The following is a 72,089-nucleotide window of genomic DNA, read 5'->3' as shown; positions in this document are numbered from 1 at the left end:
GCTAAAATTAAACCTCTCTTCAAAGAGGGCAATGATATAGACCCTTCAAATTACAGGCCAATTTCTCTTTTACCAGTTGTTGGTAAAATTTTTGAGCGGGTCATTCATAACAGAATGAACCATTATCTCACTAAGTATCAGTTACTACAAAATTGCCAGTTTGGGTTCAGATCAAAAAGGAGTACAAATGATGCTTTGATAACCCTAATAGAAGAAGTGCGTCAAGATGGGGACTCTAATACCACGAAGACATAGTGCACATTCATTGACCTTAAGAAAGCCTTTGATACAGTTGACCACAATCTTTTACTTGAGAAATGTGACGCATATGGTTTTTGGGGACCTGTTTTTGATCTTCTAAAATCTTATTTAAAAAACCGACAACAATACGTTGCCACTAAAACCAAACGCACTCAAAATAAAAACGTTAATTATAGAGTACCACAGGGATCCATACTAGGCCCGCTTCTTTTCATCATTTATATAAAAGATGTTGAGCTAAATGAAAAAAGTGAAAGTAATCTGATTTTATATGCAGACGACACTGTCATAAAAACAACAGCAAGAAACAGGGACTTAACCGGTAAACATCAAGAAGCGTTGGACAAAACAGCAAGTTGGCTAGAAAATAAGAAGCTGACCTTAAATGAAGATAAAACAAAAACAATGATACTATCTAAGAAGAGCAGCGGTAAATCAGATGTCAAAATGAATGAAATAATTATTGAAGAAAAACAATCGTTCCGATACTTAGGTGTTCAAACTGACTCTAAACTTTCCATTACTGATCATATTACAAAAATTGAAAATAAATTGTCAAGGTTTTGTGGGATGTATTACAGGTTGAGGAATGTTTTAGGTAAAGATCAACTATTGAAAGCATATAACGCTTATGTGAAACCCATTTTACAGTACGGGGTTTTGGCTTATGCGTCAACAGACAAAACGAAATTAGAAACAAATGAATTTAAAATTAAACGGCTTCTAAAAATTATTTGTTTTAAGAGAAGAAACGAAAGCATCGAAGAACTGAGACAAAAACGCAAAAAATACTTCGTAAAGGAATTACATATCTATGAATTATTAAAGTTACTATGTAAAGTTTTGAGAAAAGAGTGTCCAGGAAGCTGTAATTGAGAAAAATTTGAATGCAATTTTGAATAAGAGAGTTTTAGCTAGGCAGATACCTGTGCAATCAAAGGGTAATTCAAAAACTTCTGTAAATGTTAGACTTAGAAAATTTTTTCAATTTTGTTCTAAAATACTTCCCAGATTTTGTAACTAAGATTCAGAGCTGCACACAATATCAATTACAAATCTTCAACCATGAGTTTTTGGACAATTTTATTCTAGGAAGTTATCAACTGTTTAAACTCATTTTTGAGTAGAATTAGTATTTTAAAAAAAAGATTTGCCGTCAAGGGTAGGTATACTGCTCAAATTTTCCCCTTTTTTTGCTTCAAAAATTTTGTTCTTCTTTAAATCATTAAATCTTTTTTTTTGATTTCTTGAGTAACTATCGATATTTAAAAATAACAGAAGTCATAGCAGGTTCAGAGGCGCTTGAAAACGGGCTGCATAGTTCCACGGCGTTCTGGCAATGTGATTTCGTTTGTTTGTAAATGTAGTAACTTTTACAATGAATGGAATCTAATTTGCAAACAATTTATTATTATTACTATTATTATTTGAAGAAACATTTAAAAACTATCTGTTTGTTTTTGTTTAAATTGAAACTGCACTCAATTTTGCCCTTGAAAACAATGGCTTGCACAGACTTTGTCCTGGTGCAGATTTTGTGCCTTAAAGACACCTCCAGGTAAAAAATGAATTCAGAATCTATAAAAATATTACATCATGTAAAGCACATTGAATTGAATTCAAGGGAATTAAAAATCATTAAAATATCTTCAAGAAATCTGGCACATTTCAAAACTTTTTAAAAAAATTGAGCTTCAATGAGTTTCATGATCTTTTCTTGGTGCTTTTAAACGTTTTTTTTTTTTGATGTGTTGTTTTTATTTCAATCGGTAGTGTAATTTAGGATGTTCAGTTCTTCTCTCGCTGGCTCATTGGTTGTTAGCTTGTGAGACAAGAGATTCGGTATGACATTTCTTCAGGCGCAAACAATATTAAGCTTTCGTCTAGCTACCGCTTTTTTCTTTAGAGCATCTCGAGAACTTTATGTGAATCTACTCCTTCCAATTTTGCAGTCCCGATTTGTTTTTTTTTCAAAAAACATTTACAGCATAAAGATTTTGTTTCACAAGATTCTCCCAAGATTCTTGCAAAGTTTTTACATTACGGGGCCAAACTGTGCACTGGATTTTGGGTCTGTATGTTCCTGGATTCCAGAGACAAGTCTTTAAATACGTTCCGAAATGTAACTGGGTTCCACTAACAAATTTTCTGTGGATTCATGTAATGTCAATTTTGTCGGCACATTTGTTTTGGTACGGATTCCGCAGCAAGCAATTACAGCTAGCGAAAAAGCTGATTTTTGCCTGTTCCGGATTCCGCTTACAAAGCACAGAATGCACAGTTTGGCCTAGTAATGCAATAAAATTTCTCTCAGATGTTTAGTGGTGGACACGCTCCATTTTATTAACAGCCCAAAATTTCTGACAAACATCAATTTTTGGAATATCAAGTTAATTCTTAGCACCAAAATGCAATAGCTCAACTTCAAACTAACCGAGAAAAAAGTTTTCTAGTTTTTTATTAAGACCCTCAAACAAGATTTTAGCAAACAGTTGGCTTACCTAATTTTTCATGAAGTACGATATCAGGTGTCACAAAACCTTAAAATTTTTTGAATTTTTGATCAGCTCGGAATTCGATTCCAATATCTTGGACAAAAATATGTTGTCACGACTACCCTGGTTTTGCTATGCAAATTCATACCATGAAACAAGCAACTAAAAGATCTTGAAATTGGTATTTTTATGACAAGCGTTTTTTTTCATACTATGAAATAGTATGTATTATCTTTTCTATACACTATGATATTTTATAACAAATTCTTATTCAATACTGTGAAATTCTATGACCATTTGATCTAATACTAATGTTGATGCACGCAGATAATAAAAACTCTAAGATAAAAAAAATAAAAATCTTTCACATCTGTCCTTTATTTGCGTTTATCAAATAACAATGATTTTCTTTTTTTTAGTCAGAGAGTTGTGTCGTTTTTAGGACTCAGGTCCAACTTAGTCGGAAATCCGAACCAAAAAAGAGAAGAGCTCAATTTGCATAACAAGTAATGCAGTGCTTCTATTATAAAACAGCAGCTATTGGGCCGACATAGAGTTGTAAGTCGAGTACGCCAGACAATCAATACACTTTTGTAGCTGCAAAACTGTATTGCAGATGAAGATGAAAACTTCTATCGACTATAGCTTGCAAATCGAACATTTTCATTCGCCACTTCAGGAAAAATATGGGAAGTGTAACTCGTTCTCATTTGCGACCGGGGGGTTTATAACTGAATTTCACACTCGACCCTATTTCGACCCTCTTTCGCCTCTATTTAGCTCGACCCTATTTCGCCTCTCTAGTTTAATCAGTTCTATCAAAACCTGGTATTTTTTCACCCGGTCTAATCATACTATTCTAGTCATACTCTGTTACTTGGAGATTTAGTCTACTTAAATTCCGACTTGGTTGAGCCGCGTCATAATCATGTGGTGACAATTGAGTGGTACTGACCTGCATTCCAGCAGCACATGAAGAATATCCAGTCGCAGTCACAGTCGCAGCAGTGGTGGTGGTGCGGGTGGCCATGATGGTCACAACACATTCCTCACAATCTCACTAGCTTCCTTCACCGCCAATTGAATCCAACTTCTACTGTTTTGATAGTCTGACGATTATGCTGTGTAAACCATTCAGTTATTAAATTATCCGGACAAGACGAACAAAAGGGAAAACATCAAACGCGTTTTTCTCAAATTGGGTTCGTGGGAGATTAGACAAAAAATAAGTGGTTCAAAAAATTTTAGCAAAAAAAAAGCGAAGAAAATTTTTTGCGAAATTTGTTATCAACATTTTCCCAAAAAATGGGTAAATTTGGCTTCTCAATTTAATCTGGAATTACGCTAAAACTATGAAGTCAATTGATGAGCAGTTTTATGAAAATAGACTATAAATCAAGTATTTTTTAAAAAAGTCTGTCCCGATAGCACACAAGTTTTTGTTTTTTTTATTGCAACTTAACGCAGGCGCGGATCTAGGAATTTCTAGAGGGGGGGGGGGGGGGGGGTTCAAAAAAAAATTGAAAATTTTGTCGACCTTTTTTTAGGTCGACCAAATTGATTTTCTGAGCTCTCCCAAGCAACTATAAAGGCCCTAATTTAAGCAAATTTTCTGCGCCGCAGGCGAAGTTTTGAAAAAACAGGCCAAAAAGGCGTCTTTAAGTTCTTTTTGGAAAGTTTCAGCCAAAAAATTGAAATTAGTATAGATTGGCGCCGATTGGCGCATTTAGAAAAATTTTAAGGTCTATCAGCCAAAAATGGATGTCTCACAATAGTACAAAGGGGGGGACCCTTTGGGTCGGCAGGGGTCGAAACCCTGAAGAGGAAGGCGTAAGTCCCCCCTCCCCCTAAATCAGCTATTGACTTAAAGCACGACTGAAAAAGCGTTGAAGCTGTATTTCATTCGAGCTCATCTGATTTTTTTTGACAACAGAAAAAACTCGTATGATGAAAAAGTTGCTACAGATTATCAGACGCCGGAGCAATACAAAGTATAACCACTTTTTGAGAAACTGGTTGTTAATTCCTTTTTTGAGCTATTCCATGAGCAGTAAATTTTTAGCAGCATAAAATTTGCATTATTAGGCAATTACAATGCTGATTTATTTGATGGGGGCTATTCTCATGCGCGAAGGACCGAATGAGCAAAAAAATTTGTGAGCGAAGGACCGAAAACAAAATTTGCCGAAGGTCAATTTTTAAAAAGAAGCAATTGCTATTCAATTAAATGAATCAATATTTTGCTTCTTTCATAACGAAACCCTTGAAATATAGAATTTGTTCCAATTCGGCGGCAACCCGTGATATTTCAAAAATTTTGCATTTTTCTGCCGTTTTTATATTCGGCCAATATCATTATTCAGTCCCTGGAAATGTTTACTTTCTTTCCAAACTTTAGATTACTGAAATCTGATTGGCTGATTTTTAATTTCGATCATTCGGTCCTTCGAGTATGAGGGATTCCTCCCATTTGATTTCAAATATACTGTGTTAGAAAACTTGACATACCGTCACATATTTCTCAGATTTGTTGGCATCCAACTTTTTTAAAAACGATGAATTTCTCTGCACGAGTTGGTTCTTCTCCAGATATTTTTTGATTTTCAAAGAGCCATTTTTCTATCATCTGAACGGTATTAACATCTTGAGTAAAAGATCAACATAATTCGCGTTGTAAAAACCTTTTTGTACCATTAAAGAGCTTGAAAGTTACCAATATGGGTTGTTTACGACAATTAACGCAGCGCTTTATATTTTATTCTGTTAACGAACAAGCAACGATTTCATCCCTCTCAGAAACTGTCCCACATTGATTTGAGGCGATCTATCTGAAAGACTTAAAAATACGTTTCTGGACACTATTTAAGACATTTTATACTAAACTTAGTGGGTGAGAGACATTTTTCGTATTTCCTTTTTAATATTCACTCGGAGTTTTATCATTTTTGTTCTGACAAATGAAAATGGGAAGAAATTTTGGATTCGGGTGTGTTTTATTCTTTTTTGTGTTTTCCACGGAAAATCAGCTACCACAAAAAATCATAGGACTGGGTGGAGTGGTATATCATATTAAAGCCCTTTCAGTCATCATTCACACCGCCTTTAAAATTTCTAAAAAATTTTTCTGGTGTCGAGAAAAACCAGTTTGACATTCTTGTTCTTCCGTCTAATTTCTAGCTTATATGGTAGGCGTGCAGGCTTACAATAGCTTATTTAAGCTTCAATTAGGCCGTGAAAACTTTTTTTTACTCATATAAAGTTGTTTTTTGAAGTTTTTCAGACCCATTTTGGGAATCAAAAATTTCAAAAAATCGAAAAATCAGCAAAAAAATTAGAAAAATTTTTAAAATTGTTGTTACATTTTTTTTGTTATTCTTAGTCGTTTTTCTGCAAAAACAGTTTTTCAAATTGGCCTAAATGACTATGACTGTCGCATTTGCTTAATTTATTTTTTTTGTTCAGATTTTTTATCACACCACACAGAAAAAAAACGACCCTAATTGGCTACAAATTCTTTTAAGACCAAGGTTGGAACATTCTGTGCTACTTGTACAGTAACTGGCTATCCCTCTGTAGTTTTTAAAATCGTAAAACCAAAAACTATTCTATAGACTTTAAGAAGCAGTCTGAACCTTTAGGGCGTTAACCTGATAGGAACAGTCTTGCTCTAAATCAAGTTGCTGATTAAAATGTAAATTGTCTAATGTGCAATAAACCATGAAGTCGTCGAAAGTTTTTTTTTTCTCTGTCTTTTTGATTTTTTTGAATGTATTGAGGTTTAGTGTAAAAAGTGCAATTTTTTTGATTTTTAATTATAAATATCTATGAAACAAAAGCAATTATTGTTCCGACTTTTCAATTTTTTAATTCTAAACCACTGATTTTGTTGCCCTGTAATGCAAGTTGCTGGAATTTAAATGTTGCATATATTTCGGTGCCAAATGTGAATTGATACATCAAATCAAGCCATCTCGTAGTAGCGGCAAGCACTAAATTTCTGAGTGCCTTTGAAAGTAGTTAAAAAATAGCGTTCGAAAAAAAACTATCGACAGGTGGTGAAAATAAGAAATTGAAAACGAAAAAGAAAACTCGCAGGCTTTTGTTGAAAACGCATTTTCAAACAAAAAGTTTATAAACATTAAACAACAAAAATAAAGAAACAATTTATCTCCAACAACGATTTTCTGCTTCCAAATTGCTTGCTTTAACTCAATTTGGACTAAGCAGCGTTGATTGGAAACTGGAAATATGATCAAGCATTATTTTCCTCGAATTGCATGGCAAAAATTTCATGCAATAGTTACATTGAAAAAGTCGAGAGCAACTTTTTTGTGAAAAAAGTGAGGAAATTAGTCAAGTTGTCAATTCAAATGTTGATTGACATTTTATCTTGAAAAAGTTGCAGAATTTTTTTTTATCAAAAGCGAAAAGTAAAAGCCTCCGGTTGTTGATAGGTTTTTTGTGTTCCATGTTTCCGACAAATTTTACGCTTAGCATTTGTTTGGAAGCAATTATTTCCAAATCTTTTTCACATGTTTTCGTTCCTGACAAAATGTTAGAATTAGAAACTGAGAGAAAACGTTTGAATCACAGTTAAAACTTGAAATTTATGCCATTTGGGAAAAGTTTCCTTTTTCTGCCATTTGGGAATTATGCCAGTTGGGAAGTTACCTTAAATAGGTTGAATTTTCTTTGAAACAGGATATCCTTCCGATGTTATTAGAAAAAACGTTTTCAGCTATTGTTATTCAAAAATCAAAATTGTCCTGAAGAAAAAAAAACTGTCAGAGCATATATTAGCAGCTACTAAGCTGGAAATTGCAAAGAAATATAATTTTTGCTTACATAAGTTTTTGTTTTAGGCATTGTATGATTTTCAGATTGGAAGGCTCCCACATTTCGATTGATTTAAATTGTCTTGGTAGCACATAAACCACGAATGTTCCAATTCCAGTTGATCTTTACCAAAGAATTCCAAGTCGCCACTCAATTTTTCAACTGGTGCATGTTTTGATCATGTCTGATTCTGAAGTTGCTGGTTGAAATTTGTCGTTTATAAAATTTATCAAATGCAATTGAAAACCATGCACTAATAACTCAATGCAGCTGTGAACGGTGCAATAAATAACTCCTATTATGCTCAGTTGTAAATTGAATTGCGGTACTTATGAATTTGTTTGAGCGGATGTCAGCGTGAGATTTGTGCATTATTGACCAGATTTGCCCAGATCGTATGAGGGTGATAGTTAACTTAGCAATTTTTCCGACTTTTGTAACATAATCATAACGGAAAAATTATTGGGAATATTGAAATCGCAACTTATCAAAGTCTCACCAGCGTTAGTTTTTGATGTCTTTTATCAACTACCACGAATTTGAGAATTTTGAACCATAACTGAAAATAAACTTTTATGATATACACTTGACTGATTAAAACAATAGATTCAGGGTTGAAAAAAAAACGCTATTTATTGACATGTTTTATTGTTTTTTACAGTTTTTTTAGTTCTAACTTTCTGCACGCATACCGATGATCTAAAAAATATGCTGCAAGAAAAACGGGAGTCAGATAATCATCTCTTCTTTTTGCTACAAAATATTTAAGACGAACCGGTGCAGCATTCTAGAGATCGAGCCGGCTCAATACCCTATAAGGAAGGCGGCTCAAAACCCTATCGAAGCGGTTCGTCTCCCAGACCACGCGCGGATTTTGGATTTTTTCAATGGGGGGCGGCGGATTTTCAAAAAAAAAATCAAATTTGTCAACCTTTTTTTAGGTCGAGCAATTTGATTTTTTGAGCTCTACCAAATCACTATAAAGACCCTATTTTGACCAAATTTTCTGCGCCTTATGAAAAAATAAGTCAAAAATAGCGCGCGCTCCACCCAAAAATAGCGCGCGCTCCCCCCGGCGCATTTAGAAAATATTTTGATCCGTCAGCCAAAAATGGACATCCCAAAATAGTACAAAAAGGGGACCCTTTAGGTCGGCAGGGGGTCGAAAACCTGAGGAAGGGGAGTCCGCCCCCACACCCCCTAAATCCGCTACTGTCCCAGACATGGCTAGTTTTTGCGATAAAATTAAAAAAAAAACTTTTTTTTTATTTTCTGTTTTAAATCGTGTTTTTTTAAATCGTGAACTCACGAGGTTGATGGAATCTAAAGTTTTTTTGTTGAAAACTGTTAGTTCGATCGGCGAAATATGACTGAATAAAAAGGACCACACCGAGCATAAATAATCCGTTTCTTAGAAAATGTCAGTCCAAAGTTGAATACAGAACGGCTCAGATAAGATAATTTTAGACTGGAGAAAGCTTTTTCAGAAGAAGTCCAATTAGGTTCCAAAGAGAAAATTTTTTAAAATCAAGGCTTTTAGGTTGCACAGTTTTTTCTTGCATGACTTGTGATTAGCTATAGCTGTTCCAAAATCGAATTCAGGAGCAATTTATTCGGTTCGACAGACGCGTAAGCATTAAACCACCAAGGAGTGATCAACGTTAATTTCATTATTTTATCAGGTTTTAACACAAATGTTGTTTTAAACAAAACTTCAACATTTTTCCAGGCGTTGATCTGGGATATATTCTAGGAATGAAGATTTTCAAAATGCTCTCGAAAAATTTTTCTAGCAAAAAATTTTTATCATTAAAAGTTTATAGACAACATTTCAATAATAGCTCTCTCTCAAAAAAACATTCACAAACAGAATCTAGAGCAAACTTTATTTTATCACATAAAACAAATCTAGAGCAAAGATTTGTTTTATTATTCTTTTCTTTTGACCTTCGTTATCGATTAGATACCAGTCAACACCATCAGGACTCGACAAGTGGTGGAACCTTAATTTTTTGTGTTAGTTTTAGAACAGACATTTTAATTCAGCTCATTTCTTAATTAATTTATCTTAGTTTAGTTGTACATAGTTGGTACATATCTAGTTAGAACATCTTAATATTTTTAAATGGCGCAGTCAAAAGATTCGAAGTTGCGGGGATTTCCTTCATTATGGTCAAAACACATTTGAGATCAACTGTGTTTTGCGAACCTTGCAAGCCAGTACCTTCATTGCGATCAACTTTAATTGGCGATAATCGCAAAAAAGAATGTGGACATCGACAACCTTAGCAGACTTATGGCGCACAAACCAAGGTTCCACTTTTGGAGCAGGTAACAGGAAGTTAACAAGACCCGGAAAGAACCAGTCGGGAAACGAGGAGCGAGAGCGCGATGAAAACACCTGAAGCCGCCGAAGAGAAGCATATCAATGAAAGAAAGAAAAAACGCGACAAATTGAGAAAAACCATAGTGGACGAGAAGTTACAATCGATTTTATTCTTAGCACTCGGCACCAGAGGAAAAAAGTTATTCGCTTTGAAAACCCCTCGGTTGAAAACTTTATCTATTTTTCTAACAGAATTTTGGGACCTATTGGACAAAGCTTTTAACAAACCCCCATATATCACATTTGAGAAACACGCTTTTATATTGAAAATAAAACAACAGAGCATCTTTTGAACACTTCTGGGGAGCGTTGACAGAACTAGCCAGTACCTAAAACATCAAAGAGACCGAAGAAGCCGAATGGATCAGAGATGTCTCTATTTGCAGCATGAAAAATGGCGAGACCCAACGTAAGCTGTTGTCAGCAACCATCAGTCGCTCGAAAGCGTAAAGTCAGGAGCTCATTAATGAAATGGGCACTTTTAACCATCAAACAACGGTACGACTATTAAGTCCTATTATGTAAAAAACGATATAAAAAAGGAAACAAGTCTCAATATTGAAAGAGGTAATTCGTTTATGAAGTGTAGCAATCCCTTCACGAAAGGAAGTTTAGACGCTTGTGCAGACGAGGAGGAAAACGTAGTTACGGAAGACACTTTGCCAATCTCTGCAAATTGAAGAACAAACCACTCACTCTAAATTTTGTAGGTGAAAATGTCTATTTTGATTATTGTACATACGTCCCGCGAGAAAAATCCTGGAGCGCAAACCAAGAAGCCTGTGGGGCAACAAACGCGTGAAGTAAGAACGGTCAGAGCGACGATGACGATTCTTCTGTGCTCAGTGTAGGGACAATCTACAATTAGGATGGACCGGAGACTTTTTTGACATTTTCTTTGACACTATATTTAAACTAAATAATGAAATTGAGAAAAGACCTTGGCCGATAACATTCATCGCCCCAAACTGACCAAGTAAGTTACCAACAGCCCAAAAAACTAATTCGAACCTTGCAATTCAAAACGACATAACGGTTGCTGTTTAAAAAGCATAGATTGGCCGACTGTAAAAAAAAGATTTTTAGTCAAAACTTTTCAAAAGCTTTCCACTGAAAAGTTACTGATAAGCAATTAGGATATTTTGAAGCCAAGAATTTTAAGCGGCTCAACTCATTAAAGCTAAGCAAAAATCCGAACAATTTTTGTCAGTTTCGCGTTCTGTTCTTAGCAAATAATTTGTTTTGATTCACTGAAAAAAAAAATTGTTCAAGTAACCATGTGAACCTAATCCCACCTAATTGATTGAGCGTCGTCAACTTTGGGAAAAAATTTGTCTTTCATGCGTGTTTCTTACACAGATCTAGGTGAGACAAGACAGCGGGTTTGAGATCAGGTAACTTATCATATTGGAAAGTTTTCATTCGTCATGTAAAATTCATTTTGATTCGCGACGCAGTCCAGGATAAAAGCTTTCGAAAAACTCTTCTCGATTTTGCAACTATTCTCTTTCTGCAAACTTTTTGTTGAATACATTTTTTTTCTAAAATATTTTGCTACCATAGCGGAGATATGAACTTGTTATTGTTTGTATTTTGTGTTGAGCAAAAAATGCTTAAATAGTAGGAGCCATTGTGCGAGACTATAAGCATGAAATGATGCGTACGAAAGTCAGCGCGCTGAGCGTCATCCGGTTTTTATCAAAACAAGACTGCTCGTACATCAAGTCAAAGTCCTGAATGTTTCGAATGTCTCTTAAATAGTCTCCATGAACTTTTATTTTAAAAGTTTTCGAGAATCTATGAGTTTTGGTACTGCCAATATCAAGTGCATGTGCTAGTATTTGAGTAGAGTTATAATGACCAGCTACAGTTGGCCTCATATCAGTTAGGAGCGGTTATGAGTGCGGATAATTTGCTACACATAAAAGTTTCGCGCATTGAAGTTATCAAAGTAAGTCAATATGTTTCAGTGCTTTAAAATCAGAAGCATATCTTTGGGTAGAAGTGCTTAAAGAATATTGGAGCAACAATAAACTGAGTTTAACGGAGAAGCGCTAGAACTGACCAAAAACTTCAACAGACCGTATATCAGGGCAAAACTCTGAATGTTGCGACTGATCTTTAAGGCCAATAAAAAATTTTTAGTTGGACAAGACTGCTCGAATATTATGGCGAAGCCCTGAATGTTTCGACTGTCCCTTAATTCATATCGAATATTTTTTGGGAAAATAAAATATTGAAATCCTACATTTTGGACAAAATCAAAGTATTAAGTTTTGAGTCGTACGAAATGAATACTACCAATTAGCTAGCCTTAATTCAGTTTGGAACGACTTTGTTGTGCGGGATAATTCGCCACGCATGAATAATTCGCGTTATGCTTTCAGGTTTTCGAACAATCTCTTCAAAGCGCCATAATTCAGTCCAGAACATGGCCAATTTGGCAATTTTCAAGAGCACCACAAAAATTAATCGGTGGTAAAATATCTTTTTACTTTTGAACTCAAGAGATCGCTATCTTCAATGGGGTATAAAAAAATTTTGTCGAAAACTAGTATTTCGATCGGCGAAAATTGAATAAATAAAAGACCACACCGACCATAAATATTCCGTTTTCATCAAAAGTCGGAACAATAATTGACAAAAAAAAACGAAAATAAAATTTCTCGTTTTTTTTCTGCAAGCTATCCCCACACGCTAATGTGAACTTCAAAGGGATGTAGTTATCCTCTGTTCTAATAAAAAGGCCAAATGCGTTTGCATTAAGTCAAATTGGAATGCAATAATCCGCCACTTACGCGGGTTATAAGAAGGCGATATATCGAGCGTTCTTGCATACATTGTAAAAAAAATTATAAATAAATTGTTGTAATAAATTATAAAAAATCAAAAATGGTTCCGTCTGCAGTTTAGTGTTTTCTGTCTGATGCCTATGATGGGTATGACAGCGGGGTGAATGAACAAAAATACAGCTAACAAAGTAAAGATGATGAAAATAATCTTCATAAAATTAGATTTTTTTGATAACATCTTCAATATTTCGCTGCAATTCCTTGATAGAGTCTTTTCGTAACTGGCTGCGTACAAAGTTGTTCTCTTCCGGATGTGATCCTTCTTGCAAGAGTTTGCCAGCATACACATTCAGTTTTGTTAACAGACTAAATTTCTTACGAATTTTTTGGTCAAATCCATCGGGCCAATAGAGTAGTCTAATCACATACGAACAAGAAAGAGCTATGCTCAAATCATCTCCTGCGTTTGTTATTTTTGTCACACTGCTTTGATGGTACGCTTCTGGGCAGCCCATATGATCAGAATAATATTTTGCAAGAACCTCCAAGGATGCAATTTTGCTCCTTTTACCGTATGCGACATCAGTATCGAATAACTCGATACCTCTGCTTTGGAACTCTTTAAGAGCTAGTCGATGTATCGCTAAATAGGGTTCCTGCAATCCAGAAAGATAAACATTCAAACCTTCGATGACACTATATTGGTTCAAAGAAGCTTGATTGGAGTACAACCTGTACATTGGCATGAAATACATATACTGTTTATTTTGTTCTGCTTTTTTCAAGCCAGCGTGTAATGTATCATATGCCTCGTTAGTCAGAAATGAGTTTCCATCTAGTAAAACTATCCAATCAACGTCCAGGTTTTCGGCAGCATGTTTTAAAGCCTTGTTTCTGGCGTTGTTTATGTCGGTGGCATACTTTATAGCTTGTTCAGGATCCCGACCATAACGAGATTTCAGCTCTTGCAAATCGAAATCAACGTGCAATGTCCGTTCACTTCTCAGAAGATCTTCAATGGTATAAAACTCAGATATATTCACAATTCGATTGACGACCCAGAAGTACTGGCTATTGTTTTTCCGTCTATTTTCGTTTTCCAGAATAAACTGCAGGTTTCTGGAACCTTGGTTACTTTGCTGCAAAGGGTAAACGTTGTTCCCAAAGATCCGCACAATTGCAGTCCTATAAGAAGCTGGTTTTTCTCTTTTTAGGTCAATTCTACTCAAATCTACAATAGTTCCCGGTTTCTCTATTGAAATGTCGTCTTTCATATTCATGAGGAGTTTTCGAGGCGTCGCGAATAGAAGTAGAATGACTCCGACAGCAGGCAAGATCAAGATCTTCCTAAAGATCCAAAACCATCTAGTCCTATTGCCACTCTAAAATATCACAAAACGATGAATGTAACATGAAAATAGTTGCTTCTAAAAAACGAAAATTATAAAACGAGTCGACAGGTTTTTAGTTTTTGTTTTTACTATTTCTAAGCTTTACGGTAAACCATGACACGTAGACCAAATACTGGAAAAGAGGTTTAAACTATATGCGAATCGCAACTTCTCATTTAAAATTTTAAATGTTTTATCTAATCTAACCTGTCCCTTGTACAAGTATTATTTCATTCAGTGTGCTGTATCTGGAAGTACGTGTGGTGATTCTTTTTTATTTCTGATCAATTAATTAAGATCCAACTTTTTACAATCAGTAGGGTCTAGGTGTAACCTTCCTTCAATGTTGCTTTGATATAATGATTCGTAATTGAGTAAATTTTTTATCGCTTGTTGAAAGCTGAGAACATATCATTTGTTACAAAGTCTTTTCCAAAGACACAAGGATAGTTGGTTGCTGTGCAAGTAGCACAGAATGTTCCGACCATGTTCATAAAAGCTTCAAATAAAATTTCTTCAAATTATTAAGTTCTTCAAACAATTGTCGTTTTTTGTTCACGGTTTGATGATAAAACTTTATACAAACGTATAAAACTTAGTCAATTGGGCAAAATTGACAACAGTTGTCCTCAAAAAAAGAGAAACAAACAAAAAATGAAAAAAAAAAGTTCTATTGTTTTTTTTATATTGTCTGATTCTAAAAAGTATTGTCTATTTGTTTGAACAATGTTTTTTAAAAATTAAGAAAAAAATTCTTGCCCGGGATGTGCCAAATATAGCTTCTAAAACTAGTTTCCACTTGAAAAATTAGTTTTTTTTCTCAGCCTAAATGACCAATTGCACAAGTTATGTGGAACCTGATCTAAACTACATTTTATGATTGGATAAATTAAATGTTTTACCAATGTAAAGTATTTAATATTAACCAATCATGATCCATCTAACTAACAACCCACTTATTTGTAAGTGCTGAAGTTACTTGCAATTTCAGCACCAGAGAGATTTGAATTTAACTTAGAAATTAGTTGGACTCTCCCGAGCACTTCAGCAGCCGCAATAAACCAGTATACCCTAGATCTATTGAGCCTAGCAGAGACTAGTTAAACAACCTGAGACTAGATAGTATAAGAGTAAGATTAGGATCGGTATTAGACTAAGAAGTTGCACGAATCTATCCGGCCGAAAATAAGATAGCGTGACGAGCAGACGGTGTACCCTATCCGAAATTACTCTATGAGTTACACTTCGGTCCTAACTCATTTGGTGCGACCATAAGTCTCGAACAAGACCTTAATAGATTAGAATTAACCAAAATAGATTAGAAATTAGACAAAAACATTTACAAAATGTTATACGACAATAATTTAATCGAAATGTCTCTACGACTCAATAGATCAGAGCCAATATTCCGAACCATAACAGAACTACCCGGAATTGGAAGAAGACCTCGAACCAAAGACGACATACGACAAAGTAGAAACTTGCCGTATAGTTATATGATAGTTCGGCAAAAGCCAGAACAAACTTTTATATTTCGAATACTACTTGCAATGAATTTAGATTTCCATTTGCAAACATAAAACCTTGAAGTTACTCTTCAAAATCATTTCAGGCGCTAAACAAAATTATTAATATACAATAACGATTGATAAAAAGATCTAAGATCGTTCTCCTAAAACTCTGCAGTAATATACAAACATGTTTGAAAAATATTTATTGAAAAATAAAAAATAAAAATTAGTAGCATGACAATAAATGGTTAGTAATCATAAATCATCCTGTTGTTCCAGCTCCATCACCTAAAACATAACAGCAATCATAAACCCACTAATATCATCAAAACACTAAATCTTTCCTTTACACATATTTAAAATTTTATTAAAACTTAAATTCACTTAATTTTAAAAACCAGATCATCAAGGCTTATCCTTGGATCTTAAATCATTTTCTACTTAATTAAATTTCAAATTTGATCATCAAGGCTTATCCTTGGATCAAACAGAACAACTTTGTTCTCCCCCACCCACTTAATTAGTGTCTAACGACCTCAAACGTCGATTCACTACCCAACCCTTTCTAAAGACCTAAGACTAATAGAAATTTTTAAACAAAACTAATCATTCAAATTAGGATAAACAGTGAAGAACTTCGGTTATTCATCCTTCACTTGGCCCCCCCTCTTAACAGACCCAGGATACATCTTAGACTTAGTAAGTTTAAAATAGTATCTAACGAACTACTCGCGTTCTAATTATACCTGAACCTTGTGGATCGATTTACTATTCTCCAACCCTGAACACAATCACTACCCCTAAGTAAGATTAAGTAAGTTAACACCTTAACTTATACTAGCCACGAGAAAGTAAAAAATCATTCTTCGGAATCGATATACTTTTCTCTCCAACCCTGAACAAATAGACCCAGGTTAAGCTAACCAAAAAATCGTAAGAACTAACAGTTTAGGAAAATAGAAATCATTTAACAACCCTTTGCATCCGTCATTCTAAACCTTATGTCATTTAAAAACCTAGGAAATAAACAAACAATCGTTTTACACAATTGTGAAATAGATAACAAAAAATACGACCTTGTAATCACACCTCATACACAAACAGTTGGATACATTAGAACAAAACGACAAACACTAAAGAGAAAAATAATAACTAAACAAAGACAAATAACACGAAAAAGATTTTCAAAAAATCGAAACGCATTTTCAGAATCAGAAACCAACAGTTTAGACGAACTTTACAAACTAAAAGAATCAATAGATAAAAATTGCCCAATTCACGATCAATTATATTTTTCTGACTCAGAAACAACTTCAAATTCATCACAAAGAGGAAAAAGAAGAATAAAAAAACAGTACAAACACAAACCAGTACATCTATACAATTGGAATCAACCAATTCGACACATTAATAATTACATATTAACAGTAATCGAACGAAAAAATGAGTTCAACGCACACCCCAGGTGACGAAACTCCAGATGATGATGAAATCTTTCCTTTTATAGTAGACGCAGATACTGATAGAGGACAACACATATTTTGTCAAAATTTACTCGTAAATTTATTTGAACCCGGAATCAGTCCATGTAAAACAGAGTTCCCCGATGTAAAAATCAAAAGACAAATCATAGATCACTATCTAAAAGATATATGCAACATAACACAACAGTATGGAATCTACTCCATAGAATTCACCTCACCAAACCATAATAATAGAAAATATACAATTCAAACAGACGATCTTGATTTAGAATTTTCAAAAGTTTTTTCAGAATATATAAAAAGCATCCAATATCAAAACTCACAAAGAGCAAACTCCATATTCACCAATGAAGTTTTCGCAATAATATATAGTTATATTTCGATATTAGAAAACGAAATCCCAATAACAAATGTCTCACCGACAGAAACATCTAAACATTTGAAAGTACGACATGAAATCACACTACTCTCTAGTTATTTAAACATCATTAAAGAAAATTTCACGAAAGACGACGTTTCACAACATACAAAACACGATCTACAAAAAATTTTGGCATGGTTCATAATAGATTATTTCACACACAATATTGATTTAATTGCACAAGCAAGAAAAAATTTTAGACCCCAAAATTCGAACGATGATACCGCTATCACAGAACAATCAGATTATGTTTGGGACCCCGAATGGTCTCATCCCGCATTTATAAGCTTTCCACAATCAATCTCAAGTCAAGCAATAGGTACAATATCTTACATAAGAGATTATGTAAGAGTAATACCATTAACAATTGATGCAACACCATTAAACTATAATACATTTTTGCCTGATACACAAAATAATAGTTTAAACTCTACAGTTATACACAATGAAAACCTCAATGGAACTAGGAATCTTACTCAACAAGATATCCAGACACCATCACACTTCATAAATGAAGAAATTGTACACACAACAACTACACAACAAAGTATTTCACCAATACGCCCAAATTTAACAACACCAAGAAATACAAATCCTTCACAAACACAGGTAACCTTACAATCAACCGTTAAACCTTCGGTTGCCCCTAAATATTCACATATGGATTACCAAACATACAGACCCATGACAATACAATCAAAAACACGCAAAACATTCACTAGAAACAACTTTGCAGACCATAATTATAATTATACACATCCATCAAAAACATATAATCAACCACAAAGAAATTTTAACCAATATACAAGATCTCGAAATTGGGATAACCCAATGGCCCAACCTAATTCAACAAATTTCCAAACAAATCCTCCACGGGATCACAGTGAAAATTACCCATTTTTTCAACAAAATAAAAATAAAAAACAGACATCTTATCAAATGGATTATTTATCCTCAGATGATGATTTCTTACAACCAGATATATTTGCACAAAATACTCAAGAATATCGTAGACAAGGAATACAGAGAACACGTACAAATCATAGAAATTTTTCTCCACAACCAATAGATGCACAACATCAACAACCAATTCAACAACAAAATCCAATTAATACACAATCTTTTCAACCAATTCAACAACAAAATCCAATGACTGCACACTCGTATCAACCATCACAAATGCAAAATGAAATACCACTCCCATATTATCTCCAACAACATGAAATAACAAGAAACCAACTTTCAAATTTTTCTCAAATGCCAAATGCAGCAGAATCATTACAAATGACAATGAATCCATACCTTATGGGTGGATCATCAATAACATCAAACAAACCTTTAATGCTTTTCACAGGAACAGACCCTGAATACTCTGTAGAAGATTATTTAAATGCAGTAACAGCAAACCTGATTTTAAATATTGGACCTGAACCAATTAATACGCCACTACATCAAAATTGGATACATCGACGCACAGCGTTAATACAAACAACCTTAGATGGCGCAGCCCAAAAATGGTTTTCAGTACTACCTCTAGAAATAAAATCAAACTGGAAAAGGTTTACTCAGGAATTTTCAAAAATGTTTGACTCCGAAAGAAACAAACAACAACAAAGAGTTTTATGTAATGAAATTCGCAGATTACCAAACGAAACCATCAAGCAAATAGCAGTACGAATCGAAACACTAGTTCGAAAAGCATATTCATTAAATACACATGACTATAAAAACACAAAGATGACAGAAATCTTAATGATGACCTTAACACCACAATTAAGGAAAATAGCAATAAAAAAGAGAGCATCCCATCCTTCTTCAATTCGAGAACCCGATTTAGATTTTCGAAAACTAGTAGACAAATTAGAACAAGCAGAAATCACGATGAAACTAGAAGAAACGGAAAATCTGAAATTACAATACGTTAATAGAATTGAAACGACTCCCACTAATATTAATAATATACAGGAATCAGAGACAGACCTCGTTGAAAAAATCACTGAAATACTCAATATCTACGAAAAGAACCCAAACTTTAAAGGCAAACCATCTTTCAAAAAATGGTGTAATTATTGCCGACGATACGGACATAGTATTTCCGAATGTAGACAAAAACAGCAAGACAATCAAAATAAACCTCAAAAATATAAAGAACCAAATAAATCATTCTATCAATACATGAAAAAAGATCAAAATCTACCGAACAAAACAGTCCACAGCAACAACAGTTCAGGAAAACCACTCCCGAACAATACAAATTATACAAGAAATCAATCACCATATAACTCAAGTTATAGAGGAAGATCACCAGAACGAAGAAACACGAATAATTCATCACAAAATCACTACAATAGACCAAATAGTCGAAATAACTACTCCAGATCAAATTCAAATACACAACGATTTGTTTCTAGATCTAATTCCCAACCAAGAAATAACTACTATCCAAACAATCAATCACGAAATTCATCATACAATAGGAATAGAAACTACTCCTATAATCGAAATAGAAGTTATTCAAACAACCGAAACCAGAATTACCCGAACAATCGATCAAGGAATAACTCATATAATAGATCGAACTATAACAGACCAAACAATAATTACCAAAACAGATCGCGAAATAATTCACAAAATCGACACTCAAGTTATAATAATCGTTATAGAAATTATTCCCAATCACCACACCGGAATAATAATAACTATAATAATTCTAATAATCGCCACAGAAGTAGTACACCTAAACATCAAAGACAAATCAATCAAGTACAGTCAAATCCAGAAACAACATCAGACCCTCCAGGTATTGATGACACAGTAACTGATACGTTACAACTCAATCAAATAAACTGTACATCATCAGATTCAGAAAGTGATACTGAAAACACTCTTTCTATCAATATGATAAAAGTCGAAAATGACTATGAATCTGTCATATATGAACAACCCTTTTCATCACACATATATGAAAATCAATCAGAATTTCTTCAAAATTATTACACTACACCCATAAATTCCACACCAACGACGCAAGAAACAAACGAGATTAACACTACAGATCAAACCAATAAAAATACCAAAACAAAATGCTTGAATACAAACCACATTTATCAAAATATACAAAAAGAACAACCCAAAGAAAAAATTTGGACAATACCATTTCTCTTAGAAAGCCCAAGAAATAAAGAATTTCAACCACCAGACCTTGAAATAGATTTTTTAATTGATTCAGGAGCAGAATCAAACATAATAAACATCCCCACATGGAATGAAATAAAAACCTTACACCCAAAGCTAACACCTCTTGAAACCTCCAGCAAACTAGCAACAGCACAAGGATCAACATTGATAAACTACGGAAAAATCCAATTATTTCTCCTCCCCACCAGAACAATGGAACAAAGCAAAATTTTAAATAAGCCATTTAAACAAATATTCCATATCACTGACATTAAATATAATATCATTGGAATACCATTTATTTCGAAGTACATACCAACAATTAACATACTAAATAGTAAAATATTAATCAAAGATAAATATACAAAAACAAAAGAAACATCCTTAACATTTTTTCAAAGATTAAATAAACAACCACCATTCTTTTCAAAATTCTACCCGATATTTAACAAACAAAGAAAACACCTAAAACCACTATCAGGAAATATCTATAATTTTTCAATCAAACAAGTTCACCAATATGATAAAGAACAAAACAAACAAAAATTTTATATGTCAGAATTTGAATTCAAACCTATTCACAAATTTTTCAAAATCACAATCTCATCCATAAAATATTTGAAAAATTCGAATTCAGATATCATTTCCTTACATGTCTATAACAACACACCTTACCAAGTAACATTACCTTTAGGACTTTTAGGATACTGTGAAACCAACGCTACAATATCACCAATACACGAAAAAGCCTATCGCGTAAATAATATACTCCAATTACTAGATATTTGCCAATCTACAATTCTTAATGAAGAATTATCTATAAATAATATAATAAGTAACGAAAACAGAAATACGGATTATTTCACAAAAACTCCATATTTCAAACCTACATTCAACATAAGTAACTACACAGAGGACCAACAGAAATTTTTAACAATGTTTAATTTCCAACATTCACAAATAACACAAGACGAATTCGAAAAATTAGCCAAACAGCTAATTAAATATTCATCAGTCTATGCAACATCAAAATTCGATGTTGGGAAAATCAGTTCATCACTACATCTCCCGTTAAAACCAGACGCAGTTTTCAAAAAACAGAGAGCAAGTAAAGTACCAATTCACTTACATGATAAAGTAAACAGATTACTCGATATTTTAGAACAATACAACATTATATCACCAGTTAATAAAGAAGAACAACCAAAAGGCAACACATTTATCAACCCCGTTATCATTCTAGCTAAAGGAGAATCATTAAAAATCGTTCTCGATGCTAGATACCTCAATTCACTTATAGATGAATCAAAATGTAATTGGCCCATTGAACCAATACAAGTTATTTTAACAAAAATAAACGGCAAATACTTTACAACCGCCGATATGAATAGTGCATACAATCAAATGCCACTAGATGAACAATCACGACGTTTAACACAATTTGTTATCGGAAACCAACAATATGAATTCAACCGCTTATTCTATGGAATATCCATAGGACCAGCAGCATTTTCAGCTTTTATGAGCAAAATTTTTAGACCACTAATACTCAAGAAAAACGCAATCACCTATTTAGACGATGTTTTTATGCAATCACAAACAAAAGACGAGATGTTCAATGTTTTAGAAAAATATCACCAAATACTTCAGAACGAAAATCTGAAGGCCGCCCCCGATAAATCACACTTCTTTTTGACAAGAGTTAAATTCTTAGGACATAATATAGAAAGAAAAACAATCACTCCATTGAAATCACGCATTACCGCTATTCAAAAACTTCAACCACCAACAAATAAAAAGAAAATCCAAGAATTTCTTGGAATGTTAAACTTTTTAAGTAAATATGTTTATAAAATGCAATTATATCTACGACCATTTTATAACATCCTTAGACAACAAAATAATTTCGAATGGAACACAGAACATCAAACACGATTTGAAGAAATAAAGAAACTTTTAACTGAACAAATTTCAAACACAATTCCAGACCCTAATCAACCATTTTATGCAATGTGCGATGCTTCGAACTTTGGCATCGGTGCAGCACTATTACAATCACATAATGGTACAAATAAAATGAACCTCATATCAGCAAATTCTCGATTATTCACTCAAGCAGAGCTACGACTCTCAACTCTAATGAGAGAATGTACAGCCATAATATATACACTGACAGAATATGAATTTCTGATACTTGGATCAAAACATCCAACAGTTCTATTCACAGACCATAAACCAATCATCTTTCTCTTTACACAAAAATCTAACCCAAACCACCGAGTTTACAGATTTCAACTAATTCTAATGAAATTTCCAAACTTACATATAGTTTGGACTGCAGGAAAAAATCTTGCATTACCAGACACCTTAAGTCGAAATACACCACCTGAATTACTTACACGAAAAACAACAGTTGAAATACCCAAAAACATAAAATTCTACCTTGCAGAAAACGAAACATCACCCCGATTGGAATGCAAATATGCAGTAAAAACTGATATTGAACAATCACAAATAAATAGTTTACAACACTTCCCACTTTATTTAGATTGTCAAAATAATCATTATGAAGTTGATCTACTTGGAACATCAACTTTCAAACCAATCCCATATTCTCAATGGATAAAAAATAACACCCAACAAAAACGAACAAAACAACACCCGCCTAAGAAAGACCATTTTCCACTAATTGAAAAAGAAGATTTAACTGATAAAATAAATTTATCAGGACCACAAACAAATAATTCAAAGTACACAATAAATCAAGTTTTTGACCTTCACGACCCACTTGATACAATACCCTTATCTAAATTCGAAATTGAAAACATTTTTCTCCCTCCAACAGAAACAATTACAATTTCAGCACTGAAACAATATCAAAATCTTGACCCGATAATTAGACAACTAAAATCATGGCACAAATATAAAACTAAACCCGTCAAGGCAGATACAACTATTTTAGGAAATAAAACACTCCTCCGATATTTTCGAAAATTCAATAATACAACAATTAACGAAAATACAGACCTTTTAGAGTATAACCTGAATGAATCTACAGTTCCATGTCTCCCTTTAAGTATGATTCTTATAGCTTTTAATATTTCACATACACAAAATATTAAAGGACACTCTGGATCAGAAAAAACATATTCAAATTTTATACAAAACTTTTATTTTCCAAATGCACCAATTTGGATAAAAGTACTATGCAATGATTGTATAGTATGTCAACTAAATAAACCTTACCCGAATCAAAAACAAATAGCACAAAAACAAGATTTTAAAGGACAAAGCTTGTACTTTAACCATCGTATCTCATTTGATACTAAAGGACCAATTTCACCCTCATCAGAAGGAAACTCCTACATTATGGTAATTGTTGACGCATTTACACATTATGTAGCACTTAACCCAGTACCCCATTGTAACGCTTATTATGCTTACACAACACTCTATGAACACTGGATAGCAAAATTCGGACTACCAGAAATTTTAGTCACAGACAACGGTACAGAATTCATAAATAATGAAATTATCACACTATGTCATTTATATAACATTAAACACAAACCACGTACATCTCATGCACCTTGGACAAACGGCTTAGTCGAAGGTATGAACCGTTCATTACAAGAATATCTTAGATGTATCATCAACGGAAATGATACAAAATATACCGAATGGTCAGCAGATGTAAAATTATTTCCCTTAGCGTATAATTCACAAATTACGACAACTTTAGGAATGTCACCATACGAAATGGTTTTTAACCAAAAGCCACGCAAACCAATAATTTTTACAGCAAATTCTCATAAAAACGCACAAGGTTATTGTCAACCAAATAAAGACTCAATTTGTTATAACCTACCTTTACATACACACGATGAAGATCATTTCCATCACCCACAAATTCTTAAACTAGCCTCCGGTACACACACCGAATGGATTCTAAATAGAGATAAAAAACACAATGAAATTTATCAAAAAATAACAAAAAAGTTATTACAAAGACAAAACATTAATGAACAAATCAATTCACGTTTTACACCAGCCTCCGATTTAAAAATTGGAACATTTGTTTTAATACCTAATTTTAATACTCAAAAAGGAATTTCTAAAAAATTACAACCCCTTCGAAAAGGACCATACCAAATAATTGCAAAACCCACTGATGTCACATATAAAATTACCGACTCAAACAAAAAAGAAATCGTTCAACATCGAAACAACCTATTACCTTATTACCCAAAAGAATACGCACTCCGCGAATTAACTCAATTATATTCTTTCACAGGATTAAAAATCATTCAAAACGAACCACATCTGAAAAACACAGAACAAAATGATAACCCCACCGAAAATCAAAACACAAAACCAATCGCCACCAAAAACAATACACAAAACCATAAAGAATCCCCAAAACAAAGAAAAAATAGAAAAATGACCGAACAAATAATACCCCAAGAACAAATCGACAAATCAGAAAATAGAAAAACAACAAGACTCCGAAATCAACCACGTAAAAACTATAAAATATTCATCCCCCAATCTAAAATTTTAAAGAAAGTGGAATTTCAAAAGTAATTTTAACATTATACTTCACTATCTTGAAACCTCCGAAACATTTTTCATTTACATTTTTCAAAATAACATGCTGACAAGTACGTAATAATTCTAGTTCAAAATAAACCAATAGGATTCATCCAATCCGTCACTTTCTCTAACTCAAACTAAGACCAATTAGACGAATCATATAGAACTCCAGGCACATCTATAACTATAACTTTACGACCTCCAGGTCAAAAATAAGCAAACCACTCCAACTTGACAACTAAAATAAATATCACCATAATACCGTACCCCTCCCTTATCTAATAACCCAAAGATCAACAATATTTCCCCAACTCAGACCACGAATACCCCCAAAGCAAATTTGTTAAATTAGCCTAAAGTAACAAAATGAACATTTTAATTAGCCTAAAGTATAAAAATCTCACCATACCCCGGATCATTTGACAAACAAAAATAAAGAAAAAGACGACCTCCCAGTCACCATGAAAATTGCCCCCAACAATTTTTTACAAAACTCAACCCACTTGTCAAAAAACTAATAAATAATCCGACCACACTAGAAAATCGCCTCAAACAGCAAAAAATATTCGACCAAGAGATCATTTCTTAAATGCTCTTCTCTCAATCAGTTACTCAAATACTCATAAATCTTAAGTATTTTTTTACAATACTTGAAACCTTTATAATATTTCTTTTTGATATACTTGAATCTTTTCTAATAATCCTAATCATTTTTTGTAACATTTTTTTAATTTTCTACACTATACTCGAACTATTCCTCCAACTTTCCAAAACCCTTGATTATATCCACAGGTACGATTTATACAACTTGTCTAAATGATACGAACAATTTTCAGTAGAACCGATATTTTTTTATTGTTTGTAATTTTCATAACATTTTTATCATCCCTCATTTTGACCATCTGTAAATGTATAAAGAAAGCAATCCTCACATTTGCCCTAGCAACAGTCCTTCTAATTCTTTTTTTGGAAGAATATTATAATAAACACAAAATTTCTCACTAAAGTAATAATTCAAAAAACCATCAAAAATTGCTACCCAACAGTCACAGAATCAGTCTTCACCGACATCATCCCAAGATAACCAAACACCACCTTCAACTACTCAAAATCCTCAAACATCTACACGAATTTCTTTTCAAGACAATCCATACACTTTTGAAGAACGACATACTCGTTTATCAGAACCACTAGAACCAGTTCAACGACAAGCACCTTTAAGCGAACCAACATATAACCTATATCCAACACTACCACAAGAACTAAGTAGAATAAAAAATTCTAGTCAAAACCAAAATACAGTCGAAATAAATAGACAAATTATACATCCTCGACGAAACAGAAATTTTCAAACTCCCCGAGTTCATTTTGATATACCTCAATCCCCATCACAAAACACTCCAGAAAACCCCATTGGTATATTACCAGAAACCCCTACGCTTCTTTCACAACGTAGCACCTCAAGCCTACCATCAGATTACTTAGGTTCAACACCAACATCTGAGCAAATACGTGAAAATCCCTTTAACCCCCCAAACCAGGCATCACGACTACCATATTGGACTACACATTCATTTACACAAGGTGAACCAAATTTAGTCAATGACCCCATAGATATTTCTACGGATACAACAACATCCTCATCACTACCAGAAACATTATCACTACCATCAACACCATCAATAAGCCAGTTTTCACCACCACCCTTTAACTTAAACTTTCCAAATAATCTCGACGCCAGATATCGAGAACAATCATCAATAAATATTCCTTTAAGACTAGATTGGAATACATTTACAGCACCTCCACCACTATTTGGACAACATCAAGAAAGTAACCGCCTTCATAACTGGGCACTTAATAGATTACAATATCGCCAAGATATTCACAACGATATCCGTGATCACAATATTCAAATACTCCAACAAAACAGTTTACAATTAAAGTTTGAAATCACAGTTAAGTTAAATAATATTACCCAACATCCCTACCCATTAAATCCACCTAACATAACAGCTCAATCACTACCACCACCGTTTATAACTACTGAAGTAATATACAAATACGACAGATATACCAAAAACACAATTGGCTACAATACATTTTATAATCCATACTCAGGATTATCATACACATGTATATTCTAAAATTATTAATTTTTCTCCAACTCCTTTTTCTAGTAATCTCAAATCAAAACATCAACCCTTCTCCTCGTACAGGACCACAAGATTTATTAGTAACACATTACGATTGTGAAGAAAATGAACAAAAAACACTACACAAATATGCAATAAATCAAGTATCACAATGTGAAACAGAACCACAAGCTATAGAAACCACAGATGTAATAGCAACACTCTATTCAAAAGCCCGAGCAACAACAGTTACAGGTTATAAATTCACAGCAACATTTTCCGAAAAGAAAGTACATTGTTCACAAGTCTCGAATGGAAACAAAAACCGACTTGACCATGAATCATTCTATCAAAGTAATATAGAACGTCTTTTACATCTCAATCCCGACGATTGTAAAAATGAATTACTTAGACTAAACATCACACAAAATAAAAACTCCCAAAGAAAATTAGTTAATTTTCAAGTTTTTTCAGACTCTGTACATCAATCACAACTTGAAAGACACCAAGGACATATAAAACTAGACGAAAAATACCCGTATAACGGCGCACACGGACGATTAACCTATGACCTACACGATAAACATTGGATACCACACATTGGTATAAATGACCCATCAAACTGCAAAGCAGACACAAAAAATAAAGGATACCAAGAAATAATGTTTTTCGATTGGAAAATACAACTCGAAAAAATACAACTAACACGAGATTTATCAGATAATACAATGATCTATCAAGGAATCCGATTACCTTGTAAAAATGATCAAGGTTATTGCGACCCTACAACGAGAACACAAGCAACAATTGTTTGGTTCCCCGAAGATACATGTACAACATTTCAAGTAGCAAAAATACACGCTCGTATGATAAAATTTCACGAAAAATATTTTATACAATCAATTCCATATGAACAAGTCCATCCATCACGAAAACTAAGTTCTAATTTTAGAAACATAGACAATATAGAAAATAAATTGACACGTTTTCAAATATATCAAGAAACAGAACTTGCATGTAAATACAGGAATCCACTTCACAGAACACAATACTCTGAAATATTAGTTGAATACGAAAAAGGATTCGACATGACCACTGGAAAAGTAAAAATCGACCCATATGCCACAGGTCATCCTCTAAACGAAGGAACATCCTATATACCAGTTAATTTTGAAAAAAGCAACGGACAACCTGGTGGACATCTAAAACCCCATGACACCAGAAGCACACGCTTACAAGAATTATCACTAATGAATACTACATATTTCGGTAATATCCACTATGATATTCATTTAGATATGAAACTAGATTATACAATTAGCCGAATTTTTCAAGAAATGTCACTCTCCGAATTAGAAACACTACACCACCTATGCGAATTAGAACGAACACAAATATTACAATCACTTGCACTAGCAGTATTAAAAATACCCTACGCAGGATACTTATTATCTGGAAATAGATCAAATTTTTTAGACTATGAAGGAAACATCTTATGGTTTTATACTTGTACTAAAAAAGTATCACCACTATACGTTTTTGAAGATAAACGATGTTATAAAAGAATCCCTATCTTTTATAAGAATAAAGTACATTTCGAGGATACACTTTCACGAAGAACCTATTTCTGGGATACCGCAGTCCCATGTGGATCAGAAAACAGCCACAATGTAGTACAACTAAACCCTGATGAAAATAAATATTATCTTCTCACTCCATATCCCACATTAATGCAATCACTCAAAAAATTTTCACCAGAAAGCATTCGCGCTATTGCTCGAAACCCAAATATAGACTTACAATCAATAGGAATCTATTCAAAATCAGATATTCAACATCACATTAGAACACAACAATTCCAAGAATTATTAACACAAATGGACACTATACAAAGACAATCAATAGACCAAAATTTACGCAAACTTGCAGAAACCGCAGGATTTGCTGATATCTACACGCAAGACTACAGCGGATATTTTAAAGACATTAAAGATTATATATATCTAAACGGTGAAAAATACCGTCCCCAAGATATATCACCAATTAACATTTTTAGCTTTGTTACACTCAAAAATGAGATCCTCGATTTTCTAGGATGGCCCTACTACATCTTAGAAAAATTGACTATTTTATACGCAATGTTTAACTTTATTGGATTTCTTTTCTCACTTTTAAAAGGAATCTACAACACATGTGCTATACACACACAAGTAAACAGACAAGCAAGTGTAGCACGCATACTATTTGCAGGATTTTTTGGAATCTTTTCTACATCTATAAACAAAATTCTTTTAGACGCACAAATAAAAGAATATAACACAAAAATAACAACACGACAAAATACGTACGACGAAGAACATAACAATGTAGACATAACGCCAACGGCACCACAATTACCACCCCTACCAAATAACCATCCACTATCCCTAGTCCCACGAAATTTTCGAAACTTAGCCATCACACATAATCCAAATTTTCGACTCACCACATCACAAAGTCCCATTCAACATATAATGACACACCAGTCACAAGATGATAATACTTATGAACAAATTATTGAACAACCCCATACCACCGCTTTTCAGTCTCAAAATAATCATTTTTTTAGCCCACGATGAGCCGCCAACTTGGATCACTACACCGATCAAATTCCCACCCAACCAATCTTACCTCTCCAATCCCAATAATACCACTTTTTGCTTTTCCGCCACCCGATTTCCCATCTAGTAATGTAACATCAGGCATGAATTCCGATACTAATTCACACATCTCAGTTTTATATTCCATCTCACAACTCAATAACCCGAATATTGAAACCCCCGATGAATTTGCCGACTCAGAACCATCCCCATCCAATAATTTTCATAACTCTTCTAAATTTTCTCAACCCCCTTTTCAACCCATATTATCCAATAACCCTGACCCAATCACTCCCACACCCTCTTATGCTTCCCAAGTTACCCCAACCTACTCCTCATACCATTCTGACCAATCATCTCATTCTCCAGACACCCCCCGAATCTCCCCAGAGCTAGATAATTTTATTACCCTTCAACAACAACCCTACCACCTTAATACCCCAACCATAAACCAAATCTCCTCCACAATAAATTCATCCAACCCCCCTACCCCTACACCCTCTTCATATTACACTGAATCATTAGCACCATCATCCACATCAACTGAATCTTCACTCAACACTAATAGAGCTTACCGCACTTTTAAAAGAAAGTTCCCCAACCATCCTTTCCCAGCAAAACCAGGAACAGCCCGTGAATACATCAACCACCCCAAGCATACTAACACAAAAGAATTTTTAACCATCACCTTACCCTCATTCCCACAATACACCTTAAACACCCCCCACGACACTAACGAAACACGCAACTTTGTAGATGAATACGTTTTAATGCCCACTCTCCCTTGGACCTCATATTATCATTTTACTAACCCTCTTTGCTTACCTTTATCTAACACTCACGTCGATATAGAGCGAAATACGGACATGCTATATCGACTCACTACACCACTAACACCTAGACAATTTACTTACGTTGGATATAAAAAATCACTAAAAACACACACTGCACCTAGAGCTAACGAATATACACTCGAATACTATGATCACAACATCATCAGAGCTAACCAAGATCAATTCTTAGACGACGATCGCTTCGCTAATCCACAAATTACCGAGAAATTTTTCATCAAGACACCATATACATTCACACTAAACATCTTCGACCGAAAGTTTGATCACATTATTTCAGAAGCACTAACAGACACACAAGCATACGAAAGTTTTAAAGAACGCTTCCAAATATTTTCACTAACCTTTCATTTCCTTGCACCACACGAAAGAGATTTACACTGCTCACACGATATTATGTTGCGCACTAAACAAACCCACACATATAGTTATTATCGCTTCATCCAAAATCACTTTGACCTACACACACCCTCTAGACAACCACACCATCGTTTTCAATTCATTAATTCCAAATACACTTCATCATTTTTCCTAAATTTCACATATTGTATTAAAGATACTAACCTTCATGGTATTCTTCGTAATTATGACCCCATAACCCAAATGTACATCTTCTGTCCCATCACCAAGACCTTCAACGCCGAAGAATCCCGACCCTTCCTTATCCCGCACGAGTTTGTACAACCTATAGAAATCCCCATTTTAGAATTCATCCACAACACTAAATTCAATCACAAATTATATAACTTAATCCAAAACACACCTTATGAGTTTGCAGTTGGCACTGAAGAACTAACCACTATTAAGGCACTTCAATTGCTTTGGCCACTGCTTCAAACTAAAAATATCATCCGCATCTTAGCTAAACTACTAACAACTTCAGAACTAATTCACGACATCTTCCCCCACGGTTTTTTCCCAGACGACTAACAGGTAAGTATGAATTAAATGAATATTACTAACTAATTAAAATATTAAAAAACTCACCATACTTTATTCATGTTTTCTTTAGATTTTTAGCCTTCATCCGACGATCACCTACAAAAACCACAAAAGACAAATAAAAATCGCAAATTTCATCAAACAGATTTCAAAAATTTTATTAATCTCTTACACTTATAAATTTATAAATTTAATACCAATGCAGTAAATTCATTTAAAATGAATATTACTAACTAATTAAAATATTAAAAAACTCACCATACTTTATTCATGTTTTCTTTAGATTTTTAGCCTTCATCCGACGATCACCTACAAAAACCACAAAAGACAAATAAAAATCGCAAATTTCATCAAACAGATTTCAAAAATTTTATTAATCTCTTACACTTATAAATTTATAAATTTAATACCAATGCAGTAAATTCATTTCTAAAATTTCCCCCCACAAGCAGTAAATCTAATTATGATGAAAATTTGTATCTTAATATTCCCCCATGACTAGCAGTAAACTTCTAAATTCTATGCAGTAAATTAATAAAATGCAATTGCAGTACTAACCTTTTGATATTTTCATTCATTCGCACAGAAATTCTATCCACACTCGCACAGCTCGCCCACGAAGAATTGTTTAAAATAATGAATTTCAGTTTCAAGTTTTCACACTCAACAACTCTAACATATAATAACATGTTTCAAACTTTCCTTTAACCCGGTTGGAAAGGAATCATATACTAAACAAAACTAACCAACGCAGCTTACTAAATACCACAAATCATAGAATAACAGCATGACTTAGAAAAGAAAACCAACGGTACCCAAACCGGATTAACCCAGTTTAAAACTGGATAATTTATTCTTTTGAAGACTATTATAAAGTCTAAGAAAGAAATAATAAAACACAAAAAAGTCGAAAGACAAACCCATACCACAAACAATTTGATTTTTGAAAAAAGGACACAACCAACAAAACATAAGTAAGACCACAACAAACCCAACATAAAACGTTGTCACATAACAGGACCTCTCACAAAAAACCGCATGAAATCATACTCCCACTCCTGGCCTAACCCACCAGGAAGGACGTCCTGAGCATGCTCTATAGCCGGCCTAACCCACCGTGCTACACCCACGCTTTGTGACCACACCTCTATTTTTAATAAGAGCTACTCAAGTGTGAGTAACTCTTCAAAATAACCGAACTAAAACAAAAAGCTTTTGTGAAAACAACTAACTAAAATCATTATTAAAAAATATTAAACTAATAAAAGTTTTATAAAATGTAAAATCACATGATGCAATATATAGATCAGAATACAACACCAAGGACGAACATCAAAAGACAAGACGACCCCACTACACTCGAGAGAGAATGACCAACTACAATCGATATGCCGCTCACAATCACAACTCAAAGGATTTAGAGTACGACTTGACCTCGCAGAAAAGGACTTCATTGAACTAGACCAATGACCACCTCGATGTTCAAGTATACGTACAGATCCGAGTAACCAGGCATCCCCTCCACGCACAATCTCCACGCCATTCCCAAACTAGATCATACACAAAAGAAGTTCTCCACGCAGAACAGAAAAACCTGACATAGCAAACCATTCTGAAATCAGATTTGAGTTTGTTGCGAAGACTTAGTCGTTGTCACTAGAAAACACAACGTCTTATGTCTCTAACTCCAGCTTCCTGGAACTTCTTTAACAAAAAGGAAACAGAAGAAATAAGATGTTCGCCAAACACCAACTTCCATCATCCATCCTTCGAATTGCAAAAGAACTATTCTAAAAAACTCTGTAAAACCCGGATGGGTGGAACCTGATCTAAACTACATTTTATGATTGGATAAATTAAATGTTTTACCAATGTAAAGTATTTAATATTAACCAATCATGATCCATCTAACTAACAACCCACTTATTTGTAAGTGCTGAAGTTACTTGTAATTTCAGCACCAGAGAGATTTGAATTTAACTTAGAAATTAGTTGGACTCTCCCGAGCACTTCAGCAGCCGCAATAAACCAGTATACCCTAGATCTATTGAGCCTAGCAGAGACTAGTTAAACAACCTGAGACTAGATAGTATAAGAGTAAGATTAGGATCGGTATTAGACTAAGAAGTTGCACGAATCTATCCGGCCGAAAATAAGATAGCGTGACGAGCAGACGGTGTACCCTATCCGAAATTACTCTATGAGTTACACTTCGGTCCTAACTCATATGTTCACTTTGGGGACACCGGGACTTTTTTGAAAATTTTTTTAAATATCGTTTGAATCACGACTGAAAAGGCTTTAATATGATATAACACTCAACCCAGTCCTCCAATTATTTGTGGTAACTGAATTGCGTGGAAAACAAAAAAACTAAAACACACCCGAATACAAAACTCCTTCACATTTCCAATTGTCGGAACAATAATCTGTGTTCTTTGTTCTTGTTACATTACGGAGGTGGTTTTCCACACTTTTAAGTTTGTTGCTCTTAAGTTTGAGTAGCACATGACAACTCTGTCGTTTTTTGCAATGTGTTTGGTTCCGTTTTGAGTCGACTTTATTGATTGATGGCATTCTTTGGTAACAAATGTTTTTTTTTACATTCATCAGAATCTTAGTGTGCCACGAGAAGATTTTTCTAGTTGGTACATTTGTAGTCATCAGAAGATTATTTTCATTGATGTATTTGGTGTCACGAGAAAAAATTTTCCGTTGATACGATTTTTAAACAAAAACTAAATATACCAATGCTTGGTCAAATTTTTGTTCCGATTTTCGAAGAAAGTTAGGAATATTTTTGCTTGTTTACCCTTTTGTATGTTTGGAGTTAATTTTTTTCATTATAATTTTGAGTATCTTTGACGGGACTGGTTTTTTTCTTCAACAAGTCCATTAACGCATGGTTCATTTGAATCACATGGGCTTATTTTTATGTTATGAACATGGCAGAAAATTTAAAAATATGGTTTGATATATTCGTTTGCATTGTGTTGAAGTTTTTCGGTGACTATTGTCAAAATAATTAGTCAAATTGCATTCTGATTCTGGTGTCAGTGCTTCAAACTATTAAACTTGACTACTATAACCTTGATGTACTGGTTTCTCTCTAAAGATTATGATACTGGTACTCCTAAATCTAGTGGTTTTCAATGGTAAAAGTATAAATTGGATCTTCAATTTATTATTCCGACTTTCCATACGAAAGTAACGGAATATTTGTGCTCGGGGTGGGTTTTTTCTGCAGACAAATTGCAAGTTTTTAACTAGCCATTTTCGACAAAATTTTTATTTCATTCGAAAGGTACTGTTGTCCGGAGCTTAGATTTGAAAAGATATTTTACCTGTGATCTTTTTTTCGTAAAGTTATGGGGGTTTAAAGATTGCCATTGTGGCCAATTTGGGACAATTAACGCGCGATATATTTCACGCTATTAACGCGTAAGCGGAGAATTAATTCGTCTTATAAATCGTTCCAAATAGGTTGAACGAAGCTTATGTGCCATAATTGATTTGTTACAAGGAACGAAATCTATCTTTTTGTACTTTATATGGCGTGTGGGGGAAGATTTTCATAAAAAGTTTCAAAATTATAGTCGGTTACATCATTGCATGCTTTTCAGTTTTGATACAAGAATTTTTTTTCCAGATCATCGACAAATTCAACAGTGTTGTTCAAACATATTGAATAAACTTATATATTTGCAGATCTTTTGAATTAATATGAAGCCATATTCAGAATTGAAAGCAAGAGAGGAAAAGCAGTGAGGGTTATCACAATTAGAAAGCCACAAATTGTAGAAAATTGAAAGTTTTGAGAAACAAAAATTAACTATAATCAAACATGTATTGCTTAATTGTATAAAAAAAAACATTTAAAAACACACGTATAGTAAATTATATAATATATTTATCAAAAATGAAAATTGCGAAAAAAGTCAGTCGCGCCAATCGCTGTTATTTGTTTGGTCACACCCGTTGTCTTTGAGCGAGAATCTTTCTTAATGAGAACAAACTCACTAACAACAAGGATACCCAATTGTTTTGCACACATTCGTAACACAAAACAATGCCACCACACAAAAAACTTAAAACACTTTGGCCAATTAGTTTTGAAATTTTCTAAAACATGTTTATCAAAAGGAGGCGGTAAGTGGAGCTTTGATAACTTGTAATCTTGGCGTCGAACAATTTTTTCAGTTTAAATAAAAAAGCATTTTTTTTCCAAAAAATGTTACAATCTTGCTTACGCCCTCAAAACTTATTGAAAAATTTAATAAAGTTTGAAGGACTAGTTCAAGGGCTATATTTTTATTTATCAGTCGAGTCATTTTTTGGATTTTCATGATACCTGATTTTTATCAAGGTTATTGCAGCGACAAACGGTTGATTAATAAGGAGTGAATTAATAAGATTTGAGTGATAGTTCCAGTAGCAATTCAGATCAAATATATATGGTAAATCACCCGCACTAAGTTGCTCGAACCAATGACTAAAGGTCATGTTTCAACAGACTGGTAATTTTAACAAAACCGGGAAGTGATCTTTCAGTTTGAACCGAATAAGAAAGATCAATTCCAGTTCAATTAGGAAAAATCACCAATACCCCACCTTGCAAATTAGGTGGTTCCTAGTAGAATGTCCCGGAAAAAATGCAGTTTTGCATCTTCCCAAGTTTTTCGTCAATGCGTCTGGAGGCATGTTTGCTGTTGGTAAAAAGGTTAATGTCACCTTCTTCTGTTCAACTAATTCTCGAAGGAAGTGTAGTTTTATGGCAAATTACTTCGTCTTTCCGTGGTTCATTGAATGTTTACAAAGGGCAATACGAGCTTGGTTATCAACGAAAACTTCTAAAGGCCAATTAAAAATTATGCCTAAGTCGCTAAGTATGCGCTGTAAATGAATTCCTTCCTTTACTGTTTCGACCACAGCATTGTGTTCTGCTTCGGCTGTTGAAGTTGATACACAACGCTGAAGTCTGCTACACCAATTTATTACACCTGAGTTGTCACTGAGTTTTAAACAATATTCTGAGGTACTTCGCCTATCGTCTATATTTCCAGTACAGTCCGCATCTGAAAAGCTTACAAGACTCAACGTCTTATCCCTCCTATATACTAAAGCTAAACTTTTTGTTCCTAGCAGATATCTTAGACAATATTTTCCGGCTTTCCAATGTTTTCACCTGGGTTTTCCACAAAATAACTTAGAAGATTTGCTGCTAAGCAAATGTCGGGTCTACTTGATAAAGCTAGGTAAATTAGACAACCAACAAGTCCTCGATAGTCACATCTCCTTTTGTCAGTTTTTCGTTTCCACCAAGAGGGGTTGTTACCGGCTTTGCTTCGGTCATCTTAAATCTTGATATCAATTTTTCAACATATTTGTCCTGGCTTATCCTAATTTCGTTTCCTGAGTAATCAATTTTCATTCCTAAGAACCATTTAAGATCACTTATCTCGCTTATCTCAAATTTTTCAGAGATTTTGTTTTCAAACCAGCTACAGAAATTTTCATCTGCTCCACAAATTATTATGTCATCGTCCCACAAGTAAATTAAGCCTTCTATCTCTCCCACAACCCTCCTAACAAACATGCACTCATCAAAAACTGAACTTTCAAAACTTAATTCCTCAAGATAGCTTTTTGGAGTCCTAGGCCAGTTTCTACCGGACTGCTTCAGTCCATAAAGACTTTTCTTTAGAAGACAAACTAAAAGTTTTCCTTCTTCATCAAACTTCTCGAACCGTTCAGGTTGCTTCATAAGAATATCTTCATCTAGTTTGGCATTCATGTATGCAGTTTTAATGTCTATCTGTCTTAACTGATACCTATTTTGAATTGCTAAGCTCAGGGCTATTCTTATGGTCGACATCTTGATTGCAGGCGAATACTTTTCGTGAAAATCCCTTCCCTCAACTTGGCTAAAACCTTTTGCAACAATCCCAGCCTTAAACCTGGAATGTTCACCACTATGTCCGTACTTCAAAGCAAAATGCCATCTGCTGCCCATAGGCTTCGCTCCTCTATTTCTAACCAACTGCCAAACTTTATTTTGCTCCAATGAATCAAACTCTTTTTTCATTGCTTCTTGCCAGTCAGGGTCTGCCAAAGCTTCCTTACCCTTTTTTGGTATTTTTTCGAGAACGTCTCCAAAAAACACTACATCACCTACTCTTTCTTCTTCGTCACTTTCTATCTTTTTCTCAAAAGAGAACTTAGATTCGTCAAAACTAACGTTTCTAGACTTTTGCATTTTGAGTTTTGCTTCACTCTCAATTCCTATCAGATAAACTTTACTATTTTCCGATGACCCCAGGAAAATTCCTCTTCTAGAGTTTTTGTCTAGCTTTTTGCTAAACTGTTTTTCCACAAAACTATACGCTACACACCCAAAAGTTTTCAAAAAATTAAGGTTGGGTTTTTCTCCATACGTAAACTCGTAGGGTGTTTTGCCTATAGCAGGATGAAAGCACAAATTTTTGAGATTAGTAGCCATATTAGGAGCGTGAGGCCATTAAATTTTCAATAAATTCGCATCAAAAATCATACAGCGAGTCATTGCTGTAATTGTTCACCTCACCCTTTCTATCTTTCCGTTCTCTTGAGGTGTATAAGGAGCCAATGTTTCCAAACTTAATTTTGTTTCCTACAAACTCGCTTAAAATCCTGACCAATTTACTCTCCTGCGCCGTCTGAAACTAAAGTCTGAGGGACTCCTATGACTGCTATGAGACTTTCCAATTTTTCGGTTGCCTCATTTCTCGTCTTCATTAAATAAATTTTTTTGATATTTAGAAAAACTGTCCACAAAACCGACAGCATATCTATGTCCATCCTCTGCTATCGGGTCGATGGGACCTAAAATATCTGTGTGAACAATATCTAGTGTCCTAGTTGCCCTGGTGTAAGAATCTTTCGGGACTGGCTTCTTTTTTGTTTTATTCAACTCACAAGTTTCACAATTCTCAATTATAAAATCACTTATATTCATGCCTTCAACATGTTGCTCCAAATGAATTAAATCTTTGTAGTTTTTATGGCCCATCCTGCAATGCCACTGTTTCAACGTGCTAACTATATAAAATTCATCTTTTCCTGCAAAAGTGTCCCATAAAAAGAGACCACTTTCCTCTTTTAATGGGTAAACTGAACCAGTTCCCTGGCGAACAAACGAGCTCGCACCAAAATTAACTTCAGTTACACTCAGCAAATTTCTTGAATTTTCGCGAACGTACAAAGTATCCTTCAGCTCAATCATCTTAAACTTGCCTTTCTCATATTTCACTCTGAATCTAACTTCACCCTTCCCTAAAATTTTTGATTAAGAGAAATTTGCATTGCTAACCGATCCTTTGAAATTGTCATCTGAACTAACATACATGTCTCGATCCTTAATCATGTTACTGGTAGCTCCAGAGTCTACAACTAAGTCCTCGCCCGGAGTCATTCTACTCAGAAAACTAAAATAAGCCTCTCTTTCAGCTGCTAGGTTCTGCTGTTCTCGTTTAGTCTTACCAATGAACTTTTTCTTTGCTTGGCATATTTTGCAATATGTCCAAACTCCTTGCACTCATAGCACGAGTTTTTTTAGCTTTGTCTTCACTATCTCGTCTGCTGCCTAAGTTTTCTCTGCACTATTTCGACACATGTCCATTTTCATGACACTTGAAACAAACTCAATTCTTGCGATTAAAAGCATGCTCTTTTTTAAATTACTTGCCTCTCGCAATCAAAGTTCACTAAATTTCTTTTCAACTCATCTAAACTTTACTCATCTCTTCTATGCTTAGCTATAGTAGAAAAAGTTTCAAATTGTTTTGGAAGTCCTTTCAAAATAATTGAAATTAACATTTTTTCACGTAATCCTTCGCTCACTTGTTCTAAGTTATTTAAGTTATACTGAATCTCCTCTGGTCTAGTCAAATAATCTATCACTGTTTCATTGCTATTCTTTTTCAAAATTTGTAAATTCGGAGGGTAATTTTTGCAGCCTGGGTCTTTCAAAATTCTCAGACCTTTTCCGTAAAACATCCCAAGCTTTGCTACCATTGCCTTCATAAGGTCTTAAAACTGATTTCTTATCTAGAGCCTGCACAAGTTCGTACCAGATATTTAACTGTTTTTCTTCAAAAATCTCTTTTCCTTTATCTATTGCAGCTTGTTTTTGATCTCTGCTTGCATTCGGTCTTAAGCTTGGCATAAAATTTCTATAATCAACTGTCTCATCTAAAATCTTGTTTAACTTCAAGTGAAAAATTCGTGGCTCGAACTGCTCTTCAAAGTAGGAAAATTTTCTTTTCCCGAAAAAACTAACCTATCAGTTTTCGACATTTTTTTCCTAATCCAAGTTCTTTTTTCGACTTAATTCTTACACAAAGGTTAAGCTCCAATTCAAAACTCAAAATGTTAAGTATTGCCCTAGGTAAAGTCCAATGACCCCGTTTTCTCTTACATCAAAATGATATATTATAAACATCAATATCGCCCGCTTATAAAACTATGCAAGTATATTCGATTACCTAAATCTGATTTGGAATGTAACGGAGTGCGTACCGAATAACACATCAGCAAATTAGCAAATCTAAGGTCCCTCCTCAGATTTCATAATAAGTAATATATATATATATTAGCAAAATAGAAGTTCGTCTTTTTATTCTGGGGTATCAGTTTCTTTTTTTTTAAAGGCAATGTATTCTTTGGGTTGATTTTGTGTCGGATTTGGGCAACCGCGTACGAACGAATTTATCCTTCCGCAAAAATTGAGTATAAATCAGCAACTTACAAATAAAACATGTAACTTATCAGTTTGTTTCAGTTTTCTTTCCCTATCAATAGTGTAGTTCTTCTTCCACTGCTGTGCTCACTGCTGTGCTCCCTTCGTGTAGCTTTTCACCGTCTTCTCTTCTTCTCTGTTGTGTTTCCCTGCTTCTATCGTCAGAGTTGTCTATCTCTAGAATTTGTGTTGCCCTGCTTCTGTCGTCAAATTTGCCTCTCTACTAGTTGTGTTGCCCCTCTTCTATCTTTGCACTTCTCTGTCTCATCAATCGTCTATCTCCAAGTAGTTTTGGCCTGCTTCTATTCTCGCAGTTCTCTAACTGATCAGTTGTATATTTCAAGTTGTGTTTTTTTGCTGTGACAATCATTGCAAATATCAGCTTTTTTCCTTATTCGTTGAACAAACAGTCAATCTTGACTCCTGACTTCTCACTCGTGGTTGGGCATCTGGGCCCATAACCTATCAAGGTTATTGCAGCGTCAAACGGTTGATTAATAAGGAGTGAATTAATGAGATTTGAGTGATAGTTCCAGTAGCAATTCAGATCAAATATATATGGTAAATCTCCCGCACTAAGTTGCTCGAACCAATGACTAAAGGTCATGTTTCACCAGCTAATTTTAACAAAATCGGGAAGTGATCTTTCAATTTGAACCGAATAAAAAAGATCAATTCCAGTTCAAATAGGAAAAATCACCAATAATTTTGTGGGGGAAATAAGACAGAAAACTAAAAACAACAAACCTGAAACACAATGAAACAAGATTGACCTTGTACTTTCCGAACACATTCATAAAAAACTACAAAAAAAATCGTGTAGAAAAAGTTTTAAGTTAGACATATTCAACCATAGTTATTTTCAGAAAAAATTAATAACAAAAACTTGTCATAAGGTTTTACGCTTTTAGTAAATTTTTCTTGTCGAAAAAACTACTAATTGAGGATTCCCTAATTGAAGTTTCCAATTGAAAACCTTAATTGAAGTTTACAATACTACTCTTTAATAATTAATCTTTTCTGAAACCAAATTAAAATAAAAAACAAATTAGAACCGGTTTTTTTGCGTCACTGGGACTACTTTTCTGAAGTTTTTTTGATGTCATTTAAATCAAAATTGAAAAGGCGGCTTTCATATGACATCTCATTTGACAATTCTTTTTTTTAATTTTTAGTATGGGAAAGAATTTTTCGCAGTAGTTTCAAAATCCACGTCATGAACTCCGGTCTGCTGAGATAAAATTAGGAACGCTTTTAAAAAAATGAAATGAGACGGGTCTTCAACAAACCGTTTCAAGGTTTCAGATTCAAGTCGAGACTGTATAGGTCTCGCGCGCCCGGATCTAGACTCAAACTGCAGAGTTTCTCCAAAAGTCTGAGCCATTTTTCACTCGTTTTCCAGACTTTCGCGACTTCAAGTCCAATCTCTTGTGACCAAGTTTTTGTATGATCAGACTTTCGCGACCCGCGGCGCGACTTACGGCCCGACTATTGCATCAAAATAAAAATACTTGTAAGGTAGGGGTAAAAGCAATCACATTCCTAAAAACATCACCACCCGATGCCCGGGTTTACTAAAAATGCTAGTCATGCAATTTTAATTCCATAAGTAAAAAATTTGCATGAAAAGTCTATGATTAGTATTTTTTCATATATGGAAATTGTATGACTAGCATTTTCCCGTAAACAAAAATTATAATTTATAATTTTAAAAACTTAATTTCTCAAAATTTTTGGGATGTGTTGGTGGCCAAACACAATTGACAAAAACCGTATTAACTCAAAACTAGAGTCACCAAAGATTTGATACTCTTGCATTTATACTGCACTGGAAACGACCTGTATTGTATAAGAGCTTTCATACACAAATCATATACTGAAAGACTCATATTATCAGACATTGGTCAGGGCATACATAAACATGCCATACAACAGAAATAAGAGTTTTTAGCGTTTTTGAAAAACCTTATTTAGAGAAACGAAACTCTTAACTTTTGGCAAAAATTTCCAGAAAAGATTATTTTCAAAGTTTGAGTTTGTAAATTATCAGACATTGATCACAGCATACATAAACATGCCATACAGCAGGAAAAAAATGGTGTTTTTGAAAAGACCATCTAGAGAAACTGAAAAAAAAACTAATTTTTGTGTATTCAAGACTATGTTATGCAACAAAAAAATTAATTTTTGCAGGCAACATTTTTTTTGAGAATTGCTCGATTGAGTACAAAAATTTTTTGCGGTTGAAAAAAAAATCCAAAAAAATTTTATGGCAATTTCAAAATTACTGGGAAACATTTCTGTTGTCGCCATCAAAAAATGCTATTTATACAATTTTCATATATGGAAATTGTATGATTAGCATTTTTGACAAAAAAATTTCTTTTTTATTTAGTACCATACACCGACTTTTATGCCAAAACAAGAAAAAGTTCTCATCAGAGCTGCATGCAGTTTTTTTAACTGTTTTTTTTATAGTAAACTCGATGAAGTAGTTGGCCTCAATATCTTACTCAATTAATAGCAGAGGTATTTGTCGTTTGATTTACAATTTCTGATTTAAAGATGCGTTTCTGTACACAATAAACTTAAAAGTTCATATGTGGTGCAAAAGTGTCACATATTGAGTTATGTACTATGTACTGTACTTATAGAGTGATTTCAGATAGGGAACACCGTCTGCCCGTAACGATATCTTATTTTCGGCCGGATAGATTCTTGCAACTTCTTAGTCTAATACAGATCTTAATCTTACTCTTATATCTCCTAGTCTCAATAGATCTAGTATACACCGGTTTACGCGAGTTAGTTCCAGAATGAGAACAACTGTATTCTAAGTTTAACTCAAATTGTTCTGGTGTTGAAACTACAAGTAGTTTCAACACTTTACAAATAAATAAGTTGTTAGTTTGATGGAGTATGATTGGTTAGTATTTAATATTTTATAAAATATCATAATAATAACCAATAATAAATACTAGTTTAGATCTGGTTCCACCCATCCAGGGTCTAGAGAGTATAAGTTTCCCAATGTTCGTTATTGTAGTGGAGGATGGATGGTGGTGTTTTTCTTTAGAGGTTGCGAGCATATGTTTTTTTCTGGTTTGCAAGAAGAGTTGTCATCACGATCGTTTCGGGAGATCGTATCATGATTCTGATCAATTGTGATGAGTGTTAATCTGGTAGATAGGAACATTGTTATTCTCAATCTTGTCTGGGAACGGCATGTAATTCGTCTTTGAATGCAGTGCCTGGTGACTTGGATCTGTACGTATACTTGAACATCGAGATTGCCATTGTTCTGTTTGTAATGGGTTTCCTTTGCTGCGATGCCAAGTCGTACTTCGAATCCATTGAGTGTAGTGATTGTAGGCAGCATGTCAGGTGGGTTTTGCCATTCCGTAGTTGGAGTGTGATTGGGTTGTCAAGTTCCTTGCTGCTCGTCTTTGGGCTGTATATTATGTATATATTGCATTGTATTAGTTTTTATCGCAAAAGCGTTTTTATTTAGTTCGGTTATTTTAAAGAGCTACTCACACTTTAGTAACTCCCGTCAAAAACAAAAAAAGTGTCGTGGGTGCCACAAAGCGTGGATGTAGCACGGTGGGTGAGGCCGGCTATAGAGCATGCTCAGGACGTCCTCTTCTGGTGGGTCAGGCCAGAATTGAGGGTATAATTTCGTGCTCTCTTTTTAGAGGGTCCTGTTTTAGTTCATCCTTTCATGCTATTTTTTATCACTAGTGTTTTCTTTTGTTTTCTTAGTTATGACTTTTTCTCAAAAATCAAATTGTTTGTTTTGGGTTTGTCTTTCGACTTTTTAGTGTTTTGTTCTTTTGTGTTCAGACTTAAAAGTAGTCTTCAAAAGAATAATTCATCTAGTTCTAAGCTGGTGTTAATCCAGTTTAGGTACCGTGGGTTTTCTTTTCTTGGTCATGCTGTTAGGTTGTGGTTTATGGTGTTTAGTAAGCTTGCGTTGGTTAGTTTGGATTTTAATATAAAAACTTTCATACCGGGTTAAAGGAAAGTTTGAAACGTGTTAAAGCTTGTTAGAGTTGTTATCAGTGAAAATTGAAACTTAAATTCATTATTTTAAACAATTCTTTGTAGGCGAGCAAAACGAATTTGGATAGAATTTATAGGCGAGAGTATACAAAGAAGCGTCTGTAAAAAAGTTAGTACTGCTATCTGCAACTTATGAACAATTGTTATTAAGTTACTAGCTGAAAATTATGAAGTTTACTGCTTAATTTGGGGGTTGAAATCATTAATTTATTTTGAATTGTATGAATATGTACTCCTTTGGAGAGAAGAATATATGTATTAATTTACTGCTCCGTACGGGAGAATTATTGCTTTAATTATTTGATAGGTTAATAGAAATTTATTAATTGATAAAAAATTTCTGTTTTTCAGTTTGTTTTTTGTTTTGTAGATGATTGATGTTTGTGCCTATGAAAAAAAAGGAAAACATTGAACAATTATGGTTAAGTTAGTGTTGTTTGAATTTATTAGTGAAATATTGAGTTCATATTACCTAATCGTCGGTGAAGAAGCCATGGGGGAAAACGTCGTGGATGATATCAGATGAGGTTAGTAGTTTAGCTAGCAAACGAATGATGTGTTTAGTTTGCAGAAGTGGCTAAAGCAATTCGAGTGCTTTAATAATGTAGTGCTCTTCAGTGTTAGGTGATTGTACATACTCTGTGTTTTGAATAAGATTATATAGTTTGTATTTATAGCGAGTGTTTTATATAAATTCTAGAATTGGGACTTCAACGGGCTGGAGGAATTCGTGAGGGATAATTAGTGGGCGGGATTCGTCTACATTCAGGAATTTGGTTAGGGGACAGAAGATCTACATCTGGGTGATAGGATCATATTTTCGGAGGGTGCCTTTTAAGTTAGTGTCTTTATTACAACAGGTGAAGTTAAGAAAAAATGGTGATGTGTATTTAGAGTTAATATATTGATATCGGTGGCGAGGTTGTCGTGCTGGTGTATTGAGGGTGTAATGGTGTTGAATGAATTTGTTGTAAGTGTATGTATGTGTTTGCTTAGTTCGTAACATGACTTCGTGTGAACAGTGCAAATCACGTTCTTTGGGTGTGAGGGAATGAAAGTTTAGTGAAAAGTGGTTAAACTTGTTAAAGTATGAATCATAAGCATGAATATTTTGTAGTGCTGCTGAGATAACGTTGTCTTTTTTTTTATTAAGAAGTTGAAAGTGAAGGTGTATGGAATCTTGATGAAAAATTCTTCAGTTAGTTGGGGGTTAGCAAATGGGTCATTATTTAGAAAGAGGTCTTCATTAGGTCGAATGATGTTATGGTCGTAATAATATATAGAATAATCAATAGCTTTAGGTGCTGTGAATTTGGTTAGTGATTGTCTGTAGCCTATTTGCGTAAATTGTTTTGGGGTTAGTGCTGTTGTTAAGAGATAGAGTTGGGTGCTACATACTTCATTATCATTAGATTTGTTATATAGTGGTAGTGATTGTGGGTTAGTAAAGTCGGTGGTAATAAGATTTCCATGTAAATGTAGGGTGTAAAACATGTTCGTTAACATAATTGGGTTTTTCATCATTGGGGTCTGAATGGAAGTACGTATAATGAAGGAAAAAAGGTAGACAGATTTGGAGGAATTCTTTGGTATTAGTATGAAGTGGATGATTGAAAAATGTGGTGGATGTTCCTGGGTTAGATGGGAATGGGGTATTTGAGAATTTTCTTTTAAAGGTTCTATAAGCGCGGTTGATACTAGATAATGGGTAGATGAGGAAATCGGATTTTGGGAAGGTGTATAATTTGAAGAGGGGGTTGGGGTTGATGGGTTGGACGATGTTATAGATCGTGAGTGTTGGTGAATGGTTAGTGTTTGAGGGTGTTGTACTTGTTGTTGTAGTGTTATGAAGTTATCAAGTTCATGTGATATTTGTGTGTTATCTTGGCGGTTGTTATCGGATGGCTCACTGGTTAAAGGGGAATATGTGGGTGTAACATATGAAATGGGCGAAGGAGGGGAAATTGGTTCAATTTTGACTTGGGAATGGATGGGTTGAAAGGGAGGTTGGGAAAATGAAGATGGACTGGGTTCAGAGTTGTCATATTCGTCGGGTGTTTTGATATCGGAGTTGTTAAATTGGGGGATAGTGTTATATACTGTGGTGTTGGAATTAGTATCTGATTCCATGCTGGATGAAGTGTTATGATGAGGTGACTGAGGTGGGGGAAAGCAAAAAGTGGGATGATGGGGAGACTGTTCTGGAGGTTGGCTGGGTGGGAAATTGATCGATGGAGGGATCCAACTTGGCGGCTCATCGTGGGCTAAGAAAATGGTTGTTCTGAGAACGAAAATTAGTGGTATGTGGTTGTTCTATAATTTGTTCGTATGTGTATTCCATGTTGCGTTGTTTGTTGGGTTATTATGTGTTGAATTGGGCTTTGTGGATAATTTGATCTTGAAGTTACGAGATCTGTTAGGGCGATATTTGTGAAATTTCGTGGTACTAATGATAGAGGGTGGTTATGGTTGAGGTTTTGCAATTGTGGTGCTGTGGGCGTTGTATTTGGATTGTTTCGTGATTCGTCATATGTGTTTGGTGTTGTTGATAGTTTGGTATTATATTCTCTTATTCGAGCGTCTAAAAGAATATTATTGATTGATGTTGAGAATATTCCGAAAAACCTAGAAATCTATGCGTGCTACGCTTGCTTGTCTGTTTACTTGTGTGTGTATAGCGCATGCATTGTAGATTCTTTTAAGAGAGAGAAAAAAATTCAAGGAAATTAAACATTGCGTATAATATAGTCAATCTTTCTAAGAATAACAAAACTTTCTAAGATATATCTTGTGGTCTGTATTTTTGCCTTATAAGTAAATGTAATCTTTTATCTCTTTAAAATATCCGCTATAATCTTGTGGGTATATGTCTGAAAAACCTACTGTTTCTGCAAGTTTGCGTAGCTTTTGATCTATGGATTGTCGTTGTATTGTGTCCATTTTTGTGAATAGTTCTTGAAATTGTTGTGTTCGAATGTGATGTTGGATGTCGGATTTAGAATATATACCAAATGATTGTAAGTCAATATTAGGGTTACGTGCAATAGCTCTAATGCTTCCTGGTGAAAATTTTTTGAGTGGTTGCATTAGTGGAGGATAAGGAGTGAGAAGATAGTATTTATCTTCGTGAGGGTTTAATTGTACTAAATTGTGGCTGTTTTCTGATCCACATGGGACTGTTGTATCCCAATAATAAGTTCTGCGGGAGAGTTTATTAAAAAAAATGTTTTTTGTTTTTGTAGAATGTTGGGCTTCTTTTATAGCATCTTTTATCTTCAAAAACATATAAAGATGATACTTTTTTGGTACAAGTGTAATACCAAAATACGTTTCCTTCGTAGACATTAAAATTTGATCTGTTTCCTGACAATAAAAATCCTGGACAAGGGAGTTTAAGTACTGCTAGTACAAGTGATTGAAATATCTGCGTGCGTTCAAGTTCGCATTATTGATGGAGTGTTTCAAGCTCTGTCAAAGACATTTCTTGAAAAATTCTACTTATTGTGTAGTTTAATTCCATGTCTAAGTGTATGTCATAGTGGATTGCGTCAAAATGAGCGTTGTTCATAAGTGATAATTCTTGTAAACGTGTACTGTCTGTGTCTTGTGATTTTAATTTTCCACCAATTCTTCCTGTGTTCTTTTGAAATTTCACTGGGACTTATGAGTTTCGTCAGTGGTTGAGTGAGATGTAGCCATTGGATGTATTAACAATTTTCCTGTATTCATGTCAAAACCGTCTTTGTATCGTATTCGACAAGAATTTCTGAATATTGTGTTTTGTAAAGTGGCTTGGTGTACTTACATGCTAGTTCCGTTTCTGGGTATGTTTGGAAACGTGTCAATTTATTTTCTTTATTATGGATGTTTCTAAATTTATAATTGTTATGTCTAAGTTGATCAGGGTTTTACATCTTCAAACGGAATTGATTCAATGAAATATTTTTGGTGAAATTTTATTATTCTAATGTGTATTTTTGTGGTATTTTTAGGTGAAATTTTTAGGTGAAATGTGGTACAGCTATCTTCGGGGAACCAAACGATTTTTGTTTGTGTGCGTGTAAAAGGATCGCAATAGCCTTGGTAGTTTTTGCAAGGGAGTCTTATTCCTTGATAAATTATAGTGTCATCTTTTAAATCACGTGTTAGTTGTACTTTTTCAAGTTGTATTTTCCAATCAAAAAACATTATTTTTTAGTATCTTTTACAATTTGAGGGGTTGTTTTTTCCAATGGGTGGTTTCCATTTTTTAAATATCAATTCTTGAATATCTTTGTGAATGTCGTGTCGATATTCTAATCTATTTAGTGCCCATTGTGTGATCTGTGACTTTCCTGATATTGTCCAAATAATGGAAGAGGTGCTACAATTGTATTCCAACCTAATCGTACTTGTATGTTATTTGTTAAGTTTTCTCTATATCTGGCGTCGAGATTTGTAGGAAAATTTGAAAGGAATTTCCGTGAAATGGGAATTTGTTATCTAAGCTTATATGACCTTGGTATTTTTCAAGTTCAGCTTGATGTGCGGAGTCTGGAAAAACTTGGAAGTTTACTAATTTTCTAATTTTGCCTTTATTTGATGTGTTTTTTAATCTTTCATGTTCGCTTTTGCAATCGTCGGGACTGAGATGCAATGCTCTACTGATGTTACTTTGGTAGAAAGATTCATGGTCTAATCTGTTTTCGATTCCGTTTGAAACTTGGGAACAATGTATTTTCTTTTCGGAAAATGTGGCTGTGAATTTGTATCCTGTTAGTGTTGTATCTCGTGATTTTGAGTAAAGTGTTGCTATTACAGTTGTTGTTTCGATTGATTATGGTTCGGATTCACATTGAGTGACTTGATTTATTGCATTTTATGTAATATTTTTTGTTCATTTTCTTCACAGTCATAGTGTGTGACTAGTAAATCCTGGGGTTCTGTTCGAGGGGAAGGATTGTTGTGATCTGGTTTTGAAAAAATTAAAAAGAAAAGAGTCTGAAAAATTAGTATCTTTAAAAGATACACGTGTACGATAGTCCTGAATATGGATTTTAAAAGGTGATATGTCCAATTGTCTTTTTTATGTATCTATCGTATTTGTAGATTATTTCTGTGGTTATAAACGAAGGAGTTAAAGATTGAGCTGTGATATTTGGAGGGGCTAGGGGTAAAGAATGATGAATTATATTATTTAATTTACTGTGATTTCGAATTTTAGCGTCAAGTTGTCTGTTTAAGTGTTTGTCTATTATGGTTTTGAATATCTTTGTGAAAGTCGTGTCAATATTCTAATCTATTTAGTGCCCATTGTGTGAAATGTGACTTTCTTGATATTGTCCAAATAATGAAAGAGGTGCTACAATTGTATTCCAACCTAATCGTGCTTGTATGTTATTGGTTGAGTTTTCTCTATATCTGGCGTCGAAATCCTGGGGTTCTGTTCGAGGTGAAGGATTGTTGGGATCTGGTTTTGAAAAAATGAAAAAAAAGTCTGAAAAATTAGTATCTTTAAAAGATACACTTGTACGATAGTCCTGAATAAGGATTTTAAAAGGTGATATGTCCAATTGTCTTTTTTGTGTATCTATCGTATTTGTAGATTATTTCTGTGGTTATAAACGGAGGAGGTAAAGATTGAGCTGTTATATTTGGAGGGACTAGGGGTAAAGGATGATGAATTATGTTATTTAATTTACTGTGATTTCAAATTTTAGCGTCAAGTTGTCTTGTGTAAGTGTTTGTCTATTATGGTCATGAATATCTTTGTGAAAGTCGTGTCGATATTCTAATCTATTTAGTGCCCATTGTGTGATCTGTGACTTTCCTGATATTGTCCAAATAATGGAAGAGGTGTTACAATTGTATTTCAACCTAATCGTACTTGTATGTTATTTGTTGAGTTTTCTCTATACCTGGCGTCGAGATTTGTAGGAAAATTTGAAAGGAAAGGGGTTTGTGAAATTGGAGTTAACGAAGGGTTGAACGAAGTGAAAGAGTTTCAGGTAGTGATAAGGATGTGTCAGATGAAACGACTATTGGATCATTTACTAAATTTGATTCGCCTTGAGGAAAAACATGTGTTACCCAATAAGGGAGTTGTTCTGTAGTGGTTGGGGGATTAAAAGGGTTTTCTCTGATTTGTTCAGATGTAGGAGTTGAACCTAATTAATCTGATGGAATAGTTGATGTATTTTGTTGTTAAGGGGTCTGTGGGTACTTTGATTTTTACTGCTAGAAAGATTTACAGGATTTGTTGTTGGTGAATGAGGTATGTTGAATTGAACTCTGGGGTTTTGCAAATTTCTATTTTGTCTTGGATGAATACTTTGTCGATTTATTTCTAGTGTGTTTTGGTTTTGACTTTGATGTCATGCTCTATTAAGGTCTTGTTGGAGAGGAGGTTATATTTTATAAACAGGTTCGTATTGTGGTTCGCTCAGTGGTGCTTGGCGAAGTACTGGCTCTAGTGGTTCGGATAACCGTGCGTGTCTTTCTTCAAATGTAAATGGATTGTCTTGAAAAGAGATGCGTGTTGATGATTGAGGATTATTTGTTTGTGTATTTGTTGGTGTTGTTGGAGGTTCTTGGGACATTATTGGTGAGGACTGATGTGGGGGTTTTTGTTCAGCAAATTTGAAAAAATTTTCGAAAATTAATTATTTAAGAAGAAATTTTATGTTTATTGTAAAAGTCTTCAATAAAAAGTATTAAAAGTATCATTGCTAATGCGAAAGTTACAATAGCTTTTTTTATGCATTTGCATATTGTCATTATCAGGGACATCGGAAATGAGAGAAATATTATAAAAAAAGAAAAACATCTGTCCTACTGAATTGATGTTTGAACATTTAGGTAGTGATTTGAAAAATCGTACCTGAAATGTTTACGTAGATTTGGGTTAGGGAATAAAAAATGATGAAAAAGTTGCAAAAAATTATCAGGGTGAGGAAGAATATTTCTAAAATGTCGGATATGAAAATTATACAAGGTTTGAAAAAATTGGAAAGAATTGAAAAAAGATTTGAAAATATGTTATGAAATTTGTGAACTTTTTGAGAAAAGAGCATTTAGAAATTGATTTCTTCATCGAATTCTTTTTTATTTTTCGAGGCAAAATTTAAGTGTGGTCGGAATATTTATTGATTTTTTGACAAGTGGGTTGGATTTCGGCAAGTTTTTGAAAAGGGGAAGTTTGGAGGGCTCCTAAGTGTCTTCTTGGTTTTGCTGTTATTTATTGGATGGTTGGGGTATCTGAGAGATATTCGTACTTTAAGCTAAATGATCATGTTCATTTTGTTCTGTAGGCTAATTTATTTTTTTGCCTGAGAGGTTTTTGAAGTCTAAGTTGGGACAATATTGTTGATCTTTGTACTACTTGATAGGGGAGGGTTGTATTATTGAAACTTTGTTTATTTCAGGTGACAATGATTAGCAGTTTGCTTAATTTTGATCTGGATGTCTTTTAGTTATACTTAGAGGTTGGCTTGAGGGTGGTTATTTGTCAGCTAGAGAATTCGGGTTAAAAATGAGGTGATGATTTGGAAAAGCTTCAGATTGGCTGATTTTGAACTAGTTTGTTCAAGTGCTTTTTAAGCATGAAATTTTAGAAAAAGTTCGGTCCATGGAACTATCTTCAAGAGGTGAAAATGTTAATTAAATTAAGGTGGTTTTTGAAATTCAACTTTCTTAAATATTATCTTTTTGTTGTTTAATGTTTTTGACATCTAATTGGGAAGTTCTTTTTCCTTTTTATCTAATTGTTTTTGGATGCGCTGCATATCAGTGCTTTGATATTGATTTTGCTCTATGCTATTTTGAATATATTTAAGTCCTGTAAAAGAGTATAATTGAGTAAGTTCTCGAAGTGCGTACTCTTTCGGGTAATAAGGTAAAAGGTTGTTTCGATCTTGAACGATTTCTTTTATGTTTAAGTCTGTAAGTTTGCATGCTACATTAGTGTGTTTATCAATTATTTTATACGGTCCTTTTCTGAGTGGTTGTAATTTTTTAGAAATCCTTTTTTTGTTGTATATTTCGGAATTAAAACATATGCTCCTGTTTTTAAACTTGTAGCTGGGGTAAATCTGGAATTTATTTGGGAATTAATATTTTGTCTTTGTAATGATTTTTTTGTTAATTTCTGGTAAATTTCATTGTGTTTTTTGTCTCTGTTTTAAATCCATTCGGTGTGTGTACCGGAAGCTAATTTTAAAATTTGTGGATGATGAAAGTGATCTTCATCGTGGGTATGTAGTGGTAGATTGTAACATATTGATTCTTTAGTGGGTTGGTAACAACAGTGTGCATTTTTTGAAGAATTTGCTGTGAACATTATCGGTTTCCTTGGTTTTTTCGTTGGAAAACATTTCGTAGGGTGATAGTCCTAAGGTTGTTGTTTATTGTGAGTTATAATATAGTGGGAATAGTTTTATATCTGTTGACCATTCAGTATATCGTGTGTCATTTTCATTAATGATACATCTAAGATATTCTTGTAGTGAACGGTTCATGCGTTCGACTAATCCATTAGTCCAACGTGCATGAGATGTACGTGGTTTGTGTTTAATGTTTAATAAGTGGCATAGTGTAATGATTTCGTTGTTTATAAATTCAGTGCCATTGTCTGTGACTAGGATTTTGGGTAAACCAAATTTTGCTATCCAGTGTTCATAAAGTATTGTATATGCATAATAAGCGTTACAATGAGGTACTGGGTTAAGTGCTACGCAGTGTGTAAATGCATCTACTATTACCATTATTTATGAGTTTCCTTCTGAGGATGGTGATATTGGTCCTTTTGTGTCAAAAGAAAATCTGTGATTAAAATATAAACTTTGGGCCTTAAAATCTTGTTATTCTGAGATTTGTTTTTAGTTTGGGTATGATTTGTTTAATTGACATGTTATGCAATCGTTGCAAATATTTTTTTATCCAAATTGGTTCATTTGGGAAATAAAAATTTTGTATAAAGTTTGAGAATTTTTTTTCTGCTCCTGAGTGTCCTTTAGTATGTAACGAGTGGGAGGTATGAAAAGCTATAAGCATCATACTTAAGGGTAAGCAGGGTACTTTGATATCAGTTGTTTGGTATTCTAGGATATCTGTGTTTTCATTGATAGTGGTCTTGTTAAATTTTCTGAAATATCTCATAAGGGTTTTGTTTCCTAGTATGGTAGTATCGGTTTCAATTTCCATTTTTGATAGAGGTATTGTATCTAGTGGGTCATGAAGGGTAAAAACATGTTTGATTGTTTATTTTGAATCATTATTTGGTGGGCCTGATAAATTAATATTATCAGTGAGAATTTCTTTTTCTATTAGAGGGAATAGATCTTTTTTATATAGTTTTTGTTGGACTGGTTTTTGCAGTGGGTTGTTTTTTATCCATGAGGTGTATGGTATCGGTTTGAAAGTAGATTTTCCTAATAAAATTATTTTGTAATGATTATTTTGACAATCTAGGTATAGTGGAAAATGTTGTAGATTATTTATTTGTGATTGGTGTACATCAGTTTTTACTGCATATTTGCATTATAATCTTGGTGATATTTCATCTTTTGCAAGGAAAAATTTTTATATTTTGTGGTATTTCAATTGTTGTTTTTCGTGTTAATAATTCAGGTGTTGTATTTCTACTGAGGGTATCGGATAGTTTGATGTTTTTTCCTGCTGTCCAAATTATATGCAAGTTTGAAAAATAAAATTAGTTGAAATCTGTAAACTCTATGGTTTGGGTTTGATTTATTGTGTAAAAAGAAAAATTATTGGTTTATGATCTGTAAATGGAATTGTTTGATGTTTAGATCCAAGTATCGAAAATTCATATTCACTGAGTGTATATATTATGGCTGTGCATTCTGTCATAAGTGTAGAGAGTCTAAATTTAGCGTGTGTGAAAAGCCTAGAGTTTGCGGAAATGATGTTTATTTAATTCGTTCCATTGTGAGTTTGTAAAAATGCTGCGCCGATGCCAAAGTTTGAGGCGTCGCACATGGTATAGAATGGTTGATTGGGATCTGGAATAGTGTTTGATATTTGTTCAATGAGAAGAGTTTTTATTTCTTCGAAGCGTTTTGGTGTTCTGTTGTCCATTCAGAATTATTTTGTTGTCTAAGGATGTTATAGAATGGTCTTAAGAATAATTGCATTTTGTATTTTGCACGTTTTTACTTAAGAAATTTAACATTCCAAGAAATTCTTGTATTTTCTTTTTATTTGAAGGTGGTTGGAGCTTTTGGATTGCATCTATGCGAGATTTTAACGGAATTATAGTGTTTCTTTCTATTATATGTCCAAGGAATTTTAGTCGTATTAGAAAAAAGTGTGATTTATCTGGGGCTGCTTTGATGTTTTCTTGTAGTAATATTTGATGATATTTTTGTAAGACAATGAACATTTCGTCTTTTGTTTGTGATTGCATAAAAACATCGTCTAAATATGTGATTGCATTTTATTGAGTATTAGTGGTCTAAAAAATTTACTCATTAATACTGAAAATCCTGCTGGTCCTATGGAAATTCCATAAAATAATCTGTTGAGTTCTTATTGTTGATTTCCAAAAACGAATTGTGTTAATCGTGCTGATTGTTCATCTAGTGGCATTTGATTATATGCAGTCATTATTTGTAAGGGATGATGAATTATATTATTTAATTTACTGTGATTTCAAATTTTAGCGTCAAGTTGTCTTGTGTAAGTATTTGTATATTATGGTCTTGAATATCTTTGTGAATGTCGTGTCGATATTTTAATCTATTTAGTGCCCAGTTGTGTGATCTGTGACTTTCCTGATGTTGTCCAAATAATGGAAGAGGTGCTACAATTGTATTCCAACTTGATCGTAGTTGTATGTTATTTGTTGAATTTTCTCTATATCTGGCGTCGAGATTTGTAGGAAAATTTTAAATGAAAGAGGTTTGTGAAATTGGAGTTAATGAAGGGGTTGAAGGAAGTGAACAAATTTCAGGTAGTGATAAAGATGTGTCAGATGAAACGTCTATTGGATCATTTACTAAATTTGATTCGACTTGAGGAAAAACATGTGTTACCCAATAAGGGAGTCGTTCTGTAGTGGTTGGGGGATTAAAAGGGTTTTCTCTGATTTGTTCAGATGTAGGAGTTGAACCTAAATAATATGACGGGATAAATGATGTATTCTGTTGTTAAGGGGTCTGTGGGTAGTTTGATGGTTACTGCTAAAAAGGTTTACAGGATTTGTTGTTGGTGAATGAGGTATGTTGAATTGAACTCTGGGGTTTTGCAAATTTCTATTTTGTCTTGGATGAATAATTTGTCGATTTATTTCTAGTAAGTTTTGGTTTTGACTTTGATGTCATGCTCTATTAAGGTCTTGTTGGAGAGGAGGTTATGTTTTATAAACAGGTTCGTATTGTGGTTCGCTCAGTGGTGCTTGGCGAAGTACTGGCTCTAGTGGTTCGGATAACCGTGCGTGTCTTTCTTCAAATGTAAATGGATTGTCTTGAAAAGAGATGCGTGTTGATGATTGAGGATTATTTGTTTGTGTATTTGTTGGTGTTGTTGGAGGTTCTTGGGACATTATTGGTGAGGACTGATGTGGGGGTTTTTGTTCAGCAATTTTGAAAAATTTTTCGAAAATTAATTATTTAAGAAGAAATTTTATGTTTATTGTAAAAGTCTTCAATAAAAAGTATTAAAAGTATCATTGCTAATGCGAAAGTTACAATAGCTTTTTTTATGCATTTGCATATTGTCATTATCAGGGACATCGGAAATGAGAGAAATATTATAAAAAAAAGAAAAACATCTGTCCTACTGAATTGATGTTTGAACATTTAGGTAGTGATTTGAAAAATCGTACCTGAAGTGTTTACGTAGATTTGGGTTAGGGAATAAAAAATGATGAAAAAGTTGCAAAAAATTATCAGGGTGAGGAAGAATATTTCTAAAATGTCGGATATGAAAATTATACAAGGTTTGAAAAAATTGGAAAGAATTGAAAAAAGATTTGAAAATATGTTATGAAATTTGTGAACTTTTTGAGAAAAGAGCATTTAGAAATTGATTTCTTCATCGAATTCTTTTTTATTTTTCGAGGCAAAATTTAAGTGTGGTCGGAATATTTATTGATTTTTTGACAAGTGGGTTGGATTTTGGCAAATTTTTGAAAATGGAAGTTTGGAGGGCTCCCAAGTGTCTTCATGGTTTTCTTGTTATTTATTAGAGAAGTCGGGTTAAAAATGAGGTGATGATTCGGAAAAGCTTCTGATTGGCTGATCTTGAACTAGTTAGTTCAAGTGCTTTTTGAGCATGAATATTGAGAAAATGTTTGGTTCATGGAAATATCTTCAAAAGGTGAAAATGTTAATTTGGTTAAAGAGGTTTTTGAAATTCAACTTTCTTAAATATTTTAGATTGTGGGATGAATGTTTTGTAATCTTTTCGTGGCTGATTACGGAGTCGCGATGATTGTCTATGTGGAAATTTATCTTTTTGATCTTGTGGTATAATTTTTTCTACTAATTTTCGATTTTTTCTCTCTCTGTGAGGTATCTTTTTGTTGTTTACGTTTTTTTGACATCTGTTTGGGAAGTTCTTTTTCCTATTTATCTAATTATTTTTGGATGCGCTGCATATCAGTGCTTTTTTTTTGATTTTGCTCTGAGCTATTTTGAATATATTTAAGTCCTGTAAAAGAATATAATTGAGTAAGTTCTCGAAGTGCGTATTCTTTCGGGTAATAAGCTAAAAGTTTGTTTTGATCTTGAACGATTTCTTTTATGTTTAAGTCTGTAAGTTTGTATGCTACATTTGTGTGTTTATCAATTATTTTATACGGTCCTTTTCTGAGTGGTTGTAATTTTTTAGAAATCCTTTTTTTTTGTTGTATATTTCGGAATTAAAACATATGCTCCTGTTTTTAAACTTGTAGCTGGGGTAAATCTGGAGTTTATTTGAGAATTAATATTTTGTCTTTGTAATGATTTTTTTTGTTAATTTCTGGTGTAAATTTCATTGTGTTTTTTGTCTCTGTTTTAAATCCATTCGGTGTGTGTACCGGAAGCTAATTTTAAAATTTGTGGATCAAGAAAATGATCTTCATCTTGGGTATGTAGTGGTAGGTTGTAACATATTGATTCTTTAGTGGGTTGGCAATAACAGTGTGCATTTTTCGAAGAACTTGCAGTGAACATTATCGGTTTCTGTGGTTTTTTGTTGAAAAACATTTCGTAGGGTGATAGTCCTAAGTTTGTTGTTAATTGTGAGTTATAATATAGTGGGAATAGTTTTACATCTGTTGAACATCCAGTATAACGTGTGTCATTTTCATTAATGATACATCTAAGATATTCTTGTACTAAACGGTTCATGCGTTCGACGAATCCATAAGTCCAACGTTCGTGAGATGTACGTGGTTTGTGTTTAATGTTATATAAGTGGCATAGTGTAATGATTTCGTTGTTTATAAATTCAGTGCCATTGTCTATGACTAGGATGTTGGGTGAACCGAATTTTGCTATCCAGTCTTCATAAAGTGTTGTATATGCATAATAAGCGTTAAAATGAGGTACTGGGTTAAGTGCTACGCAGTGTGTAAATGCATCTACTATTACCATTATATATGAGTTTCCTTCTGAGGATGGTGATGTTGGTCCTTTTGTGTCAAAAGAAAATCTGTGATTAAAATCTAAACTTTGGGCCTTAAAATCTTGTTTTCTGCGATTTGTTTTTGGTTTGGGTATGGTTTGTTTAATTGACATGTTATGCAATCGTTGCATATTTTTTTTATTCAAATTGGCTCATTTGGGAAATAAAAAGTTTGTATAAAATTTGAGTATGTTTTTTCTGCTCCTGAGTGTCCTTTAGTGTGTAAAGAGTGGGAGGTATGAAAAGCTATAAGCATCATACTTAAGGGTAAGCAGGCTACTTTGATATCAGTTGTTTGGTGTTCTGGGAAATCTGTGTTTTCATTGATAGTGGTGTTGTTAAGTTTTCTGAAATATCTAAGAAGCGTTTGGTTTCCTAGTATGGTAGTATCGGCTTTAAGTGGCTTGGTTTTCTACTTGTGCCTAGATTTTAGTTTTCTGATGACTGGGTCAAGGTTTTGATGTTTTTGTAACAATTCGAGTGTTACTTTTTCTGTTTTTGGTAGAAAGTGTTTTCAATTTCTATTTTTGATAGAGGTATTGTATCTAGTGGGTCATGAAGGTTAAAAACATGGTTAATTGTATATTTTGAACCATTATTTGTTGGGCCTGATAAATTAAAATTATCAATGAGATGTTCTTTTTCTATTAAAGGGAATAGATCTTTTTTATATAATTTTTGTTTGACTGGTTTTTGCTGTGAGTTGCGTTTTATCCACGAGGAATATGGTATCGGTTTGAATGTAGATTTTCCTAATAAATCTGTTTCGTAATGATTATTTTGACAATCTAGGTATAGTGGAAAATGTTGTAGATTATTTATTTGTGATAGGTCGACATCAGTTTTTACTGCATTTTTGCATTGTAATCTTGGTGATGTTTCATCTTTTGCAGGGACAAATTTTATATTTTGTGGTATTTCAACTGTTGTTTGTCGTGTTAATAATTCAGGTGGTGTATTTCTACTGAGAGTATCGGGTAGTGCGAGGTTTTTTTCCTGCTGTCCAAAATATTTGCAAGTTTGGAAATTAAAATTAGTTGAAATCTGTAAACTCTATGGTTTGGGTTTGATTTTTTGTGTAAAAAGAAAGATTATTCGTTTATGATCTGTAAATAGAACTGTTCGATGTTTAGATCCAAGTATCAAGAGTTCGTATTCACTGAGTGTACATATTATGGCTGTGCATTCTCTCATAAGTGTAGAGAGTCTAAGTTCAGCTTGTTGGAAAAGCCTAGAGTTTGCGGAAATGAGGTTCATTTTATTCGTTCCATTGTGAGATTGTAAAAATGCTGCGCCGATGCCAAAGTTTGAGGCGTCGTACATGGTATAGAATGGTTGATTGGGATCTGGAATAGAGTTTGATAATTGTTCAATGAGAAGAGTTTTTATTTCTTCAAAGTGTTTTTGTTGTTCTTTTTTCCATTCAGAATTATTTTGTTGTGTAAGGATGTTATAGAATGGTCTTAAGAATAATTGCATTTTGTATACGTTTTTACTTAAGAAGTTTTACATTCCAAAAATTTCTTGTTTTTTCTTTGTATTTGAAGGTGGTTGGAGCTTTTGGATTGCATCTATGCGAGATTTTAACGGAATTATAATGTTTTTTTCTATGATATGTCCAAGGAATTTTACTCGTGTAAGAAAAAAGTGTGATTTATCTGGGGCTGCTTTGATGTTTTCTTGTAGTAATATTTGATGATATTTTTGTAAGACTATGGAAATTCCATAAAATTATCTGTTGAATTCGTATTGTTGATTTCCAAAAACGAATTGTATTAATCGTGGTGATTGTTAATCTAGTGGCATTTGATTATATGCACTATTCATGTCTGCTGTTGTGAATTATTTACCGTTTATTTTTGTGAGAGTTACTTGAAGTGGTTCAATAGGCCAATTACATTTAGACTTATCAATTAGCTAATTGAGATATCTTGCATCTAGAACGATTGTTAATGATTCTCCTTTTGCTAAAATGATAACGGGGCTTATAAATGTGTTACATTCTGGCTTTTCCTTTTCATTTACTGGAGAGATGATTTCATATTGTTCTAGTATTTCAAGTAATCGGTTAACTTTATTTTGCAAGTGAATTGGAACTTTACTTGGTCGTTTTTTTTCTGAAAACTGCGTCAGGTTTTAGAGGTAAATGTAATAGTGAATTTACTTTTCCAACATCAAATTTTTATGTTGCATAAACGTTTGGGTATTCTAATAATAATTCAGCTAATTGTTCGAATCCTTTTTGTGTTATCTGAGAGTGTTGAAAATTAAACATTGTTAGAAATTTTTGTGTTTTGATATTTGAAATGTCGGTTTAAAATAGGGCGTTTTTGTGAAATAATCGGTGTTTCGTTTTTCATTGCTCAAAAAATTATTAATTTACAATTCTTCGTCAAGACTTGATGATTGACATATATCTAATAAGTGTAAAACATTATTTACTCTAAACGCTATTTATTTTGTGGGTGAAATTGTTGCGTTAGTTTCACAATAACCTTAGAGTCCTGGATGTAAGGTTATTTAATATGGAGAATTGTTATAGACGTGTAAAGAAGTCATATCGGAGTTTGAGTCTTTCATGTATTTGATAGATGAAATTGTTACTCTGAAAAATTTATTAATTGGTCTGAATTCAAGGTCAGACATGAAAGGATGTTGTTTATTTTGTTCTTTATCATATTGGTGAACTTGTTTTATTGAAAAGTTATACACATTTCTTGATAGTGGTTTCAGGTGTTTTTAATCCTGGTTGTTTATGGGGTAAAATTTAGAGAAAAATCGTAGTTGTTTGTTTATTCTTTGAAAAAATGTCAAAGCTGTGTTTTTCATTCTTGTGTATTTATCTTTCATATGAATTCTACTATTTAAGATAATCAATATTGGTATATATTTAATAATAAATCAAATTCCAATGATAATATGTTTTATATCTCTGACGTGGAAGGTTTGTTTAAATGGTTTCCTCATGAGTTTGTTTTGTTCCATTTTTTGAGTGGGGAGTAAAAGTTGGATTTTTCCATAATTTGTTAAGGTTGATCCTTGTGCGGTTGCTAGTTTGCTTGATTTTTGAAGGGTATTAATTTTGGGTGTATAATTTTTATTTCATTCTAAGTGGCAATGTTTATAAAATTTGCTTCTGCTCCAAAATCTATTAGAAAATCTACTTCAAGGTCTGGTGTTTGCAATTGTTTGGATTTTGGACTTTCTAAAAGAAGTGGGATTGTCCAAATTTTTTTGTTTTGTACCTGTGGTTCTTTAGGTATATTTTGATAAATGTAATTTGTGCTTGAGCATTCTGTGGGTTTTTCTTCTTTTATTTCTTCTACCATTTTCTCTAATTTTTCTCTTGTGCCATTTGATACTGGTCTTATATAATAGGTCAAAAGAAATTGGTCATGGTTTTGATATATAAAAGAATATATCGGTTGTTCATTTATAATAGGTTCATAGTCATTTTCAATGTTTATCATATTAATTGAAATTGTGTTTTCTGTCTCACTTTCACTGTCTGTGGATTCGCAATTTATGTGATTTAATTGTGATTCTGTGCTTTCGTCGTTTTTAATACCAGGGGGGTCTGGTTGAGTTTCCTCAGTCGATTGTACTTGATTTATTTATCTTTGATGTTTAGGTGTACTACTCCTATAATTTTGTGGTGAATTTTGTTAACCTGTGTTATTCCTATGAGGTGATTGAGAGTAGTTCCTTTGTCTATTGTTATAGCTTGAATTTCTGTTCTGTGAATTGTCGCGTGATCTATTTTGATAATTATTATATTTTGATCTGTTGTTAGATTAATCGCAAGATCGATTATTTTGATATCTAGGATTTCGATTGTTTGTATAATTTCTATCCCTAGAATTTGATTGAGAAATGTTAATAACAAAAATTCAGGTTGGTTTGAATTTGATCTTGAATAGTTATTTCGATACTGACTATTTCGACTATGTGATCGACTATACCTGTTTGACGAGAAATTTCATGAATTTCTTTGGTATGGTGATTGTCCTCCATAATTTGTATTATAGGGTGATTGTTGTCTGGAGTAATTTGCGTTATTTGCAAGTGGTTTTCCTGAACTGTTATTACTATAAAAGTTTTTGTTGGGTAATTTTTTATCTTTCTTCATGTATTGATAAAATGATTTGTTAGGTTCTCTACATTTTTTTGGTTTATTTTGGTTTTTGTCTGCATTCAGCAATGCTGTGTCCGCATCGTCGACAATAATTACACAATTTTTTGAAAGATGGTTTGCCTTTAAAGTTTGGGTTTTTCTCGTAGATGTTCAAAACTTCAGTGATTTTTTCGGATAATTCTGTATCAGAGTCCTTGATATTTTTTATCTGTGAAATAGTCGTTTGGATGTTGTTTACATATTGTAGCTTTAGGTTTTCTGTTTCTTCTAGTTTCAAAGTGATTTTTGCATTGCTCTAGTTTATCTACTAGTTTCCTAAAGTCTAAATCTGGTTCTCTGATTGAGAAAGGATGTGATCCTCTCTTTTTTATTGCTATTGTTTGTAATTGAGGTGTTAGAATCATCATTAAAATCTCTGTCATTTTTGTATTTTTATAGTCATGAGTGTTTAGTGAATATGCTTTTCGGACTAGTGTTTCGATCCTTACTGCTAGTTTCAATTTCTTATTTTTCGCAGTAGTTTCGAAATCCACGTCATGAACTCCGGTCTGCTGAGATAAAATTAGGAACGCTTTTAAAGAATTGAAATGATACGGGTCTTCAACAAACCGTTTCAAGGTTTCAGTTTCAAGTCGAGACTGTACAGGTCACGCGCGCCCGGATCTAGACTCAAACTGTAGAGTTGCTCCAAAAGTCTGAGCCATTTTTCACTCGTTTTCCAGACTTTCGCGACTTCAAGTCCAATCTCTTGTGACCAAGATTTTGTATGACCAGACTTTAGCAACCCGCGGCGCGACCTACGGCCCGACTATTGCGACTCATGTTCAGACTTTCCAGACTCAAACTCTCGGCGAGACTATGCCATTTGTGTCTGGATCCGGATGCGATGTCCCCTCGGCGCGACTTTCGCAACCCACGGATCAATTTTATATCCAGATTTCTAGACTCAAAATCTGGATGCGACTTCGCAGTTTGTGCCGGAATCCGGATGCGGTGCAACTTTCCCAACCCACGGAGCAAAACTATTTAAAGACTTTCCAGACTCAAACCTTCGGCGCGACTATGCAATCTGGGTCTTAAATCCGGAAGCGGCGCGAACCAAGTCGCGACTTTGTGTCCAGACTTTCCAGATTTTTGTATAGAACCTCCAATATTGAAATCAAAGTGTCATAGTTTATTTTCAAAAAGTATTTAGATATTACATCAAAATAAAATACTTATAAGGTAGGGGTAAAAGCAATCACATTCCTAAAAACATTACCACCCGATGCCCGGGTTTACTAAAAATGCTAGTCATGCAATTTTAATTCCATAAGTAAACAATTTGCATGAAAAATCTATGATTAGTAGATTTTCATATATGGAAATTGTATGACTAGCATTTTCCCATTAACAAAAATATTTTTTATAATTTTAAAAACTTAATTTCTCAAAATTTTTGGGATGTGTTGGTGGCCGAACACAATTGACGAAAACCATATTAACTCAAACAAGAGCTTTCATACACATATCAGATACTGAAAGACTCATATTATCAGACATTGGTCAGGGCATACATAAACATGCCATACAACAGAAATAAGAGTTTTTAGCGTTTTTGAAAAAACTTATTTAGAAAAACGAAACTCTTACGTTTTGGCAAAAATTTCCAGAAAAGATTATTTTCAAAGTTTGAGTTTTTAAATTATCAGACATTGATCACAGCATACATAAACATACCATACAGCAGAAATAAAATTTTCTAGTGTTTTTGAAAAGACCATCTAGAGAAACTGAAAAAAAAACTAATTTTTGTGTATTCAAGACTATGTTATGCAACAAAAAGTTAAATTTTGCAGGCAACATTTTTTTTGAGAATTGCTCGCTTGAGTACAAAATTAATTTGCGGTTGAAAAAAAAAATCCAAAAAAATTTTATGGCAATTTCAAAATTACTGGGAAACATTTCTGTTGTTGCCATCAAAAAAATGCTATTCATACAATTTTCATATATGGAAATTGTATGATTAGCATTTTTTGACAAAAAAAATTCTTTTTTATTTAGTACCATACACCGACTTTTATGCCAAAACAATAAAAAGTTCTTTGATAATTCTATGGCACCATTCTAGCTCAAAGCATGAAGTATGTATGAATAGTATTTTTTCATAGACCTAGTTTATGGAATTCTATGATTAGCATTTTTGGTCTATGGAGGTCAACCCGGGTGTACGTTTATGGAGTATCGGATAGTTTTGTCCCATTGTTTTTCCCGAATTTTTTCTGAAAGTGCCTAATTGATGCTTCAATGAACTTTTTTTCTCTGGTCGTTTTTTTTTCAACGTTTTAACTTTTGTGATTTGATTTCACAAGACTTGAAGGGTTGGATAAACTCAAATTAAGTCAGCACAAACCAGATTCATGGCGCTGTTAGTCACAAAACTAGAACAGATTTGCAAGTTTTATAATCTATTCTCTTCCCAGAATAAATAATTGCACTTTAACACAGTTTTTGAAGTAATTCGTTCTAATTTGAAGGCCAAAACTTTGAATTCCAAAGAAGGTAAGTTTTCAGTAGTTACCCGCACCGGAGTTCCATGGATAATAATCGATTATATTGAATTTTCGTGGTCTGTCTCAATAAATTTCGATAATAATCGATTATAATCGATTAAAAATGGATTATAATGATACTATTTTTCTAAGCAACATAATCCCAATATAATCGATTATAATCGATTATAATGGATTATAATCGATTATTTTTGAAAGAGAATATAATTTGTTTTTAAAGCAAAATAATCCATTTTTAATCGATTATAATCCATTATAATTGATTATAATGGCAAATTTCTTCTTTCAAATTTTCAGGGAAACTGTTACCAATGTCAGGTGCTTAGTATGGAATAAATTAAATTCAATATATATTTTCCTAATTTTTTTTTCACAATTTTTTTTTTGAAATTTTCGAAAAAAAAGTTTTGAAATTGTGCGACCTCAAATTGACTTTAAAACGCAATTAGACCTAAACATGACAAAATATGACTAATTATTATATTTATATTATTTCAACATGCCCTGGAACGTTTAAATTACCCATTACCCAGACCTGGAACGGTTATATTAAACCCAGAACTTTACCCTGGGACGTTAATCAAAAAATTGTTACTAGAATTTTTTGGTCGGGGCTGGCAGCTATTATGGTAAATGGTGTTCGCAAACAAAGAAGACTTGTTATAATCATAAGATTTGAATTCTACTTTACTGGGGGGATTGAATTATGCATCCTGTAAAACTTTTAAAAAGTCTTTTTTGTTTGTCCAGACATAGAAAGAACTAAAAATAGAATAGCCTTAATTAACGAATTAAAATGGATTATAATGGATTTTCTTGACAAAATAATCGATTATATTGAAGAAAAAAATGGATTATAATGGATTATAATGGATTTTTATTTTTCAAAAAAATCGATTATAATGACCACATAATCGATTACGTGGTCTAAATTTGCCACAATAATGGATTATAATGGATTATAATGGATTATAATGACAACATTTCAGACAACATTTTTCCAATATAATCGATTATTATCCATGGAACTCCGGTGCGGGTAAGCTGAATTAGACGTATTTGCAAATAAACAAATAGAGCAATGTGTCGGTCGACTAAATTTAGTTGCTTCAGGTAAATTTACTTGCAGGAAATGTAAATTATGAAAACCCTCTGTAAGCGAAAAACATTTTAAACAATGACTAAGACGTACGCTTCCTTTCAGATGCTAAGTAAAACGCTATTTTAAACATTTTTCACACTTTTTTCTTTGTATAGGCAATAAATCTATCTGATTAAGGACTCAGAAAGCGGCTTTACATTGTTTATCAAGAATTGCAAATGATAGCAATAGTCTTTAAAAAAGTACCGCGCAAATTTGCGATAGCGCAAATACCCGAAAACTTGAAATAAAATTGAAACAGCCGAAAAACTGTAAAAACTAAGATTACCATATCCGAAGCTTGAGTTCATCTGCAACAACACGCCTAGACCCCTAATTTTTTTTTTCAAAATCAGGACATCCCTCTAGGCAGTTTGGAAGCAGTAGTTTTCAGTTGTGATAATTTCTTTGATAGATCAAATGGTTCTTGTTAACTATTTTCTATTTAAGACGAAAATTGTTTTCGCTTAATCTTTCAGTTAGTCATTTATCGGGGGTATAAGTATTGGTTACTAGTTGGTACAGGTGGTTTTAATGACTACATCCGATTGGTTTAGCCTCAACACTTTGTTTTCAAAATGTTGCCGACGACAGCGATTCATGATTAAGTCGCGCACGGCGCAACTCCACTATGGGCAGTAAAGACTGTGTCTAACTCATTACTTACTTTTGCCTTCTTTGTCTGATGTTGCCCTAAAATACATCAGAGGTACTTCATAACTAGTAACTTGCCTTTGGCTCAGATCATAAAGTGCCACTTGACATTGCCCCTTAAAATATCAAATTATTACTCAATTTGAACATTTTTGCTGTGTGAAACGTCCGATTACAATTTTTCTCATAAGAACTGCATGCAGTTTTTTTAACTGTTTTTTTTAGTAAACTCGATGAAGTAGTTGGCCTCAATATCTTACTCAATTAACCAGCATACTATTTTTGCTTAAATGGATTGTCATGGATCGAATCATGTTTTTGAAGAGGTATTTGTCGTTTGATTTAAAATTTCTCAAAGATGCGTTTCTGTACACAATAAACTTAAGAGTTCATATGTGGTGCAAAAGTGTCACATATTGAGTTATGTACTATGTACTGTACTCATAGAGTAATTTCAGATAGGGTACACCGTCTGCTCGTCACGCTATCTTATTTTCGGCCGGATAGATTCGTGCAACTTCTTAGTCTAATACCGATCTTAATCTTACTCTTATATCTCCTAGTCTCAATAGATCTAGTGTACACCGCTTTACGCGAGTTAGTTCCAGAATGAGAACAACTGTATTCTAAGTTTAATTCAAACTGTTCTGATGTTGAAACTACAAGTAGTTTCAACAGTTTACAAATAAATAGGTTGTTAGTTTGATGGAGAAGATTGGTTAATATTTAATATTTTATAGAGATAAAATTAAAATATCATAATAATAACCAATGATAAATACTAGTTTAGATATGGTTCCACCCATCCGGGGTTTAGAGAGTTTTAGTTTTCCAATGTTCTTTATTGTAGTGGAGGATGGATGGTGGTGTTTTTCTTTAGAGGTTGCGAGCATATTATTTTTTCTGGTTTGGAAGAAGAGTTGTCATCACGATCGTTTCGGGAGATCGTATCATGATTCTGATCGATTGTGATGAGTGTTGATCTGGTAGATAGGAACATTTTTATTCTCAATCTCATCTGGGAACGGTATGTAATTCGTCTTTGGATGCAGTGCCTGGTGACTTGGATCTGTACGTAAACTTGAACATCGAGATGGCCATTGTTCTGTTTGTAATGGGTTTCCTTTGCTGCGATGCCAAGTCTTACTTCACATCCATTGAGTGTAGTGATTGCAGGCAGCATGTCAGGTGGGTTTTGCCATTCCGTAGTTGGAGTGTGATTGGGTTGTCAAGTTCCTTGCTGCTCGTCTTTGGGCTGTATAGTATGTATTTATTGCATTGTATTAGTTTTTATCGCAAAAGCGTTTTTATTTAGTTCGGTTATTTTAAAGAGCTACTCACACTTGAGTAACTCCCGTCAAAAAAAATTTCGTGGGTGTCACAAAGCGTGGATGTAGCACGGTGGTTAAGGCCGGCTATAGAGCATACTCAGGACGTCCTCTCCTGGTGGGTTGGGCCACAAGTGAGGGTATAATTTAATGCTCTCTTTTAAGAGAATCCTGTTTTAGTTCACCTCTTCATGCTATTTTTTATCATTAGTGTTTTCTTTTGTTTTCATAGTTATGTCTATTTCTCAAAAATCAAATTGTTTGTTTTGGGTTTGTCTTTCGACTTTTCGTTGTTTTTGTTCTTTTGTGTTCAGACTTAAAAGTAGTCTTCAAAAGAATAATTTATCTATTTCTAAGCTGGTGTTAATCCAGTTTGGGTACCGTGGGTTTTCTTTTCTTGGTCATGCTGTTAGGTTGTGGTTTATGGTGTATAATAAGCCTGCGTTGGTTAGTTCAGATTATTATATAATTCCTTTCCAACCGGGTTATAGGAAAGTTTGAACCGTGTTAAAGCTTGTTAGAGTTGTTATCAGTGAAAATTGAAACTTAAATTCATTATTTTAAACAATTATTTGTGGGCGAGCAAAGCAAATTTGGATAGTATTTATGGGCGAGAGTATACAAAGAAGCATCTGTAAAAAGGTTAGTACTGCTATCTGCAATTTATGAACAATTTTTAATTATTTACTACTGGAAAATTATGAAGTTTACTGCTTGATTTGGGGGTTGAAATCATTAATTTATATTCAATTGTATGAATATTTACTGCTTTGGTGAAAGGAATTTATATATTAATTCACTGCTCTGTGCAGGAGAATTTTATTGCTTCAATTATTAGATAGGTTAACAGAAATTTATGAATTGATTGAAAATTTTCTGTTTTTTAGTTTGCTTTTTGTTTTGTAGATGATTGATGATTGTGCCTATGAAAAAAAAGGAAAACCTTGAACAAAAATGGTTAGTGTTGTTTGAATTTATTAGTGAAATATTGAATTCATATTACCTAATCGTCGGTGAAGAAGCCATGGGGAAAAACATCGTGGATGGTATCAGATGAGGTTAGTAGTTTAACTAACAAACGAATGATGTGTTTAGTTTGCAGAAGTGGCCTAAGCAATTCGAGTGTTTTAATGATGTTGTGCTCTTCAATGTTAGGTGATTGTTCATACGGTGTGTTTTGAATAAGATTATACAATTTGTGATTATAGCGAGTGTTATATATAAAATCTAGGATTGGGACTTCAACGGGCTGGAGGAATTCGTGAGTGATAGTTATTGAGCGGGATTCGTCTACATTTAGGAGTTTGGTTAGGGGACAGAAGATATACATCTGAGTGATGGGATCATAATTTCGGAGGGTGCTTTGTAAGTTAGTGTCATTAATACAACAGGTGAAGTTAATAAAAAATAGTGATGTGTATTTAGAGTTAATATATTGATATCGGTGGTGAGGTTGTTGTGCTGGTGTTTTGAGGGTGTAATGGTGTTGAATGAATTTGTAATGAGTTTATGTATGTGTTTGTTTAGTTTGTAACATGACTTCGTATGAACAGTGCAAATCACATTGTTTGGGTGTGAGGAAATGAAAGTTTAGTGAAAAGTGGTTAAATTTGTTAAAGTATGAATCATAAGCATGAATATTTTGTAGTGCTGCTGAGATAACGTTGTCATATTTTTAAATTAAGATGTTGAAAGTGACGGTGTATGGGGTCTTGATGAAAAATTTTTCAGTTAGTTGGGGGTTAGCAAATGGGTCGTTGTTTAGAAAGAGGTCTTCATTAGGTCGAATGATGTTATGGTCGTAACAATCTCAAGAATAATCATCAGCTTTAGGTGCTGTGACTTTGGTTAGTGATTTTTTGTAGCCTATTTGCGTAAATTGTTTTGGGGTTAGTGCTGTTGTTAAGAGATAGAGTTGGGTGATTACTTCATTACCATAAGGATTGTTATATAGTGGTAGTGATAGTGGGTTAGTAAAGTGATAATAAGATGTCCATGTAAGTGTAGGGTGTAAAACATGTTCGTTAACATATTTGGGTTTTTCATCATTGGGGTCTGAATGGAAGTACGTATATTGAGTGAAAAAAGGTAGACAGATTTAGAGGAATTCTTTAGTATTAGTATGAAGTGGATGATTGACAAATGTGGTGGATGTTCCTGGGTTAGATGGGAATGGGGTATTTGGGAATTTTCTTTCAAAGGTTCTATAAGCGCGGTTGGTACTCGATGATGGGGTTGATGCGGAAGTCGGGTTTTGGGAAGGTGTATAATTGGAAGAGGAGTTTGGGGATGATGGGTTGGATGATGTTATAGATCGTGAGAGTTGCTGAATGGTTAGTGTTTGAGGGTGTTGTACTTGTTATTGTAGTGTTATGAAGTTACCAAGTTCAAGTGATATTTGTGTGTTATCTTGGTCGTTGTTATCGTATGGCTCACTGGTTAAAGGGGAATATATGAAATACTGGTGTAACATATGAAATGGGAGAAGGAGGGGAAGAGGGTTCAATTTTGACTTGGGACTGGATAGGTTGAAAGGGAGGTTGGGAAAATGCAGATGGACTGGGTTCAGAGTTATCAAATTTGTCGGGTGTTTCGATATCGGAGTTGTTGAATTGGGAGATAGTGTTATATACTGTGGTGTTGTAATTAGTATCTGATTCCATGCTGGATGAAGTGTTATGATGAGGTGACTGAGGTGGGGGGAAAGCAAAAAGTGGGATGATGGGGAGGCTGTTCTGGAGGTTGGCTGGGTGAGAAATTGATCGATGGAGGGATCCAACTTGGCAGCTCATCGTGGGCTAAAAAGATGGTTGTTCTGAGAACGCAAATTTGTGGTATGTGGTTGTTCTATTATTTGTTCGTATGTGTCGTCCATGTTGGGTTGTTGGGTTATTATTTGTTGAATTGGGCTTTGTGGATAATTTGATCTCGAAGTTCTGAGGTCTGTTAGGGCGATATTTCTGAAATTTTGTGTTACTAATGATAGGGGGTGGTTATGATTGAGGTTTTGCAATTGTGGTGCTGTAGGTGTTGTATTTTTATCGTTTCGTGATTCGTCATACGTGTTTGGTGTTGTTGATAGCTTGGTATTGTATTCTTTCGTTTGAGCGTCTAAAAGAATTTTATTGATTGATGTTGAGAATATTCCAAAAAATCCTGTAAAAAGTATGGGTGCTACGCTTGCTTGTCTGCTTACTTGTGTGTGTATAGCGCATGTATTGTAGATTCCTTTTAAGAGAGAGAAAAGAAATCCAAGAAAATTAAGCATTGCGTATAATATAGTCAATCTTTCTAAGATGTAATAGGGCCATCCTAGAAAGGCAAGAAGTTAGTTTTATAGACTTGAAAAACTAAAAATATTTATCTGTGATATATCTTGTGGTCTGTATTTTTCGCCATTTAGGTAAATGTAATCTTTTATATCACTAAAATATCCGCTATAGTCTTGTGCGTATATGTCTGAAAAGCCTGCTGTTTCTGCAAGTTTGCATAGGTTTTGATCTATGAATTTTCGTTGTATTTTGTCAATTTTTGTGAGTATTTCCTGAAATTGTTGTGTACGAATGTGATGTTGTATGTTTGATTTTGAGTAGATGTCAATCGATTGTAAATCGATATTTGGGTTGCGGGCAATAGCTTTAATACTTTCAGGTGAAAAATTTTTTAATGGTGGCATTAGTGTTGGTAGTATTTGTCTTCGTCGGGGTTTAATTGTACAACATTGTGGCTGTTTTCTGATCCACATGGGACTGCTGTATCCCAAAAATAAGTTCTTCTTGAAAGATTATCAACAAATTATATTTGTTTTTGTAGAATATTGGGATTCTTTTATAACATCGTTTATCTTCAAAAACATATAAAGATGATAGTTTAATGGTACAAGTGTAATACCATAATGTGTTTCCTTCGTAGTCAA

General features: G+C 33.7%; 1 protein-coding gene across 1 annotated transcript; it reads right to left on the bottom strand.

Annotated features, from left to right (window-relative positions):
* Nucleotides 1–12,988: 12,988 nt before the first annotated feature.
* On the bottom strand, nucleotides 12,989–65,051 carry LOC134841573 (uncharacterized). Its single transcript, XM_063857604.1, has 2 exons — nucleotides 64,891–65,051; nucleotides 12,989–14,152 (listed from the first exon to the last, which is right to left on the bottom strand). Exons 1-2 carry the CDS (start codon nucleotides 64,897–64,899, stop codon nucleotides 12,989–12,991), a joined length of 1,173 nt encoding a protein of 390 aa, XP_063713674.1. The 5' UTR covers nucleotides 64,900–65,051.
* Nucleotides 65,052–72,089: the final 7,038 nt, after the last annotated feature.

The sequence above is a fragment of the Symsagittifera roscoffensis genome, chromosome 3 (genome assembly GCF_963678635.1).
Source record: "Symsagittifera roscoffensis chromosome 3, txSymRosc1.1, whole genome shotgun sequence".
In the NCBI taxonomy this organism is placed as follows: domain Eukaryota; kingdom Metazoa; phylum Xenacoelomorpha; order Acoela; family Convolutidae; genus Symsagittifera; species Symsagittifera roscoffensis.
This window is presented reverse-complemented; position numbering and strand designations above follow the sequence as displayed.